Source organism: Camelus bactrianus, chromosome 23 (genome assembly GCF_048773025.1).
Source record: "Camelus bactrianus isolate YW-2024 breed Bactrian camel chromosome 23, ASM4877302v1, whole genome shotgun sequence".
NCBI lineage: Eukaryota > Metazoa > Chordata > Mammalia > Artiodactyla > Camelidae > Camelus > Camelus bactrianus.
This window is the reverse complement of record NC_133561.1, coordinates 31,219,264-31,290,514: the sequence shown is the minus strand read 5'-3', so window position 1 is coordinate 31,290,514 and position 71,251 is coordinate 31,219,264. Positions and strand designations below refer to the sequence as shown.

The 71,251-nt window shown below is 46.2% G+C and overlaps 2 protein-coding genes across 11 annotated transcripts; both read right to left on the bottom strand.

The window, feature by feature from the left end:
• Positions 1 to 5,129: 5,129 nt before the first annotated feature.
• On the bottom strand, positions 5,130 to 12,608 carry KLHDC8A (kelch domain containing 8A). 10 transcript variants are annotated; one of them, XM_074351964.1, is made up of 7 exons: positions 12,515 to 12,608; positions 12,171 to 12,401; positions 11,221 to 11,816; positions 8,229 to 8,393; positions 7,784 to 7,999; positions 7,085 to 7,186; positions 5,130 to 6,210 (listed from the first exon to the last, which is right to left on the bottom strand). In XM_074351964.1, exons 3-7 carry the CDS (start codon positions 11,594 to 11,596, stop codon positions 6,017 to 6,019), a joined length of 1,053 nt encoding a protein of 350 aa, XP_074208065.1. In that variant the 5' UTR covers positions 11,597 to 11,816; positions 12,171 to 12,401; positions 12,515 to 12,608; the 3' UTR covers positions 5,130 to 6,016. The 10 variants fall into 10 exon arrangements, 7 of the variants coding, with proteins under 7 accessions (XP_074208065.1, XP_074208066.1, XP_074208067.1 ...); XM_074351965.1 differs by having other exon boundaries at positions 12,171 to 12,263; positions 12,515 to 12,533; XM_074351966.1 differs by lacking the exon at positions 12,515 to 12,608 and having other exon boundaries at positions 11,221 to 11,446; positions 11,774 to 11,816; positions 12,171 to 12,508.
• Positions 12,609 to 42,392: 29,784 nt separating this feature from the next.
• On the bottom strand, positions 42,393 to 66,620 carry LEMD1 (LEM domain containing 1). The gene is made up of 5 exons (XM_074352090.1): positions 66,539 to 66,620; positions 65,563 to 65,685; positions 62,720 to 62,790; positions 44,230 to 44,306; positions 42,393 to 43,149 (listed from the first exon to the last, which is right to left on the bottom strand). Exons 1-5 carry the CDS (start codon positions 66,618 to 66,620, stop codon positions 42,954 to 42,956), a joined length of 549 nt encoding a protein of 182 aa, XP_074208191.1. The 3' UTR covers positions 42,393 to 42,953.
• Positions 66,621 to 71,251: the final 4,631 nt, after the last annotated feature.

Genomic DNA, 71,251 nt, shown 5'->3' with positions numbered 1-71,251 from the left:
TTTACAGAGCTTGTGGAAGTCACCAGACTCCTCTGGGCCTCAGTTTCCTTGCCTGTAAAATCGATTGATCCCAACCTTTCCCAAGCTCATAGGGATATGAGGGTGCAGAGGGCCCTCTAGCTACTCCAGCAAAGGGCAAACCCTGGCAGAGGGCTCTGGAGGGCGTGGCAGTGTGGACACCCTAAGAGCAGATGATCCTGTGCTGGCGAAGACTGAGGATGTTACGGCAACTCACCTTCCACACCAAAGGGGTTCTGCGCCTGGGCACCTGCTCCCAGCGTGTGGACGAGAGTGTGAGGGGTAGATGTCTGAGTGCAAGCTGTGCGTGAGCACATAAACATGTGCGTGAACAGGTGTGCGTATGCGTGTGAGGTGTGTGTGCAGATGTGTGGAAGTGCGAGGTGTATTTCAAGTGTGTAAGTGTGAGAGTTTAAGGCACGTGTGAGCGTGAGCTATACTGTCAGGGTACGAGGCAAGCGCGAAGCATGAGTGAGGTGTATGAGTGGTTATGAGGGCGTGTAAGGAGTGTCTGTGTAAGAGGGAGGGCTGTGTGGGTGTGTGAGGTAGTGTACGTGAGTGTGTGTGCGTGCGTGTGGGGCGGGGCTCAGCTGGCCCAGGGCGGGCCCGGGTGGAGATGCAGGAAGCTCATTCGGTGTGAAATTCACACCGTCTGTAAAGGGCTCCCTCACTCTTGGAAAGAGGAGCACTTTTTGGCCTCTGGGCTGCGGACGGTGGTTTCTTGGCGCTGCTTCGTGTTATCAGGAATATGGGCTCTGGGGGGATCCTTGAACCAGGTCCACACCTGGCTGGGGAGCTCAAATGAACTGGAGTATTTGGGAAAACAGCCCATAGTTTAAATCATTAAAGGGTCACATCATGAGGGAGAATGCAAACTCTACAAGAATGTTAACACAGGACATTCTAGAGACGGTTTGCCCTCGCAGTCAGAGGCTCGCCGCCCTTTCTCCGAGATCATCTCTCCCTCTGCTGTCACTCCATGCACCCTGCGTGGGGAGGGGTGTGGTCTGAGAGGTGCATCTTACTGACCCTCACCTTCCCCCAAACGCTTCTTCTCGAGACATCTACCCAACATTCAAGCTCTGCACAGACTCCAACTTGCCTTCCAACCTCTTTTCACACCACTCTCCACTCTGTGTGCACTTTGGCACCCAAGTCGCCCTTTCCTCGAAGCTGGTTGTAATGGCAGGCTCCTCCAGGAAGCCTTCCCAGATCAGCTCGGTGCTCAGAGGACTCCTGCTTCGTGTCTCTCCCATCCGCCCGTTACATGGTGGTTGAGTGGGGTTGTGTTCCCCAAAGAGAGATGTCGAGGTCCTAATTCCTGGTGTGACTTTTTTGGGGAAATGGGACCTTTGCAGATGCAAGCAAATTAAGATAAGGTCATACTGGATTAGGATGGCCCTAATCTAATGACTGGTGTCCTTACAAAACGGGAGAAATTTGCACACACACAGGAGAGAAGGCTTGAAGCAGAGGTTGGAACTATCCTGTTATAAGCCAAGGAAAACCAAGGAACACCAAGGACAGCTGACCCCCACTGGGAGCTGGGGGGAGGCAAGGAGGGTCCCCCCACCCTTGATTTCAGACATCTGCAATTGTGAAACAATATATTTCTGTTGTTTTTGAAGCCGCCAGTTTGCGGTATTTGGTTACGGCAGTCCCAGGAAAGTCGTGCAGTGGAAACTGACCTGCCCACCCACCTGGGTCCTTTCATGTGTCCACCTCTTCAGCTCTTGCCTGGGCCCTGCCTTGTACCTGCACTTCTGCAGTTGTCTAAGTCCAGCACAACGCTCCTGCCAGGCAACTCTGCAAGTCCTTGACCTCACCAAGCGAGTATCTCCAGTTCTCTGGAGCTGGAGGCCTTTGGCCCCAGGCTTCGGTCCTGCTCTGCAGCCCCCTAGGGCCCAGGATGCCATTCTCTGACTGTGGAGCTCAGATTGGCAGGGGTGCATTTTGCACCCCCCCCCCACGCACACACTCCGCAGGGTTAGGAGTTCCTTCCCCTCACTGTGAACTGTGCCCCTGGGTTAGTCACAGGGCTCCTGAGTCTCAGCTTCTTCTGCAAGATGGGGGTTGGAAGAGGCCAACCGTATCCCACCCCCTGCACAGGGTCTCTTTGGGGTAGAAAGATCAATGCAAATGCAAGAAATCATTAGAAAGACATTTTGGAGGAAAGAAAGCGATGGGAGGGAGGGATTTGTCCATTTTCTGTGGTCCCAACCCTCCTGGCACTTTGATTGCTCAGCAGATGGTCTTTCCTCCAGAGCAGGCCTGGAAGACCTGTATGGTTTTCCAAGGATTCCAACCCCAACTGGGGTTCTTTCTGATGTTAGATGGTGCCTCGATGATGTTACTTCCCTCATTTCCCCTAGAAAAGGAACTCCGAATATCCCATCAAATCTGGTCATGATGCTTCTCCACTCAAAATCCTTAACTTGCTCCCAATAACCCATGTGGATAAAGTCCACGTGCATAAAGTTATAGAACCTCTTCGAGCCTTAGTTTTCTCATGTGCAAGATAGGGTCCTACCTACCCGATAATGTCGATCTGAGGATTGAAGTGGGTGCTTCGCCTGGTGAGATGGCGTCACCAGCCCTCATTAGCAGCCCTTGACCTGCCCTGCCTGCACTTCCTGCCCGTCTCGGTAAATTCTCTGCCCTGTGCGTGCTGTCCCTCGGTGGACATAAGAACACCTCTAACTCTCCCTCAACGACAACAAAAATAATACTGCAGCCACTCATCTTGTATATGTGAATCGTTTCATGTATAGTAGGTAGCTCTTAACCTCCCAGTGAGGGCCTATTGTGTCCATTTTACAGCTAAGGAAACTGAGACTCAGGGGTTAACGAAGTACCCAAGATCAAACAGCACGTGACAGTTATGATTTGAACCCATCTCTCTTGCTTCAAAGCCTGGGGTCATCCACCTCTGCTTGGCTGGTCTGTCTCTTCTTTCAGAGTGCAGCTGGAGATTTGTTTTCTGCCTGACGCCCTCAGTTCTTCTGTAGCCACCATGGGTCGGGTGCCTCCGGGTTGCACCAGCAAAGGCTGACACTTGTCTCAACAAATGGTACCCGCAGATTTAGTCCCCGTCCCCTTCCCAAAGCTGCAACTGCCAGAGGACAGGAATCCCAAATCCAGCGCCATGCCAGACACATAATTGGTGTTGAGTGTCAAACAATGCTCCAGAATAGCTGACGGAATGAAAGGGCTAGAAGAGAATTTTCCTGGGATGTAAATTTAGGAATCTTCTACACTCATTTCACATCAGGGAGCCCTTCCCAGTCTTCCCATGCTAATCCTCATACTCATGCTTTGGGAAACAAGGTCTCCATCTTCCCAGGTTTGACGTTTTGAACCCCTTACCTAGCACAGGGCACTGGTTTTCTTGCCTCTCCTACGTGCTCCTCCATTTGAGGCAATGCAGCGCTGTGGTCACAAGGTTTGGAATCGGACCTGGTTCAGTCACTTATGAGCTTGTGACCTTGGACAACTTATACAACCTCTTCTGGCCTTAGTTTTCCCACTCTGCCCCACAGAGTGGTGCTGAGGATGGAAGCGGTGGTTTGCCACCTTGTGAGATGGCATCACGATGGCATCACGATGGCATCACCAGTGCTCTTGTCCTACAGATCGGGAAATGAAGGCAAGACAGGGGAGGGACCTTCCCAGAGAGGGATGAGGATGAGAAGGCCTATGGCAGAGAAGGGGGTGGGGCCGGGAGCTAAGCCACTGGACCCCAGGGCCTGAGTGGCCTCCATGGCACCACGAGGCACAGCCATGAGGTTGGCTGCTGACATCCCCTGTGTCCCATGCTCCTCAGTGGGCCGTCCCCAAAGTCTCAGCATGGACATCGGAAAGGCAAGTCCTCAGAATATACCAGCTTGAGCCCTGAGTGGCTCTTACAGGTTCCAGTGGTCAGTCCCCCATTCTCCTAAGGGGAAGAATCTTTTAGGGCTGGCTGTACCCCTAAGGTACCCCGACTGTTTAAAACCACCTCAGTCACATCCATAGATCTGGTGCCACTGCGTGTGCTTGGAAAGCCCCCTACACACAGGGCTAGGCTTCCTCTTAGGAATGATGAAGGGAGCCCCGTTTGCTGAGGCCTTGCTTGGGGAGGGGTTGGGGAGGGTGGGAGGAGGAAGTGCAGAACAGAGGTGGAATTAGGAGCCCAGACAGGGCTGGGCTTTGCAATGCTTCCCCTAACGCGCCGTCCATCCCTCATAGTATCTGCTCCCCCAGCCCCTTTTTATAACAGTTCCTCCAGGGGGCTAAACAGAAATGAGGGGATCCGGAAGCAATAGAGGTCTCTCTGCAGTCTGCTCACCAGGGGGCGCCCGCGGCCTCAGGATGCCAGGGTGGGAAGGAAGGCCTGAGCCAGCAGGTGGCAGTGTCCTCATAGGGCCCAAGGAAGAAAAAAGACCAGGTACCCAGAGAAAGGGGGGAAAAATCCCTATCCTGGAAAGACCCTGGTTCCTTTGTCCATGAAGATTCAGGAGCAGTGATACTTCCTGCAGGAGGCTCCCCTGGCCCCTCAGATCCGGACAGGCATTCCTCTACTGTTCCTGCCTCATGAGAAAGAACTGTACCACCGCCTAGTGAGGGGCAGCTGACTCCCCCACAGCCCCTCCAGGACAGGTAGTTTTTTGATCTTTGTACCCTTGGTGCTAACCTAGCTTTTAAAAATAACTGGGAATCAGAAAGGGGTGCTTTGTAAGCTAGAAGGGGGCGTGTCCTTCATGCTTTCACATCTGTGAGCAACTCCCTTTCTACAGTGGGCAGGACAGAAATGATCTTGAGCGGAACGAACTGAGGCCAGACACGAGGAGTAATCTGATGAGGAAGTCAGCTAATGAGCGCAAACTTTTCCTAACACACTCAGGGGTGTCCACGCTTGAGAGATGGAAAGTGCGCTGTTCTATCAGCAGTGAGGTGACTGGTGGGGGAGGGGTGGTTTGAAGGTGGAGGTGTCCTCAGAGGGGACAGCCAAGAACAGCTGGTCACTTGGAATCCCATTTAGCCTGAGAATGTCAGAGGGACTGTTTCATGCGGTCCCCTCCACACATCCAGACACTGTCCACCCCACCCCTGCACCAGGGTGCCAGAGAAGATAGGAATATAGATTTTAATCATTGTGCTGCTGCTGTTAACCAGAGTGCAATGAGTCCATCCTTCGTGGATTTTGATGCCACAGTGTAAATGAGAAGGTTTCACGCAGAAACACTCTGGGCTGTCCGTGACAAAGGGCTGGGCCTCTGGTGGGGAGGGGTGACCAAAGGAGAAATGGAGAGAGAAAAGTGGGGAGCAGACCTTGGGCTGGAAGTCTGCTCCTTCCCCATCATCACATTCCCATCGGGACCCCGAGAGGCCTGGGTCCTTCCTGGCCAAGGCTGCTGGCCTGTACCAGTCCACGTGAACCCGACTCCTCTTCCAAGTCTCCAGCTCCAGGGTCAGTTCTTGCTGAGCAGATGAGGTCCAGGGCAGGCCCACAGTTGGCCACCAAAGGGGGAAGGGAATGTAGACCAAGGTAGGGAAGAGGGGTTTGGTATCCATGCCACCCTTCTCCATTTTCCATCCTAAGAGGCCGTCAGACTGGTGCAGAGCCGGGGAAAGGACAGCTATAAGGAGCTATCCTCTGGGTGAGAACTGCCCTGCCTATCTCCCATCCTGCAGATGGGGAGGGGTAAGGCCAGAGCGGGGTAGGCGGGGCACTCCTGTACCTCCCTCTGCCTGAGCAGCAAGTGAGGACTCTCCCCAGAGGTCACCTGAGCCCTGGCGAGGGGGCGGGGCCGGCAGAGTCATCCAGACTCCTTGCAGTTTCCGGGGATGGGTAGGGTTTGGAGGTGGAGAGGTCACTCAGGGCCCCAGGGCCTGACCCCACTGGCCGCTGACAGGAGCCGGCATACTGGGAAGCGGCCCAAACTGCTTTGACGAGACCATTCCTCTTGTCAAGAGTGGGTGATCCGATCCAGGACACAGGCACTGGGCCCAGGGACGGCTAGGAGTCAGAGACACACAGGGCTTCGACGGCGTCGCTCAGACCCTGGTTGACACCTCCCACGGCCAGGAGGCAGTTCTTGACCACGATGCTGGAGCAGGCACAACGGGGTGTGGGCATGGCGGGGAGGATCTCCCACTTGCTCTTCCCCGGGTGGAATGCCTCCGCTGTCTCCAGGACAGTGGGTTGGTTGCCTAAAAGTGCCGAGGGAACCAAATCTCACAAAGGAGTCCAGCCACCAATCCGTGCCGGTGGTCACCCCTAACCCCCAATCCCCACCACAGAGGCCAGGCATCCTCAAACTTCCCTGGCTGTGGAACTGCTCCCTCCCCACCCTTTTCTCAAACTGCCACTTCGCCCTTCCTGCCTCCTCTGTCTTTTCATCTCCTCAAGATTAAGCTTTCTTTCCCTACCTCCTGCTTTTACTAGAAGTTTCTAGACACAACTGCCTTTTCCTAAGAAAGCTGCACACGTGGTCCGGCTCACATCAAGCTCCTTTCCTGCGTGGGTAGAGTGGGGGTCTGTCCGCGCTGAGTAAACTCTGGGTGCCTGGACACTGCCCATCTCTCCCCTGTGATGTCGGGGTCCCTCCCTCAAAATGCCGCTCACCTCCGGGAGGGGTCATGCAGCAAATGCTGAATTCATTAGAATAACGTATTCGATCAGACTGCCCTCCTACTCCGTGATGGAGCTGGTATCCAGGGAGAAGAGATGGGTCAGAGAAAGAAGACCGAGGCCAATCCCTGCCACACTTTTTACCACCAGTCATTCCTGGAAAGGCCCCAAGGACCTGTGCACAGCAACCCTGTGTGACACGGTCATCAGTATGTCCCTTATGCTCTGTGGGCTTCAGTTTCCCCTGTGTGAGAGGCCAGAGAGACCACTTCTGGGGCCCATACATGGAGATACGACATCCAGGGTGGGAGGAAGGGAGCGTTTTGAATTCTCTGGAATAAAGCGGTAGGCAGGTGGTGAGCAAGGAGCCAGCCCCTTCTCCTGCTCATGCAGACTGCCAAGGATCCACCGAGCACCTGAACCACAGAGCCAGCCCGGAAGCTCCATCCTTACCAAGTCCTCCAGCCACTACGACCCGTCCGCTCAGAGAGCCGGCCACAAAGTCTGCCCGCCGCTTCTTGAGGAAGAAGGAGCGCTCCATCTTCAGCCATCCCCCTGGAGGCCACGGAGGGCGGCAGGAGACACACAGAGAATTAGCTGCTGACCACCCCCACCAAATACACAAACAGCCCGCAGCTGAGGCAGCATGTCCACTCCATCTACCCTTCACGCCCAGTGCAGATACAACGCTGTTTGGAAAGACTCTCCATGGCCTCCACCTTCCCCCATGTGTGCTGCAGTCCAGGGGACCATAATCTCTTATAACGAATCACCTAGTTCTGCCTCTGCTCTCACAGGCTCTAAGCTGGAGAGGAGGCTGACTAGAGGCAGAGTGTAGGAGTCCGGATCCTTCTGTTTCTCTGTGAACAAAAAGCAGGAAAAAGCCCTCCCTCACCTGGCCCTGCCTGGATGTTGTAAGAAGCGACAATAGATGGAAAAGGCTTTGATAAAAACAACCAGCCAATCAAAGGGAGCCCTGTACAGATCAAAGAATTTGCTCCCAAGAGCATCCCTGAATGGAGAGGGGTGTTCACACTTCTGGAAAGCACTCCCAGCTGGAAAAGTGGGCCTGGGCGGATGGATGGGATGGGGGTAAGGTGGGGGATTCAGCCAGAGCAAAGGTGGGCAGCCAGGGGCCGGCGCCCGGCTCACCCTGCTCCATGTCGAACACGTCCATCGTCCGGAGGAACTTGGGCTGCCGGTAGAGCCGACCCTGCCGCAGGCCGCCCAGGCTGTACAAGCGGTCATCCAGGGTCACAAAGCTGGAGAAGGCCCGCTTACAGGGAATGTTGGGGAACTTGGTCCAGGAGCGAGTCTCGATGTCAAAGACCTCGAAGGCGTTGACCGCATACTTGGACTGTCGTCCCCCTGGAGGCCAGAGTGGGCGGGGATTGGGCAAGCAGAGTAAGCCCCTGAGCATTGGGGCTGGGTTGCCCCTTCTGATTGGATCACACAGGAAGCTCCCTGAGAGGTGGGGTGGCGTGATAAACCCCAGTGCCCAGAAGATGCTCAGCACACAGACAGGCACTGCTTCCAATAGGAACTGACCCAGGGGAGGGAAGGCGGGACAGACATGGGACAGACAACCTGTCCTTACCCAGCACATAGATCTTGGAACCCCGGAGGAAGGAGGTGGCAGCATATCTCGGGGTGGGCATGGGTGCTAGAGACACCCACATGTCCTTGAGCATGTCATAGTGCTGGAGGTGGCTGTGTGGACGGAGGTCCAGGCCCATCCCGCCTGCCGCGTACACTCTGTAATCTAAGGAGAAAGACCACACAACAGACGCCATGAGACAGGCCATCGGACTCATCCTCTACCATGGCCAGCCTCTGTTAACCCCTTGAATGCCAGCACTGAGGCCAGACCAGTTTCACAACCACTGCTCTGCCAGAGAATGAGTTGGTGGCACCATTAAAAGTTCCTGCTATGGTCAAGCCTGGGTCTTTTCGAAGCCATGTCAGGCCTACATGCCTTAGCCTGTCTTGGTGCCTGGCCCTTGCTTAAGCTTGAAATGCTAAGCCTTGCCGAGAGGCAGACTTGGTGGAGTCTAGGCCTGGACCACCCTTTGCAGGTCTTGACCCCTCCATTCTCCTCCTTCCTGGGCAGACAGAGGGGATGCCAAAGAGGAAGGAGTTCCTTTGATGCCCTCCAGGAGTGGCCTGTTCCCCAGGCACTCCCAGATCTAGATATCCCTAGGGCTAGTGGGAGTCTTAGGAAATGAGGTCAGCCCTGCTGTCATTGGCCTTGGGGGACACTGGACTGCTGCTGCTTCCTTCTTTGTCTGGACTGAGGAAGGCCATCCTCCTTCACACACTGAAGAGCATGTGGGCTCCAGGAGGCACCCTGCACTGGATGGGACAGGGCTAGGGGTGAATGAGGGAGGAGAGCAAACTGGCCCCTTTATGAAACCCTGTCCAGGCAGTGGGCAAGGCACTCTGAGAAGAGAAGCGAGTCCCCTCCTTTCTCCAGCGCTCTTGGCTGCAGGCGGCCTCTCAAGGCACTTCCCTGACACACTGCACCCAAGAGAAGGGCAAGGCATCCACGATTCCCTGAGCCTCACCCCAGTACCTCGTGCAGCCTGTTAAGGACAGAGCCCTACCCCCTAGGGCTCTCTTTTTCCCGGGGACCCATCCCTGCGTGGGGTTCTCTCTCTTAGTCGCCAGTCTTCACCACTTCTGGCTCTAAGAGGCCTTTACTCTTCAAGGGCCTTGCAGGGATGAGCACTACTTTTTTCTACTTTCTAATCTTACTAAAGAGAGAGGAAAAAAATCCCTACCCCAGCCTGTGGCTGGGAGATGGGGCCTCTGTAATGAGTGATTTACTGACACAAACGCCACCTCTCTCAGTCCTGGTTCACCTGCATACCTCCAGCTGGGAACCCGCCCATCCATTCCACACCAGCGCTCCTGCACCTGATTCTTAGTCATTCTTTCAGAGTCACCTGGGTGTCCCTGAACTGTAAGGTGGGCTGACCGCAGTGGTTCACTGCCTCCCATGGCATCCGCACCACCCCACTTGCCACACGTTACTGAAATCGTCTTTGTTTCTTTCAATAGATTGTTAGGTCCTTGAGAATTTGTTAACCTGTGGCCCCAGCATCTGGTATAAAGCCTGGCACAAAGGCATGTAAATTCTTAGTAAACTGTTGAGCCCACTCAATGCCATAGTTAAGAGCACAGACTCAACCATCACCTGCTAGCTGTGTAACGGTGGGCAAGTTACTTAACCTCTCTGGGCCTCATATTACTTCTCACTGTAATGAAGATGATCATAGCACTTACCTCATCAGACAGGTTGTGAGGGTCAAAGAGATTAATATATTTAAAAGCACCTATGGTAAGGACTCAATAAATGTTAGTTCTTAATCTTTCAGCATCATTTTTTTTTCCAGCACCATTTATTGAAGCCCGCTCCCTCTCCATTTCCCCATGGGCCTCCATGTTTTCCATCTTCCTTCCTTCCTTCCTTCTTTCCTTCCTTCCTTCCTTCCTTCCTTCCTTCCTTCCTTCCTTCCAGTTTCCTTACTTCCTTATGGGAGTTCAGGAGGCCCCACTGGCCACTCTACCCTGAGGGATTCTGAGTTAGAGTTTCTCTCTGGTCACCTTCATTGGTTTCAGACCTGGGCTCCTAACGGCAGGGATCAGATCTTCTGCCTCTTGCCTTCCTCCCTGGGACCTAGAACTGTGTCAGGGACAGAGCAGGTGCTCAAGAAATACTGGTTTCTAACCTATAGGAGACGCAACAGGCAGCTGGGATGGTTTTTGTAGGAGAGGGAGGGAAAGTTGCATCCCACTAAGCCTCTCTGATCTGAACTTGGGGTCTCCTAACTCCTGTTGGACCACTTCCCATAAAACCCTGTGTGTTTTAGCAGAAGAGCTTTCAGAGTCCCCTCTACATTCTGGGCTGTATCTGGCCTGAAAAGAAGGAAATGATGGGCTTGGAGAGAGTGAAATGAGAATCACAAAGCTACGTGCTCAGCACATGCCCGCCCTGAAAACTTAGTGAACCTGGGCCAGATACCACAGGGGCAGGACCCTCAGGAATATTCTGATCTCCACTCATCAGGATCTCTGAGATTAGGAGGCAGATGGTAGGGAGAAGTTCCTGGAATCAGGTCCCAAAGCCCTCCCAGTGGGGCCTGGAGATGGTACGAGGATGGCGTGAACATCCTCAGGACCCCAAATATATGTCTGGAAGTAGTGGCACCTGCAAGGCAGATTTCAGGGGATTTGGTGCTGTGGGTGGGAAGCCTGGTCATTCTGTGGAATGAAGGGACCTACAGAGACATTGTACTAACCCTCTGGCTCTCCCCTCTGGCCAGGCCTGCTCACTTGCTAGGAGGAGCCTGGTGCGGTGGAGGGGAGCTCTGGCATCATATGGATTTACTAGACACCGCATTTGCTGAGTCCTAGTTTTACCATCTATAAAATAAGGCAAGCTGGCCTCTAGTTTCAGTGTCCACCCTAAGGATCAAATGGGATCAGGAATATGATCATGGCCTCCAACCCAGTGTCGGCATCACTCCCTTTCCCTTTGACCCCCCCACTCCCTTCTCTCTGCCTCCCTCAGCCCTGGCCCCACTCGCCTTTGGCCGTGACGGAAATGCCCATGGCGGCCTCGCGCAGCATGCTCCTCTTCTTCCACTTGCCCTCATCAATGTTGTACATCTCCACGACCTTCAGGGGCAGCTGACTGGTGCCCACACCCCCGATCACCATGATCCGCTTGCCCAGGGCGATGACGGCCACCCCGGCCCGGGCTGTGGGCAGGGGGGGCAGGGCGGTCCACTGGTCGGCCTCAGGGGAGTAGACCTCGAAACAGTCCATGGGGACGCCGTTGTCATCACATCCCCCAATGGCATAGACCTGCCCCCCGGTCTCCAGCAGGGAGCAGTAGACCCGGCGGCTGGGCAGTGGCGCTAGGCGCTTCCACTGGAAGTCCCTGACGTTAGGCACCTCCATGGCAGCCCCGGGGGCCCCGCCCGCCGCGACCCCGCCGAGCGCCAGGGTGCCGGGGGAGGTGCGAACCCGGGGATCCGCCGGCTACTGCGCGCCCCCTCTCGCCGCCTCCATCTCGCTCCCGTCCGCGGGCTCCCGCCCGACCCCCAGGAAGGGCCCCGACGCCGGCCAGCGCTTTACCGTCCCTCAAGCCTCAGCGGTCCGGCGGCGTCCGCTCCTGGCCCTGCAGGAGGAATGGGGCGAATCAAGGGCAGCCAGGGCCAAGCGCCCTGGGCTCCCGGCGTGGGCGGGCGCGCGGGCTCCCAGCCCCCCGCCAACTTTCAAGGGAAGACGCGGCGGCGAGGGCGCCACCCCGCGGCAGCATCACGCCCGCCCAGCTTTGTCCACCGTGGCTCTCGCCGCCGATTGGTCGGAAACCAGCGGAGCGCGCGAGGGGCCGGGGGCGTTCTGGGCTTCCAGGTGCCCGGCCGCCTCCCGGTGAAGCAAGGAGTTAACACCTTTCGGCGCCGACGCCTGCCTCTTCCCAGCTCCCCATCCCCGCGATCTTCCGCCCCCGCCCCCGCCCCGCGCCACTTACACAGCCAGGCCGGAGGAGCGCGGCGGCGAGGCGCAGGCAGCGCATTACCCGAGAGCGGCGCGGCCAGCAGGGGAGAGGGCGCTCTGTCCTTCCCTAGTCCGCACACCGCCGTCACACATGCAGATGAGGAGAATAAACGAGGAGCAGGAAGGAGAAGCGAAGCCGCCGCTGGGGGCTGGGGGGAGGCCGGCGCGCCTGCTCCTCGCACATCCCCGCCGGCAGCCGCCACACCTGTGCAGGAATCCGCGTGCGCCCCGCGGCGGAGCGAGCCGTGACCCTTTTACATAAACCCTGGCGGCGCCCGGCCCGCGGGGGAGGGAAAGGGCCCGGCCGTAGACGCTCACCTTGTCTCCTGTTCAGGGAAAGCCGGGCACTAACGCCAAGTACCCAGATGACGGGACCAGACTCCCTCCAGTGTGGGGGTGGGCGGTTTGTGAGTGTTTGTTTTGGATGAGGAGGCGGAGAGTCCAATTACCCAGTTTATCTACAGTACACAGACCCACTTTGTCTGGCTCAATAGTCGGCTTTGCTTTGGGGGAGGTTTTATCAAATGGTTTAACCTAATAGAAACAAGTTCTGTGGGTGTGGCACACGCAGACCTGACACAGGTGCATCCAAGCAGTTTACACACCGACCTGCGCATATATCCATAACATACACATAATCTTACCCCCACCCCCCCGAAATACTCAATCCACAGAGAAACTGACAAATGAACAGTTATGCGGACACACAGCCAGAGACAAACCCAGAAAGACAAACACGTGGGTGGTCCCTCCCACATTGCCTTTCTTTACACACCTCAGGAAGGGGAAACCTGGTTATCAAATCTTGGCCCTCAGCACAGAACCACATGGCTTGCCAAATAATTCTTGCAAGCCACTCTCTAGTCGCCTTATCAGGAAAATAGTCCCCAGTAACAAAGGTGTCCATGACATCAGTAAGCCACATGGTCTGATTGACTGCCAGGCTTATGGGGTCCTCTTATCTGGTTTCCTTGAATAGAGTCAAGTCTTGAATCTCTCAGGCTTGGGAATCTGACAGACCTTGGTTTAAATTCTGGCTCTGAAATTATTTAACTACTCTTAACCTCAGGTTCTTTATATTATTTAAATTAAACTGTATTTTGAGATAAATTGTGGATTCACATGCAGTTGTAAAAAATAACACTTTTTACCCAATTTCCTTCAATGATAACATCTTGCAAAGCTTACAGTACAATAATATCACAACCAGGATATGGAAAATTTTTTGAGTTTTTTTTTTCTTTTTATGTATACATCAATGAAACCACCACCACAATCAAGATAGCTAACATTTCCATCACTCCCCAAGAGGTGCAAATTTCGAATTCTCATCCCTTCCCACTCCCTTTACCCACTGGTAACCATAGGTTTGTTCTCTATGTCTGTGAGTCTGTTCTGTTTTGTAGATAAGTTCATTTGTAATCTTTTTTTTAAGATTCCACATATAAGCGATATCATATGGTATTTTTCTTTCTTTTTCTGACTGACTTCACTTATAATGACAATCTCCATCCATGTTGCTGCAAATGGCATTATTTTATTCTTTTTTTGGCTGAGTAGTATTCCACTGTATACATATATACTACATCTTCTTTATCCAGTCATCTGTTAATGGACATTTGGGTTGTTTCCGTGTCTTGGCTATTGTAAATAGTGCTGCTGTGAACATTGGGGTGCATGTGCCTTTTTGAATTGTATTTTCCTCCCAATATATGCCCAGGAGTGGATTGCTGGGTCACATGGTAAGTCTATTTTTAGTTTTTTTGAGGAATCTCCACACTGTCCTCCATAGTGGCTGAACCAATTTACATTCCCACCAACAGTGTAGGCAAGTTACTTTTTCTCCACACCCTCTCCAGCGCAGGATATGGAAATTGATTAGTCAAGATACAGAACATCTCCATCATCACAAGAACCTTTCACGTTGCCTCTTTATAGCCATGCCTTCTTCTCTCGCCCCTCTCTCTCCAACCCCTGGCAACCACTAATCTGTTTTCTATTTCCATAATTTTGTCATTTCAAGAATGTCATATAAATAGAATCTTACAGCATGTCACCTTTGGGGACTGATTTTTTTGGCTCCCAGCATAATTCCCTGGAGACTCATCCAAGTTTTGCATGTATCAATAGTTCATTCCTTTTTAGTTCTGAGTAGCTATAGATATATCTTTGTAGATTTTTGTGAAGACTAAATGAGATAATATTTGTAAAGTGTTCAGTTCAGCTTCTGACACATAGCAGGAGCCTGGTAAATCGCTATTAACTCTATTACTACTATAACTACTGTCAACAAAACCAAGAAAAGGGAAAACTGAGAACAAGCACAAACATTTCGCCCCTCACTTAGAAATGACTTCCTGTAAGAAACAGAAGTCACAGCTCACAATAGGGCCATCTTAACATTGTGAGTTCTTGGCTTAGAAATTCCACTGTTTTTCAGGGTGAATTCCCTGGACTTACAAAGTAAGTAGCTCTGGAAGCTTCACAGAAGAAGGTTGTATTGGGGCTCAGATCAGGCCACCCCAAGATATACTACCACATGGCATATTGATTATTTTAAGTTAGTTACTTGGGAAAGAGCCAGTGGAGAAATTTTGAGATTAAAAACACACTCTGAGCCCCCTTTTTCCCCCCTGAAAGTGGGAAATAAATCTCCCATGTGAAAGCAGCCTCCCTACACCCAGAGGATAGAAAGCATCCTTCTCACCAGGGTTATAGGTGGTTCAAGACACACAAGGCCACGTGAACAAACTTCTCAGGTCTTCATCAGTCTGCGACCCCAAGCATAAGCCCCTTTGTTAAACCTTCACAATTAATTATCTGAAAATGATATATAAACAGTCTGTTTTGGTCACTTCAGGGCTCCCATTTCTTTGGGACCTCAGTGCATGTGAATTAAATTATTTTTCCCCCTCCCAATCATCTGTCTTGTGTCAATTTAATTATTAGATCAGCCAGAAGAACTCAAGGTGGGGTGGGGGTAAATTTCACCCTCCCCCAAAAGTTATGTTCTGTTTTCTCTATTCTATAAGAACCCATAAATTCCAAAACATAATGTGGCCTGAATTAATGAAGCTTCACATGAAGCTCCAAACATTTCACTTTTTCCTAGAGACCATGCTTTGCCCAGAGGAACAGGGAAGCCTCAGTTTAAACTGTCTTCACAAAAAAAATCAGCACAGAGTGATCTGGAGGATTGAAAGCCATAGATCTCCCTCAAGAGGGCTTTTTGGGGGCCCACCTTCAGCCTCTTTTGCCCACTGAGCCTTCTACCAAAGCCGTGGGTCAAGACTTCCTGTGTCGTCACCCATCCCGCTAGTGGGACAGCTCAATAAGCAGATATATGCTTATATACATATATATATATATATATATATGCTTAGTACATATATATGTTTGCATAACTCAATTTTTTTTAAATGGAGGGACTGGGGATTGAACCCAGAACCTCATGCATGCTAAGTGCAGGCTCTATCACTGAGCTATACTCCCCCACCCCTCTCATAATCTTAACAACAGCCCTAGGAAAGGTTGCCAGGTAGGTATTAGCACCCACTTTTTACACATGAGGACTCTGAGACTTTGTGAAATGAAATAACTGACTTAGGGCCATGCTAGTTGTTCAGGGTGGGTCTAGTCTGTGAATTCTAAGTCCAACATTCTTTCACTTTATCACAATTAAATCACAAGGGAAAGAATTGTGCATTATTAAGGGTATCTAGCATCTCTACTGTCATCTGGCTTTTTGTCCAGACCCTCAGAGGGTTTCAGTGACTGCCTTCTCCCCACTGCCATACTGTCTGTTCTGGGCAGCATAGTTGGGAAAGGACTAGAATCCGGCCCCAGAATTGGCTCCATTCTAACCTAATGTTTATGTCCTGCAAACATCACCCTCTACAAGGACTGTGGGATCTAGGGACTCAGATCCTTGGAAAAGTACTAAGAACAGGATGCCTTCCAGGCCATGGCCTAATTGCTCATTCTGGAAGTGCTGGCTTGTCTCCATCTCCCCTACTCTCTCCCCCATAGCTCTTCCTCCCAGCCAGGTGACATCCTTTAGTCCTTACACTGAAAGCACATTGAGGAAGCTTGTAACCTAGCAACCGCCACTTAAGATTCCCTGAGTCACCTGCGGCTTCCACGTCTGGGCTGAGGGCACCAAGCTGGGGACGTGCGGAGTGCCAAGCAGAGGTGGGGAGTCCCGTGACCCCTTTGATTCCTCACCAGCTTATTCCAGTGTGTAACCACTTTCCCTGTCAGGAAGTTCTTCTTCATGTCAAGCCTAAATCCTTCTTGCTTTAAGACTTTGTGTTGCATTGGGCCTGGGTTTCTCTTCTCTCTTAGGAAGCGTTTGAGGTGTCGGCCTTCGTTACACGGTGGCACTGGAAAGGTTGGCAAGTGGGGAGAGGAGATCTCATGGATGCCTCTAAAGATGAAGCCTTGGTACTTTGCAGTCTTTATTATTGTGATATTGATGTATCAGTCAAATTTGTTGAAAGGGTGCGCAGCCCCAGAAAAAGTCACTCAGTGAGTATTTTCTTAAAGGTCTCATCTTGGGTTTTTTAAATTTATTTTAAATGGAGGAACTGGGGATTGAACCCAGGACTTCTTGCATGCTAAGCACGCGCTCTGCCACTGAGCTATACCCTCCTCCCTTGTCTTGGGTTTATTAAGATCTGATTTCCATACACTAAAAATGCAGTCTGACTCAGCATCGATTGAGTTTATTAGCTATTCAGGGGCCAGCTTTCACTGAACTCTGTGGTAGGTTATGGGGAAGCTGAATGTGTGGGTGAGGGGACAGTTTCTTATTCCCAGTAAACCAGTCACATTCCCAGCGTGGCCAACCATGGATGGAGCAACTGTGGGGGGGGTCTCAAGGGACTGGTGGGGTGCCAAGTGCAGGGCACATTTGGGGGGCAGGGAAGGAGGGGTTGTTTATTAAGGGCTGTAGTAGCTCCTTTCTCCCGCCTCAGAAATACAGTTTACCCTCCTGTCGGTGGGCACCTCCCTTTGTGGGTACCACGCTGGTGGAGGGGCACACCTGGAACCCCAGAGGCTGGGATCACCTTGCCGGTGTGCTTCTCTTTCTGCATGCAGTGCCCCACTGTCATAAGGCAGTGAGGAGGCGTGTGGACTCTGGAATCAGACTGGGCCTCTACCCTGCTTGGCCAACCCCTGGCTGTGTGGCCATGAGTAAGTCACTTATACCCTGAATCTCAGTTCCTCATCTGTGAAAAAGGGAAGAAGAAAATCTACTTCCTAGCATTATGGGAGGAATGGGGTGCCAGGCATGGTTCCTGGGCACGCAGTAGGTCCTCTGTGAAGGGCGGTTTGCTTTCCCCCCTTGAGATGGCAGTTTTCTGTCCCTCTGACTCTCTGTGTACTCCGGCCAGTGTGCCCAAGTAGCAGGTGCCAGTCTCACAAGGCAGGCTCTTTACCAGGGCCCGCCCCCTCCATTTCTGGGCTTCTGTCTTGGACAGGATATCTTTCCCCCCAGCTAACTAGAGCCTCTTCCACTGCAGCCTAAACAGCATTCTGATCTGGAGAACAGCTGGTGCCCTTCCTTTAGATAATCACCTTCCTATTCCATGCCAGAAGCTCGGGCTGTATTCAGGGGGTGGGGAGAGAGGATGACTCAGCCAGTTAAGACTGAGGCTGCCAGCAGACCAAAGGAAGGGTTAAGTCCTCCCTGCGACATGGAAAACCCTCATTAGGGCCTCCTCCTGCCCAACACCAGCCCAGAGGATGGATTTTGGGCTCAAGTGGACTTGATTAGAGATGGTGTGACACAGGGGCCAATAATCACAATCATAATCTACATCTGTTCATGCGGCACTGCCACCCTTGGGGTCCCGCGGAATGGCCTCAGTGGTAGGGCTTCCCCCCCGACCACGCAGCCTAGATTAGAGAGCTGAGTTAGTCACAGTCCTTCCATTACCCCCCTTGCCCCCTCCTCCTCCTCCTCTAGAGCATAGCACTTAGCACGTGGCACATAGCATATAGCACATGGCACGTGGCATAGGGTGTGGAGCCTGGAGCCTCGAGGGACTTACAGATATCGGTTATGAACGCATCTGTCCAACTGTGAGCAACTTCCTGCCTATTTAGATAAAACTGGGACATTGGAAAGAGGATCACAGGTAAGGGATGCTGGGGAGGGGCGGTCATCTTGGTTTTCAGACTCACGAGCTGCACAATTTAGGGAAGAAATAGTCGGGAAGCTGCAAACTCCTCTGCTGTTTAACGCATAGGACGATAATGACAGCTGGAAGGGAAGCCTTCCCTGAAAGGCCTTGGCGACTTCCCTGTGTTTATGGAGGAAATTGTAAGAGGAAATGGGGCTTATAAGAAAGCCTGGGGATGTGTTATAAAAAGGAAGAATTTCCTGCTGGGGAGCATCAGAAAATTAAAACACTAGCATGAGGTGAGATGAGAGGCCGTGGTGTCCCCTCCCCCAGAGATGCCGGAAATAGGAAAGACACAGGACTGAGAGTCAGGGGACCTCTGTGCCAGCCCATGTTTTGTCATAACTGGGCTGTGCACCTCTGGGTGAGTCATATCCACTCTGGTGTCTGTAAAATCAGAAGGAAGGAAGAGAGAGAAGACGGCAGCTTTAGGTCCCCCCCAAGCTGGAGCGCTCTTCCTCCGCGGGGCCTGCAGGGTGGGAAGCCCTAGAGAAAGAATCGTTTAACCCCAGGACAAAGCAGGTTCCAGAATGGACATTTTCGCATTCTTCCAGGTGGTACAGATGCACAGAGGTCTGCCTCACTGGCTCTCGTAGGTGCTGCCCGCTACCCAAGCTCCAGTCACCGGAAGGGACTTTACTGGGGGCCTTCCCCTGTCCCCCAGTCAGCCAGGGACATGGGGGCCTGTGAGAGCCGCAGCTATTGCTAATGGGCAGGCTCCTTGTAGACCCTGGGCAGCCACCAGGAGGCCTAACCATGCTTCCTGGTGGGCCCTGCCATTTCTGGGGTGCCTGTTGCCTACCCACAGGCTGCCAGGACAGGAGGCAGAGGACCCAGGGCTCAACTCATCCTGATTCTGACCCTTCCTCTAAAGGCAAAAATGGGCCCATTTGTCCCAGGTCACGAGGCCAGGGCCTGGCAGGGCACTGGGGGGTGATTATCCTCCACCCCTTCTAATGCAGAGGATAGCAGCGCCGGCAGGGGGGCCTGGGCGGCTCTGCAGAGGAGCAGAGGCCGCAGGCTGGGGAAGGCAGCAACAGAGAACACACACACAGCTCTTTAAATGCCCATTAGTAAGTTAATACCGCCGTTTCCAGAGCCAGCAGCATCCTCCATCCTTCTTAATTAAAAAGAGCTCCATGTCCTGGCAGAGCTGAGAGAGGGCTCTGAATGATTTACACACCAGCCCCGCTGCTCCAGCAGGGAAATCGGCAAGGAAGATTGATTGGCAGATGGGCCAGCCTGCCTGCCATGGATGGGGCGTGCATGCGGCCGCTGCGGGTTGAGTAAGGGGGGCCTGGATGTCCCGTTGGCAGGCTCTAAGTGAGCAGGGCCGTAGACCCACAGCCCAGTCCCACAAGGCTCTGAGGCCCAAGGATAAGGCCTTCTTCCTCTAACAAAAGTCTCACCTGCTCACCTCCTGCAGGGGCCCCCACCTCCCATTAAAACTATTTCATCCAAAGGACAAAAGCTCAGGCTGTTGTCTCATCTCCTTCCAGGCCCACTCCCTAGAGAGTCCCCGTTTCCAGCTGGGTACTGTTCACCTGATAAATCACATTTACTGGTTTTCTATTGATCATCACTACTTCCATCAGGAGGAGGACTTCTCATGGCCTGACTCTCCTTCCCTGCCTTCCAGTTAGCACCAGATTTTGTCTGAACCTGATATGCAGTGGGATCCAAGGCTCCGGGCCCTTTTATGGGACTGGGAAGCGGGTGATGGGGGCCCACAAGTTGGACTGGTGTGAGATGACACTCAGCCTAGAGCTTCTTCGGAGCCAAGAACTGAGAGCATTTACCCTCAGAGGTTGCAGCCCTCTTTGCCCCTCCCTTCTTGCCAGGCCTTGGGGCAGCTTCTAACAGAGTGGCCTCATGCTCCACCTCATGGCTCTACCCACCATCCTCCATGGATACCAGAAAAGCAGGTCCGGCTCATTCTCCTGCTGGAAAGAAGTGGTCCACCCTGGTCAGGACCTCTATAGAGATATGGGGTGGTTTCCCTCTGGCACTGTCTCTCCTCACTGCCTCTCCTTGTCCTCTGGTGCTTCACATCTCTCTCTCTCTCTCTCACACACACACACACACACACACACACGAGTGCACACATGCCCTCCTCCCCAGAGATTCTGGAGAAGGGATCAGGCAGAGGCACGTTAAAGAGGAGGGGGTGGGGACTGCAGAGCTGGCATCATCCAGTGCCCTGCTTTAACCCTTCCTCCCACGGGAGACCGGCAATCTGCCGCAGCAGCAAGGTCGCCATCTGGTGTGGTGACCTGTGTTCTCTCTGTGCTAGAGACAGAGAAGGGGGGAGGTGTGATGGGCTGGCTGCAAGAGGGCTTTGTGTGTGAGTGTGTGTTTAAGAATAGATGTAAGATAGGGAGGAGGGTATGGCTCAGTGGCAGAGTGTAAGCTTGGCATCCACAGGGTCCCAGGTTCAATCCCCAGTGCCTCCATTAATAAATAAAGAAAATAAATAAACCTAATCACTACCCCCCAAAAAAATCTAAAAAAAGAAAAAAAGGATAGATGTAAGATAAACCACAAGTGTCTACTGTGTAGCACAGGAAACTATATTCAACATCTTATAGTAACCTATAATTAAAAAGAATATGAAAACGAATATATATATGTACATGCATGACTGAAACATGATGCTGTACACGAGAAATTGGCACAACATTGTCAACTGACTATACTTCAATTTAAAGAAAAAAAATAGATGTAAGAGAACCCAGGAAAAGGCAGAAACAGGCCGAGTCTTGGGTGAATCAGAGAGCCTGCCCGTTCTCATCAGCAGGCACTCCCAGGGCAGGCAGGTGTGCCCCTGGGAGGTCTGAGGAGCCCAAGGAACTTGCACCCCTTTCCCAGCTGAGGAGAGAGCCATGACCCAAGCCCCTGAGCACCCATCCCTTGCCTGTCACCAGGAGATGGCTGCCTGTCCACGAACCTCAGTCCTTCCTGGACGTCACTAGGCAAGAAGTAGGATGATACCTCTATTCCTGCCCTGACTTAAAGGCTGGCGCCCCAGCAGAGGTCACCACCAGGGACCCTGTGTGTCCTTTTGTCCTTGGCAGTCCCGGCCCTGAAAGGGCCATTTTCTTCTTTGGATGACATCCCTCCCCTGCAGTCCCAGCCTCAGGAGTTACGTTCCGAGAGGTTCCTCGGTGCAGACTCCCCCAAATCACGGGTGAAGGGCTCTTGTGATACTTCAGGGCGGGGGTTAGCAAACATGACTCGTGGGCCAAATCCAGCCCTCCACCTGTGTTTGTACTGCATGTAATCTGAGAACGGTTTTTACAGTTTTAAATGGTTGGGGGAAAAAATACAAAGACAAATGTTTTGTGACATGTGAAAATTACATGAAATTCACATTTCATCGCCTATAAATAAAGTTATATTGGAACACAGCCACGCTCATTTGCTCATTCTTTTGTGTGTTGTCTGTGGCTGCTTTCCCACTACAATGGTGGAATGGAATAGCTGTGACAGAGCGTGTATGGCCCGCAAAGTGCGAAGTGTTTACTGTCTGGCGCCCTTGATGGAAAATGTTTGTGCCTCACCCTCCACCTTAGGCAGGAAACAGAAGGCCACTTTTTTCTCGCTAGTCTGCTTCTTGCTCACCTTGACATGAAATTGGCGCAGCAGTGCCTCGTGACAATGGAAGGCAACCAACAGTTGTTGGGCACCTGCTCTGTAGCAGGAACATTTTCTCTGTATATCACATAATCTTGACAGCAATCTTGAGAGGAACAAGCATTAACAGTTGTTTACATCACGAAGGCACGGAGGCTCAGAGAGATTAGGAAACTCGCCCAAGCTCCTATGGCTAATCAGAAGAGGATTCTGGATTCAAACCCCGGTTTGTCTGAAACTATCCTTCCAAAACCAGTATCTTCTCCAGGCCACCAGGATTCTAAGATGACCTCCAGCAGCTCAGGGAGGACCCAGCCAAATGGCTGCTGATTCGGGCATCTTCATGAACAGGAATTGAGACTCAGGCTCCAGGGAGCCAGACCCCACCTCAGGCTCCGTCATCCTCAGAGCCTGGTCTCTAGGTGAGGGGAGCATGGGCTGCGGGCAGCAAGTCAACATCACAACAGGGACGGCGCCGCGTCAGCGCCACCTCCCTCCTGCTTCCGCATCTTTTGCTATCTATTTTCATCACTTATTAGCTTTCCTTCGGGAAGATTCAATTTGCATTTAAATAGAAAACCTCTGGAACGGCTCTGATATAACAGTTAAGGTGCTAATTACAAATTCAGTCCTCTTTAAATATTAAGGCACTTCGGTTCATCTCAGGGGTGGTGGAAGGCAGCAGGAATGCATGGCATTTATGAGAAATGCACTTCGAGCTGTTTACTGCAAAGCCCTCACAACTCCCACCAGCAGAGGGCAGAGAGGAGGTGTTCTCAAGACCCATGGAGGGGGTGTGTGTCTTAGGAGCCTAAAATCAACTAAAAATAAATGTCCAACAGCAACAATCCTTGAAAGAAACTGGAAGATGGCCAGCAGGATGGAAGCTGCTGGTTTGGAGCACAGGGACGTCCTCAGGTTGCCAGTTCCCCGAGTTGCTTGTAAGCATCTCGGGCGGGGCAGGGTCTCTGCCACTCTTCTCTTAACATTCTCTCCCATCACCCAGCCTAATGCCTGGCATGCAATGGAAATTCCAGGAATATTTGTTGAATTAATGAATGAATACGTTAACCACTCAATTACAGAAGAGATCATTCATTCAACTGCTGTTTTGAGTCAGGCCTTGTACTGGACGATTTTCATAAGTCTCCTTGTTAAATGATTTCTTCCTCTGCATTTCCCCCCAGAGCTGTGCAGATGACACACTAACTCCTCCTTATCTTGAAGAACAGTACTTTGTGCTTTACACACTGATTTATAATTTCACATTCATATGCCATGGTTAATAATTCTAGTAAAATTGTGCGGCGCACCAAGTTTTATTATCCCCACGTCACAGGTAAGGAAACAAACCCAGAGGAGGTGAAGGGATTAGCCTCAGAGCACCCAGTTCAACTGGAAGCTCAGCCAGGACCTGGATCTCGGTCTTGGGGCTCCCAGTGGGGATCCCTTCCGAGTGTCACAATCCCTCTCCTCCTGGTGCCGGGCTGGTTACTCCAGGATTCACAATGTCACACCCCAGACTTGGCCCTTGTCCTCAAGATGCTGGGGCCCAAAGTCCATCTCATCCTCTCAGTCAAGCTCAGTGCCTGGTCTCCCGTCAAACCGCTCTAGAGCTGGTGCCCAGAAGGCCTCTCATTTCCTGCTGCTGCACCGGGGCTTGGCACTGTCTGCTACATATACCATCCCTGCTTGTTGAAATACTCCTTCTTCAGTGCTCAGACTCAGTGCCACCGAGAGTAATCCTCCCATGTTTCTGAAGAACTTTATCTGTATCTGTGCCTTACATGATAATAACCACCACTGATATTCAGAGCACTAGGCCAAATTCTTTACATATTTTACATAATCTGAACTTCATATGAACTTAATAATCATTGTTAACAAGTATATGGTGATTATTATGTGTTATGAGCTGATCTAAGTTTTATATGTGTGTGTGTGTATAATTCAGCCTATAAGGTAGGTACAATTATCCCCACTTTGCAGATGAGGAAACTGAGGCTTAGGGAGGTTAAGTGACCTGCCCAAGCTCACAGGGCCAGAATAGGGTGTGAAATCCAGATTGCCTGGCCCCAGAGTTCACATGCCATCAGTGTAGAGGTTCTGTCTTTCCAGGCAGAAAGCATTCTGAAGGCAGGCGCTGTATTGTGTGTCATTCCTGCCGCCCCTCTGAAGCCAAGCACAGCAACCTGTACATCGCTGATAGTAAGTTGAGCTGAATTCAGACCAGAAGCTAGAAGTTTTGGTTGTTGGCTGGATGTTGGTCGGTCTGTGCCGGAGATGGTGATCTTTGAAGTTAATTATCTAGGTTAAAACCAGCTGGGAAGGAACCTTTAACTGCAAAGCCAGGGAGGCCTAGCTAAGGAGGAAAGGCACTTAGAGACCCCCCCACCCCTTCAGTCCTACGCCAGCCTGTCTCTAACACTGCTGCCTGTCTCCCCAGCAGCAGGCACTGGGAAAGCCAAGATGACATTCTGCAGAGATGGAATGAAATAAAACTTACCTGACCAGGGGAAAGGGACATCGAGTGATCACCTGCCAAAGACAAAGGAGGAGAGGGGGCTGGAGTCTCCTCCTCGAAGCAGGTTGAGGGCAGATTCAGCAGGGTCCCCAAGATCCCAAGGGCTTCCTCCTGGACTGACGAATCCCCTGCTGCTGCCTCTGGCCGATGAACTGGGATGCAGCCAGGCCCTATGCAGAGGGCACCTCCCTGAATGCACAGAAGCGCAGGGGTCCCTGAGCTCCAGGAACATGCCCCCCCCCCGCCCCCAGGAGGACCTCAGCCCTCTCGTGGAGCCCTGGCGGCTGTGCCTGCCTCTCTCTGCTCCGCGCCTCAGCTGCGAGGGCCTGCTCTGGAAGGAGAGAGGGTGAGGGGGCGGATGCGCTCACACACTCAGACAATGACTGCCATGGAAACTAACCAACAAAAAGATTTAGGGCGCCGGACTCCTCTGCCAGATGGGAGAGAGAAAGGGGCCGTCCTTGGCCTCACTGCCAGGGCTTTATACAAAGAGCAAACGTCCACATCAGCCCTAATCCAATAATTGCTGGTTTCCCCACTCGGGGGTGGTGGGGCTGTGGGTAAAAGGCAGAGTCCCAGGTAGCCACCGCACAACTTTGCCCGTCCATGCATGGATGGGGCGTCAATGTTCAGAGAGGGAGAGCAGCTCCTGGCGAAGCTCGACACGTCCCACCAGGTCATGCCGAAACTTTCAGGGCAATCTGGATCACTTTGCTTGGGGAGAGGGCCCCCAGAAGTTTCTGAGATGAAAAGCACAGTGTTTCAAGGGGTAACCAAACAAGGCTGCGTTTTAAGCCCCACCTCTTCTGTCCATGAGGTTAGAGCAGACTGTCTGGAGCTTAAAGAAAGTCAGCGAGGGGGACTGGCAGAAATTTGGGACATGTGGCTTCTCCATTCTGTGACTTTAAGTTCTGTTTTGTGGGGACTGTCTCTCTGGAGTAAATGAAAATCTAACTAGGGGAACATTTTTTAACTTCCTGAGGAGAAGGTACTGTTGGGGTGAGAACGTAAACTGAGCACCAGAATCCCACTCCAACTATTCAGCTGAGAGACACTGGGCAAGTTTCTTCATCTAATATGGGGCTAATGAGACAGTGGGGCCATTAAATGATGCAGGATGTGCAAAAGGCTTAGGACGGGGCCCGGCCCGTAGTGCTTACCATTATCAGTGCTATGGTCATCAGTCTTTCTGGTCCTCTGTGTTTCCCCAGCTATAAAAGTGAGCCAACAACACCAATCTGTCTCATGGGGATTAAACGGGGGTGGGGGGGTGGATTATGAGATTATATTTGATGGCGTCATGGTTATAGGGGTGTATACATTTGTCAAAACCCATCAAATTGTGGATTTTGTTGTATGTAAATGACACCCTGATTTTTATACGAGTTTCTATAACCAGGTATATCAGTCGTGAGTGTCTGAAACATGAGAGATGTTTCTTCCCTTCTTACTCCCTGACCCTCTCCCCACGAAGACAGGAAAGAGAGTGAACACTGGCAGTAAAGGAGGAGGATTGCGCAGGGGAAGGTGCTGGTACACAGGCCACAATGACTGTGTAGGTAACAGGCCACCTCTGAGACTCAGACATTCTGGATGTTTCCTGAGGCTGGAACATCAATCTCTCAGTTGCAGAGGCAACACCTGGGTAACTGAGTTTCCTTTATTAACCCAGCTCCTAATTTCATAACCTGGCACAAGAGACTGAACAGCACTCCAGTTTACTTTATACATCAGTTCCAGGGCCCGTCTCACCACCGCTGCCTCTGCCCTTTGTCTCCCAGACTCCTCCCACCCCACCCAGCTGCGCTTTGGCCCTTGAGCAGGGTGGCACGGTGACCATTGGCTGCCGGCTGTCACACCTAATGAAGCGTTGGCCCAGGGAGACAGCCGTCCATCAGAGCAGCCCGGGAATGGACTGTGTACCACAATAGAGACGCTTTATAGAGAGTGCTACGGTCCAATTAAAGAGGAATTTTGTGTGTGTGTGCACGTGCACGTGCACGTGTGCAAAGGGACTGGAGGGGGTGGAAAGTGGAAAATAATTAAGAGTCAAGTGAAACTGATCCCTGGAGACAGATTTTAGACCACAAGCGAACAGTCTGCCTAAATGATAGCTGCCTGGGTGATGCTGGAGATGGAAGCAGGCTGCCAAATGGCCCCAGACCAAAGGGGAGCGTCCTTGTTTGTGTTTGTCCATGGAGTGAAGCTTATAAATAAATAAATCCCATAATCCATAATCTGAGAATATTTTTAATCTCAATCTGTGAGTATGCATTCTAGGCAAGTGTTTGGGGTCACTGGCTGGTCTTCCTGTTCTGTTTTGTTTGGGGATATAAGACTGAGTGAGAGACAGATGCAAAGATGATAGGGTGAGGATATTTCAAACGTGGAATCCTTTCAGGATTCCTTCCCTCATCTCTCCAAAGATGCTCACATCTAGGGACAGGGAAGAGAAGGGCGTGAGTTGGGATTGTGACAACGAAGATAGCCATTAAGAAGGCAGTAGCCCTAATTACAGTTCTGAGTGTGAAATCCTAGTGATGAGAGGGTCTAAAGTTCAGCCAGGAACCTTTCCAATGATGAAAACGAGCAGCGGCTCTTTTGGCAGTGGTCTGATGGTAAGTGATGAGACAAAGAAAGCATGTTCCAGCTGAAATAAGCAGGCTGGGGTACAGGTTAAAGAGCAAACAAAGGAAGGCAGCCCGGAGTCCGCCGGGGTTCCAGGATACAGGTAAGTCGCAAAGCTGGGTTTATCTGCAGGTGTCAGGGTTGATCAGCCCAGGGTCTATTTCCAAGGCTCTTCTCTACTTAGCCACCCCACTCCCCCTCCAAAAGAGGCCCAAGCTGGAATATAAAAAGGTGCTGGATCTGAAATCCTGCCTAATTTAAGCTCTTGCTCACAAAAGAGGCCAGAGAGCACAGGGAGGGGTGGAAATCAAGTAAGTAAATGTCAGCCCGGCAGTTGGGAAGAAGCCATTAGCCAGGCAGAGCATCCAATTAGAAGCCGTTGAATTAGAGCAGTAAAACAGGGGGCCTGACATCAGAGGGCACTGCGGGGAGGGACAGTCTAAGTGGGCAGGAAGGAGGGCCAGGCGGCGGTCGATAGAGGATTACCGTAAGATGTGAAATCGGCGGCGGCAGCGGAGGACGCCTCCCAAACAACAGGCCCCCGATCCAGACACCCTTCACAAAATGCTCACACGATCCCTTTGTCCTTCCTCAAATCCCGTCTCAGGGAGCCCAGCCATCTCCTGGGCTATTTTGGAAAAAAATTTTCCCTCCTGCCTGAACCCAGAGACAAAATGGGCAGCTCTCAGCCACCCTGGGATTAGTCAGAACAGACAAAGGAGGGGGCAAATCCCTTGGCAAACAGTGCCCGGGAGATTTCATTTTTCTCTTTTCAGTACAAACCTAGTCAGACAGATGCTGGAATACATCTGTCTGCCTGTGCACGCAAGAAGAGAGAACTTCGTTCACACGGAGATGTTTTCATTGAACACTGTAATTATTTTATTGTGTAACCAGTGTTTTGCCAATGCTGAGTCTTTTTTTTTCTTTTTCATTTCATTTCCTTGTTCAAAGAAAGAAAAGATTGAATATTTCTCCCCTTTATCCTAAATTGGAAGATTTCAGTTAAATCTCTTAAAAGCCCCATATGTCAGTGGTGCCCGGATTCCAGGATTTAGAACGGGAAATCCACCCTGAAAATGAAAACAGAAAGTAGCTCTGATTTAGGACAATTGAGTCTCGTGTTTTTCATTTAACAAATAGCGATCAGGCACCTCCTGAGTGCAAAGCACGAGGTGGCCTACCAGGCGTGGCTTGTGGGCTCAGGAAGCTTCCAGGCTCCGAGGAGGAAAGGCACCAGGCATACACGTCCAGAGCAGAAGGAAGCATGTAAATGACACATGATCAGTCTGCTCTTTGCACATGGGAGTGGAGAGGAAGAAAAATCGTAACTGTCCAAGGGTGCTAGAGAAAACCTGGTGAGAGAGAAGGTCTTTGAACCAGTCCTGCAAAAGGGTGGCAGATTTTGGTGGAGTTCAGGGCATTCAAGCAGAGACAAAATAGATCCATGCTTGCAGACTGGGGTGACCACACATCAGAGGTTGCCAGATAAAATCCAGAATGCCCAGTTAAATTTGAATATTTATATTAAAAATTATATTATATTAAAAATTAGTTGTCATTTATGTGAAATTCTGATGTAACCTAGATTTCTATTTACTAAACCTGGTAAACCTGCGACAGGAGCAAATGACCACTCTTGTACATCAAGTCCCTGCAATAATCCAGGTGCTTAAATGTGTTCTTTGTAAGCCACTGCCACTACTTCTGCAGAGTAGCAGCACGCCCATTTCACGGATGAGAAAACTAAGGCTTATAAGGTTTAAGCAACTTGTGACTCTAATCAAGCAGTTAACAAGTGGCCGTGACAGGATTTCACTGTAGGTCTGACTCACTAGTTCCAAAGATGTCATGGAAATGAAAGGTCCGGTGAGGGGAAGGATGGGAGAGCTAGAGACAGAACTTGCTTTTGAATACTGGGCTAAGGAGCTAGGCTTCTCAGAAGGCAATGGAGCCAGGTAAGGATAGCTCATGCTCAGCATGCACAAGGTCTGTGCACAAGGTCCTGGGTTCAATCCCCAGTACTGCCATTAAAAAGAAAGAAAGAATGCAGTGGAGAGTCCTCGAAGGTTTTTGTGCGAGGAAGTAAAATGATCATCGCAGTGTTTGGGATATTCACCTGGCAGCAGACTGTAAAACCAGTTTGATCCAGGTGAAGGGTTTAGAGATGAGGAGCCTACGCACTCTTTCTTTCCACAGTGGTGTGTGGGGTGCCTACCAGGCGCCAGGGACTACGCCAGGCACTGAGAGCATGGTGGTGAAAAGGAAAGGCACGGTGGATGTCTTACAGCCTAATACGTTAACACGCAACTGATTTCAATAAAGGGCAATGAGTTTCATGGGTGAGGAACTTGGGCGACTTAGAAGATTATCAACATAGACTACCAGTGAGGGATGAGGACTTAGGGTCATGGAAATGGGACTGTACAGGGCTTTTGTAAACCAAGATTTTAAAATATACTCAGGACATGACCAGGTGATTTAATTCTTAATTGTAAGGCTAGTTGGCATGGGACAAATGCAGTTCATTAAAATCCAGTAACTTTAAATTCCAGTTACCCAGGTGTCCCATGATCCCCCCCCCCCACTTCTTCTATGGGCTGGGGAGGTATTTGTTCTACTCACACACAAAACAAGAAAGCACGCTGGCTAAGAGCAAACGCTTCAGAGACCTCAATATAAGAACTAAGTCTATAAAACTCTTAGAAGAAAACATAGGCATAAATCTTCGTGGCTATGGTTTCTTTCTTTTTTTTTCAGCTTTGATGGGATATGTGATAATATAACATGTCTGTTAAAGGTGTACAAGTGATTTGATACACGTATAAATTGCAAAGTGAACACTACCGTAAGGTTAGTTAAGACCTCCATCACCTCACACAAATTATTTTTCTTTGTGTGTTTGTGTGTGGTGATGGCATTCAAAAGCTACTCTGTTAGCATCTATGAAGTATATGCTGCAATGTTAACTATAGTCAGGCAATGGTTTCTTAGATATGACACCAAAAGCAGAAGCAACAAAAGAAACAACTCTTTTATATCAGTGCTTCATTTCTTTTTTTTTAGCCTAATAACATTCTCTTGTACGAATATGACACACTTTTTTTATCCATTCATTAACTGATAGGGTTTCTTTTGGGGTTGATGAGAATGTTCTAAAATTGATTGTGGTGAGGATTACACAACTCTGGCAAAAGTCATTGAATTGTACACTATAAGTGATTGGATTGTATGGTATGTTAATGATTTCTCAATAAAATTTTTTTTTAAGAGCAAAGGTTTTAGCATCAAATGAACATGGGTTTGTATCCCAGTTCTCCACCTGATCTTGAAAAAAAATCAACTTTCTGGGTCTCAATGTATTATAACATATTATTATTATTATTATTATTATTATTATTATTATTATTATTATTATTATTATTATTATTATTATTATAGCTTTATTTCACAGGGTTACTGGGTGAATTAAATGAAACAATGCCTGTAAAATAGCGCAGTTCCAGGCACATAATAAGCTGTTAATTAATGTTACTTTTGCCACTGAGTTTAGATGAGTACCAACTTTTCTGTGTGACCACAGACCATACTTAATTCTAGCATTTTAATTTATACAAAAGTATCCTCTGAAAATTTCACAGGACTGTGTATACATCTGAGGAAGTTACAACTGTGCAATTCCATATGGCATCTCAAAATTAGGAAACGTATCTCTCAACTGTTGAAACACAATCGTCCGAATTAAAAAATTGACCCAGAAGACACCCAGAGTTAAACTAATTTTGGTTAAAGGTTTCACAGCAAACTTAGCAAGGGGTATTTATATTAACTTCACATCCTTTTAAGTGGAATTCTATGACGGTATCTTTGGTGGGTATATGATTGACTAAAAGAGAGTATAACCAGGACCAGAACAGCAAGGAAAAGATCTGCCACAATTTCTGTAGCTTTCAGATATGTTTATTTTTCCATCATTTAAACGTGAACTGTGAAAATCAATTACTTGTTCTGCCATGAAAGCAGAATTGCCTACGAACATGTGAAAAGACTTTGTTAACTAGTTGAAATGGAAAATATTGTAAAGAAGTATATAGCAAAAAAGAAATTATCTAGAGTAGCAACTTGAAGAGTTTAAATTTCTCGCGGGGGACGGTCATAGCTCAGTGGTAGAGTGCATGCTTAGCATGCATGAGGTCCTGGGTTCAATCCCCAGCACCTCTTAAAAATAAAAATAAATAAATAAATTTCTTCTCATCCTCCTTTCCAACTTAAATGGGGAAGGGCTTACAAGTGTAGATAAGACACCTACGAAAAGGGGTCTCAGTCTGGGTAAGGAGGCACTGTCTGTGTTAATAACACCTGTTATGCACAAGATGCTTTCTATGTTTTATCTACTGCACAAAACCCATTTTATAGATGAGAAAATGGAAGCCCAGAGTTAGTTTCCCAAGATCACAGAGGTAGGAGGTGGCAGCACCAGAGTCTGATACCAAGAGTCCGACACCATGTAGAAGGTTCTCCTTCCACTAATTGCCTGGGCCTTCCTAATTCTTGGCCTGGTTCTCCCGTGAAGGGGAATCTTAAGGTCCTCCTCTTTCCTCTTCTCTGAGCTCAATCATTTGAAATCTTTTAACCTTTGCTACAGCGGTCTTCACCCAAGGCAATTCATCTCCAACCTTGGCTGCACTGACGCCTGTGTCTCTCCCCAGAGATTCTGAGGTAACTGGTCCAGGGCACAGCCTGGGCCTCAGAGAGCACTTAAAAGGTCCCCAGGTGATTCTTATGGTCAGGCAGGTTGAGGACCACTGGATTAGGGGAATCTGTGTGGTAATGATTCTGAGAGGAGATACCCCGATCTCCACTGAACTTTGGCTAGATGGGGTTTGCCCAGAAGCTGCTGGGCCTTTAAAATAAGGAAGAAATGAACTCCCTGGCTAGGCCTAGAGGCAGCCTGTAAGGACTCCTGCACCGCAGGCTCCTGTTAGACAGATAAGAAGACCAAACCCGGGCTCCCAGCCAGCAATCCCAGGATCAGGCAGTGTTTAACCAGTTTAATTGTTGTGTGAACAAAATGTACCACTGCAGCACTTTGTAGAATTTGATCTCAGAGGGGTCGTCTCCCTCCCACCCCTGCCTGGTGGCCTGAGCAGTGAAGACAGCTGATTAAGCACGTTAGCTCTCTCCCCTCTGGCTCCTGTCCGACTCTCCAAGAGCAAGAGACAACTGTGCCTCAAAACAGGCTAGGAGGATCTGTGTCATTTAGGGAAACAGACAAGGAGGACATCAAAGGAGAACGGCAGGACAGTGATGAGGAGCTGTAAGAGACAAACACCATGTGCTTTTCCCTTGGGTTTCTCCATTGTTTGCAAAGCCCATAATATTAAGACACTCTGCCCATTGTGGGGATTTGTGGGGGGGGGGGGTGGAAGCAGAATTTTACTGTTTAGAATTTTAGTCCTCTTACTAACATTAATTGGAAGATAAGATTCACCCTCTCCTTTCCCCCTTCAGTATCCGCATATGTATTAAAACCTATGTTAATCTCAAAATCTTTTACCCAGAAGCCTCCACCATCCAGAACAAAGGCTTATGGGCTTGATTTTGTAGCAGAGGTTTAGGCCCTTACTCTGAGCCTCTGTTCTTACATTTTATTTTCAAGCCTTATATTCCAACTAGCATTTATTAGGTCCTTGCTATCTGCAGGCACCAGACTGGGTGCTAGTGCATCGACTGATCGATGATTAAGACGCCATCCTTGGGCTCTGAGTCCACAATCTAGCTGAAAGCTGCCCATCCACGACTTACCATGAGATGAGTTATCCAGGCCAAGAAACTTAATAACAGTAATAATCAACCCTGTCAGTTCTAATAAGTCTGGTTAGAGGGTTTCTCCAACCTACAGAAAATTGGAGTCAGAATATTCAAATGCACGAAAGAATTTTTCAAGGTAGTTGACAGCCAGAAGGCAGAGGGAGGAAAAAAAAATCCTACAGCTCAGAGAACACAGCAGTCTGGGACCAGGTATTAAGCTGTCTTCTAGGCCTGAATAGGTGTCCCTACTTTAATATGGTTGATAAAGTATTAGTAGTAGTAACAGCTATGATTTATTGCTAGGTGCTGCACCATGTGTTTCTGTATAGATTATTTCATTAGTCCTTACAACAATGCTGAGATAGACATCACCTCCCCATTTAGCTGATGGAGGAACTGCAGCTCAGCAAGGCTCAGTGGTTTGCAAGAACCCTCAGCTGTTAGATGCAGGGTTAGAATTTGAACCCAGGTCTGTCTCTTTCCTCAAAGTGATGTTCATGGCTACAAAGTCAAAGACACACAAGTTTAGGCAGGGAGAGCATCTCATTCAAGGTCCTCATTTTACTGAGGAGGAAACGAAAGGGGAAATCATTCCAAAATATGCAAAATTATAGTTATATATATTTTATTGAGGTGTAATTTACATATAACATATAAATTTTGGGTGTACAACATAATGATTCAGTAATTGTATACGTTCTGAAATGACCACCACAATAAGTCTAGTTAACATCTGTCCCCATCTACAGTTACAAAAAAATTTTTTTCTTTTGATGAGTGGTTTTAAGAACTGCAAATAGTAAATGCTGGAGAGGGTGTGGAGAAAAAGGAACCCTCCTACTGTTAGTGGGAATGTAAATTGGTGTAGCCATTGTGGAAAACTGTATGCACCTTCCTTAAAAAAGAAGAAAAACTTAGAGTTACCATGGGATCCAGCAATCCTACTCCTGGGCATATATCCAGAGAAAACTCTAAATTGAAAAGATAGATGACCCCAATGTTCACAGAAGCACTATTTGCAATAGCCAAGACATGGAAGCAACCTAAATGTCCATAGAGAGATGAATGGATAAAGAAGATGTGGCATATATATATATATATATATATATATATATATATATATATATATATGAATACTACTCAGCCATAAAAAAGAATGAAATAAAGCCATTTGCAACAACATGGATGGACCTAGAGATTATCATACTAAGTGAAGTAAGCCAGAAAGAGAAAGAAAAATACCATATAATATCACTTATATGTGGAATATAAAAAATAAGATGCAAATGAACTTATTTGTTATCCTTTTGATAACAGCCATTTTAAAAGGTGTGAGGTGATATTTCATTGTGGTTTTGATTTGCATTTCCCTGATGACTAATGATGGGCATCTTATCATGTGTCTGTTGGCTATCTGAATGTCTTTTCTGAAAATATGTCTATTCAGATCTTTGCCCACATTTTAATCAGATTGGTTTTGCTTTTTCTCTATTTTCTATTAGTTCTTTATACATTTTGGATATTAACTTCATATCAGACATATATTTGCAAATATTATTCTTGAAAATTTATATTTAAGTTTCTTTCCTTAAAAAGGTAAAGAAAGATATAACATTTCAGGAAGATTTTTATCAAAATATCATCTTCATAACGCTGTCATAGGGCAGGTTCCCTAGAAGCAGAGCCTGAGATCTGTGGCTTTTTGCAGAAGTGTTCTTCAGAGAGACCTGTAAGGGTCTATATCAGTATAAGGGGACAGAACCACATGGAACTATGGTCCCACGTACGATCTAGCCCCGGCCTGATTCAAGGTGGATGGAGGGGAGGTAGAGCCCTCTGGAACAAAAATGACATCACAGAAGTGTCCTCTTCCCACCTTGATGGCAAGGGGCTGGACTTTTGTTTTCCCAGATCAGTCAGTCCTTGGCTGTGGGCTGCCCAGATAGGTGTAAGTGATCAGGAGAAGTGGCCCCCATCAGTTGAGGGTAGCTCTCAGGAGGAGAGGGGTACCCATGAGCCTTTGGCAGCCAACCCACACAGCAGGGGTGGGTACACAGGGCCAGGGAAGGGGATCTGGGCAGAGCACCAAAACAGCATCCACTCACACACCCAGGACAAGTGACAGTCCTCTGTTTACATCTCTGCTTCCTTCACTAGATAGTCATTATGTCCCAGCTCCTAGCACAGGAATTAGTACATAGCAGTCCCTTCATAAATGTCAGTGGGTTGGGGGGAGGGTGTAGCTCAAGTGGTCGAGCACATGCTTAGCATACACAAGGTCCCGGATTCAATCCCCAGTACCTCCTCTGAAAATAAATAAGTAAACCTAAATACCGTCCCAAAAATAAATGTCAATAGAATGATACACTATTAGAAGGGAAATTGCCACTGCTCTCCAAGAAGCAAAGTGAAGTTATCTGGAAAAAATTGCCAATTGAATGAGGAATCACTGAGGATAAGGCCACACCGGCCCACAGGAGTAGACAGGCAGAAAGACTCATTGAATACAGAGCCACAAACTTCCCATCACGAGCTGGGTTTGCTGAGAATGCAGATCTGTTCATCTAAGCAATATTTCCACCTCCCCACGTTGAGAGAGCATATCACATCAAACGGAACCTTTTGATGGCTTCTCACAAGTGGGAGACATCTGTGCTGTCACTGAGAATTAATTGTAGAAAGCCTAGCCTAAGGAAATGCCTACATTTCTCCTTTTTGCTACCAGATTTGGTATAAGCAAGAAGCAGCCTGGCAGGTGATTAGCGATGTGTTATCCCTACACCTCTCCAAGTGGCCTACTTTTGCAAGCAACACCCCACCTTTAAATAAAGCTGCTAGCAAATGCAGAAAGCTGCCTACGTTCTTTTGCCAAGTTGCAGTATTGGGCTTGTGATACCGGTACAGGTGAGCTCTAGCATCTACATGGCTGTTACTATTCTGATAACGTAAAATCCCTTTACCCTGGGACCTCACGTCCTGGGATGTATTTTCCGCACTTGCCCCAAATCAAGAAAGACGCATGGTATCGTCTGACTTCTGAAGATGGCAATGAGGATGGACACCAGGTATAGCGAGGAAGTTGGTTTGTTTCAAAACAGAAATAAAGAGATGGAAGTCATCATATATGAGGGGAGAGTTAGGGACTATTTCACTAGGTCTCCACTGAGGAAACTAAAAAAACAATAACAAGAATTAGTGGAGTTTGGGGTTAGAACATGCACATAAGTACCCCCACACCTCTGATGGGCTGTCAGAACCACAAGGACGTTGATGCCAGCGTACCCGCCTGTTACAGGTAGCATACGCCCTGCCTGTTCTGGCATGTTCTGGTTGAGTTCCCATGGGCACACAATGTGGAAAGTGGAGGCACTTATCCAGGTACAGCTTGTCTTGGCCACAACCTGTTATTGAGGGGGAAGTGTGGGGTGAGATGCTGGCAAAGATGAAGAAAGGAAACCACACGATACAGACGGACTGTCTACACAGAGGAAGAAAACTGGGGTCCTGCAAGCAGAATCTCAACTGTAGATGAGTTTCGTTTGGCCCACAGTTTCGTGGGTTTTTTAAATTCTTTGAATTAGTTGCCAACTTGAAGAATTCAGAGATTACACCTAAATAGCTAGAATTTGCACTTTTCTTTAAAACTGCCCCCATTCCTGCATGGCAAGTGTTGGCTGGGCTGGGGAGCCACTGCCCCCTCTGGTGTAATGTGAGTACTGCAAGTCGCGGGGCTCACTCATTTGCACAATTTGCCTCAGCTGGTGGGTATTTGAGTTTGAGATCCCTGATAGTCTGAACAAATGCTGTGGATAATTGCTGCGTTTCTTTTTCATTTTTTAAAATTGTGGTAAAATGGACATAACATAAATGTTACCAGTTTAGTCATTTTTACCTGTGCGGTTCAGTGATCTTGGAGCACACCCACATTGCTATGCGGCCGTCACCACCATCCAGCTCCGGAAATTCTTCCTTGCTCCCAAACTGAAACTCTGTAGCTATTAAAGAACAACTCTCGGCACCCCCTCCCTCCAGACCCTGGCCACTGCCCTTCTGCTTTCTATCTCCATGAATTCAATTATTCTAGAAAATGCATCTAAGGGAGATCATACAGTATTTGCCCTTTTGTGATTGGATTATTTCACCAAGCACACTGTCTCTGAGGTTCATCAATTCTGAGTTCCTAACTCAGAATGCTGGTGCTCATTTTACAGAGGAGGAAACTGAGGTCCCGGGAAAGCCTTACATTCCCACAGGTAGCAGGGGGCAGAGGTGGGATTGGAACCGGGGTCCCCTGAGTTCCTGCTCAGGCACTTCGCCCCATAGTGCTCTGCTTAGACTGGGTTTCAACTCTCCAGCAGCGTCAGTAAGAAAGACGTGCTCTTCATGGCCGCAGAGCCATCCTTACTCAGGCAGGTGGTGAACTTGCCCTGCTTGTTTGTCTTGTAAAAAGCGAGAGAGCTGCCCTCTCATCAGAACAGTCGTGGACATTAATAACCTGTTTTTCTCCAAAGGGCCAGAAAACACTAGTGGCAGCAACAGTAACCAACAGGCAAACTCACCCTGTTCCCTCCACGTATTTTTAGCTAACCCCTCAGCTCCAAAGAGGATTTCTAACAATGGCTGTCTAGGAACTGGAGTTGTCACGGCACCCCTGGTTGTCAGGAAACCAGAAGCGGCGTCCCCATTCGCGTCGGCGGTGTACCTAGAATAGCCCCCTTCTGGCCCTCCAGTGAGTGATTCATCCGCAGGGCTGTGTTTAGGTTACACCCACGCACGAGAACGTTCGCAGGAGCCATCATTTTGTCAGCGAATGTGGTCCTGTAACGCCTGAGAGCCCAGGGAAGCAATGCTGGTTAGCACGTAGCTGCAACACACCCACACGGATTCGCCTGCATTTCACTCACCTGCTTTGCCAGCAGGAACGGGCAGAAAGCTGTCCCTGTGCACCGGGGCCGCGAGGAAGCCCGGGATGGCACTCAGGCTGGCCTTCGAGAACCGTCTGAACAGGTTCAGTTCATTTTGAGCAAGCTTGCTGGAAGGGCGCGTGGCTTCGCACAAGCGAATTGGCTTCCCTTTCATTTTCTGCCATCCAAGTTTGTAAGGGGAATTCTTCCTCAGAGCCAAATGCTAAGTTGGTGAGGCACGTCCTTATTTTAGTCTTGAGATCATTTCTTGATTCGGGAAAGAGTAAACTTTCATTTTTACTTCAAAGATCAGCCTCTTCATGTTACTCTGACCAACAAGACTTTTCTTGGCTGGGGAGTAGGGATGGGATTTGAGGAGAGAAGGAAAGGGGGAAAAAAAAGAGAGAGAGAGTGCGACAACCTTCCAAACATCAATAATCCTTTTCCTTGCATGCAAGAATGATTATCAGCTACTCTAGATGTGAATAATGTAGTCTAGCACTTTTTTATTTATGACTGTGGCAATGAATATAACTTGGTGCTTAACCAATTATTTTTAAGAGGTGGTAGCACAGTGTTTCTTTGAATGTTGAAAACCAAAAATAGAGCCTTTAAGAATTTCTTCCATCTGCCAGCCTAAATGCTGGCTGGGTAGAGATTTCAGCGCCGCCCACGTGACAGAACAGGCCCCCGTTGCCCCATATGCAGAACACACACCCGCGAAATCAAACACCCCCATGGGACGTGTAATTAGCTAACTCCTGTTCCGCCAGCCAGCGCTGCCCTTAACTGCTTGGCAATCAGAGGGAGAGCACCCTTTCTGGGTGGCAGGTCTTATCCTGATGTAGACAGAAGCACTACCCGCGCCCACCCGGGAGGGACAGTCTGTTAAGGGCTAAAACACGCGTGATGAGGTTGATGGGGACGTCTTTCAGCAGCAGTTTGCTCATTTTAGGAATTTCTCCTCAGAGGGATAAGTAGGAGGTGAAACCCAGGGTACTGGTTTTGTGGTTTCAAATGTCTCTTTGGGTTGGAAACGACTTGAAAGGCAAGTGGGCTTGTTCTGGATGGCGTGAAGACTTCACTTTGAGAAGAGGTCCAGAGATGATTAAGATACAGTTCCCGACCCAAGAAGGGCCAAGATTTGTAGGGGAGGCAGACAAGTCGTCAGGACTAGAAAAATAAAACACCTTGATGGCTGGGAGTTTGCCCTTGACAAGAGAATAAATCTCTATACCGATTCCCTTCCTATTACTGAGACTAGTCGGGGAGGGCGCCCTGCCGGGGAATTTGATTTGGCCCAAGGTCAAGAGAATCTCAGTGTCATGGCTTCTGCTGACCGGTGTGGAGCTGAAGGTGGGGTGGGGGTGGGGAGATGGCTCTGTGTTGGGGGAGGCACCAAAGTAGGCCCAGATCTTTAGTTTCCCCACACTTCAGTTTCCTCATTATGTCGAAATTTTCTGGAATGCCTGTTACACACGCAGCAGCAACAGGAAAAGTGGCTCCCCTGTCCCAGCCCTCTGCTGAGGTCAGCTTGGTGGCAGCAGTTCCAGATAGGAGGACAGGGGTCCTGGGAGGAAAGCAGCCCCCACCCCCGTTGACACTTTCCCCAGATTACCAGGGAGAGGTGAGCCCCAAAGAGAGGGTCAGGAAACACTTGCGTCACATCATGAATATTCACAAAACAGGGCAAGTGCAGTTGCAGAGTTCTCTGCACAGAGGGGTTTCAGCTGCTCCTTCACCCCAACGCTGGTGCACGGGGCGATTGCAGCAACCCCCTCCCTCTCTCCCTCGGAGTCCCGTGAAGGTGCCTCAGGTCTGCTCACCAACATGGGAGAGCACCTCCCGACTTCTCCTCTGCCGCCCCTGCTCCCATAGCATTGCTACATTGGCCACCCTTGTCAAGGGCACACTTGTTGAAATGAATGTCAAAGTGTGCTCCCTCTGTCAGATGCTGGGCTACCCCTCCTGTTGCTGCCAGAGCCCAACACGTGAAGAACTGCCCTGCACACCCAGCGTCCCTCAGGGGTTTCGGCAAAGGGCTGCTTTGGTTTGATGCCTCTTTGGAAGCCCTCTCTCCCCAGCTTTCATGGGAAGATGTGGAAGACAGTCAGGGAGGCAGGGATTGTTTGTTCTTAGAAGAGATCCTCTTCTGTGTTAGCCTCAGGATTAAAGTTCAGACTCCTTAATATGGTCCCCAAGATCCACCATGATCTGTACCCTGCCTTTCTTTCCAGCCCCATCCCTCACCACCCACTTTGTTTTCCCTGTTGACTCCAAACTCATTTGCTCTCTCTCACATACCAGTCTGTGCAGACACCATGCCCCTGGCCTGGAGATGGTCCCCTCACCCAATTTTCTACTCTGTCTGTTGACTGAATCCTACTCATCCTGCTGGATTCATCTATGATACCACTTGACCTAGGAAGCTACCCATGTTCAGTCCCAACGCCTGAGAAATTTGCCCTCTTTTATGCTCCCAGGGCTGCCGTCCTACCATCAAAAGGAGATCACTTAACACTGTGATGTCTGTTGTCATCTCCTTCTCCTCTACCAGTTCCTTAAGAGCAAGGACTGTATCTTATATTGATTTTATTTGCCACTTGATCAAGAGTATACAGGAGGTACTAAATAAATTATTGACTGGATGAATAGTGAAACATTTCCTGGGATCAGACTTCTACGCCTAAGTCTCTTTAAGACAAGTTTTTCTCAAAGAGGGAAACCAGTCCCCAGTGTGCCTAGATTTCTGATGGACCTAGCCCACTGGTCTTCTGGCCTGACTCTTAGGATCAGCCTGGCTTTGGCTTGAGCTAGGATTCTTCCTACATAAGCATCTGGTGGGCATGGACCACAGCAGGGCTTCTCAAACCTTAACACATATAGGAATCCTGGGATCCTCTTAAAATGCAGATTCCAACCTGGTATGTTGGAGTAGGGCCTGAGATGCTAATTTTGCTGGTTGGGGACCACACCTTGAGTGGGAAGGCACTAACTAAAAGTCTTGTGCAGTCTCTTAAAATTGATTCCAGGATTCTGATTTATAAGAACTAATTGGCAAAAATTCAAAGTACTGAAGAAGCCTTTCTAGGAGTTTATTTGTTTTTTATAATGCTTGATCTCATTAACAACTGAACATGTGGCCATCACTGTAGGCTGCTTCCTCCTGTTCTTATACCCAATCCTCTCCTCCTTTGTCTGTCTAATATAGAGCCTGCTAAAGTTCGAATGCCCACTCTCCCAGCCTCCTTTACTGTTCTGGATGAAACACGTGTTACAGAGCTGTTGATGGAATGTGGTTAAGCCCTAAAGTTCTGCTTTAAATGCCAGTGCAGTGGCCTGAATTGCAGAACAAATGTCAGCAGTTTAAAAATAGCAGGCCAATGTCTTCATGATCTCTTAGCCTTTTTCTTACGCTTTTTGCCTCATGGTCACAGAATAGCTGCTGATGCTCAGTAAGATCAAGTATCTCTTAATATCACCAAACATCTAGTCAGTTGCAAATTTTCTTGATCATAATTTTTTCTACAGTTGATTTATTTGAATCTGAATCACATTACATTTGACTATTTTTAAACAATATTATATGCCTTAAGCTCCAAATTCCTTTTTATGAGATAAAAATAAATCCCTATTTGTTTAAGCCAGCTTTGCCAGAGATTTATGTTCCTTGCAGTCAAACTGTATTACAGTATACAATCTTTTTAAATTAGAATTTATTTTCTTGCATTAGCAAATTAACACACCTCGCTTCTAAAAACCTTTAGAGACATGGAAAAGTAGAAATAAAGAAAAGAAAGTCAGAGTCCCATTACTGAAGTACTGTTAACATTTTGACATATTTTCTTCCAGTGTTTTGTATAGTTGTGATGACACACTAGTAAATTTGTATCCTTTTTTTACTTACCCTTAAAAAAAAGCATTTTTAGGGGTGATGAAAATATTCTAAAATTGATTGTGGTGATGGTTGTACAACTCTATGAATATTCCAAAAATCACTGAGTTGTATACATTAGGTGAATTGTACGGCATGTAAATTATATCTCAATAAAGCTACTCTAATTTTTTTAAGTAAGCATTTTCTGTTATGATAAACTCTTTAATATTTTAAATTCTTGCATAGTCATTTATCAAGAGGCCAGACTTCGAGTCATTAAACTATTTCCCGATTACTGGATATTTGAGTTGGTTCTACATTTTGGCTGCCATGGAAATTGCTAGTCAACTGCTTTGTACTTAAGACTTCGCTGTCTAGAATTAGCTCCTCCCAGAAGCAGAAATATTGTGCCAAAGTGTAACACTGCTTATACATTTATTGAGCATCTATCGAGGGCTTACTACTAGTCAGGTGTGGACCACACTAAGTACTTTACATGCATCATCTCTTCAAATTCTTCATCACCCTAAGAGGTCTATTTTACCCCTATTTTCAGAAGTTGGACTGAAGCTCAGAGAAGACAACTAACTCACCCAAGGTCACAAAGCCAATAAATGGAGGGGCTCAGGCTCCCACCCAGCTCCGCCTGCTCCCAGGGGCCATGGGCACCGCTCCCTCATCAGGCCTTCAGTTTTTCAAAACTTGCTAAGTTTCAATGGCAAAAATGCCATCTCGTTCCAAATGTTTTCCTTTCATTACTGATGATGTTGGCCAGTTCTCTGTGTTCACCCAACCACACTCCTTTTTTTTTTTTTTTATTAATTACCTGTTGTGGCCTTTCCCAGTACAATTTGAAGAGTGAGTAAAATGTGATCCATGGCTTAAAAAGAAAAACACCAGGCACAGTGTCCTTTTAAGAGGTCTGCACAAACTTGAAAGTACCTTTAATGATGGCCAACCTGATCGGGGAGTTTCCTACTAGCAAGCTTTTTGACACAGGTGCCTGGTTCTCCCCCTCATTCCTCCCACCTGGCTGAGCCCGGATGCAGATCCTTGCGAGCCGCACAGAGCAAGGGAAGACTTCCTGGCTGCGGGGCTGTTCCCCCTCTTAGGAGCAGCCTCTGTTGTTTTTGAAGCAGGAGGGCTTGGAGCAACACTCAGGCAGGCGCTCGTTACTCTGCTTCTAAAGCACTTAGCCAAAGAGCGGCTTCCTTTCCACAGTTATGTAGACAAGCATCACAATGATGAAGATGCCAAACACAGCAAGCTTCAAGCCCACTGGAAATGTTTCTAGGTTCCTGTTCCCAGCTCCTCTCTTTATGATGCAGTAGGCTTTCTCTCTGATGTTGCTCCGTTCTCTGAATCTGACTGACACTCTTGCAGGACACCTGTGAAAACAGTAGTGGCTCTTAGGGGCGCGTACTGCTGCTCCTCGAGCGCCCCCTTAAAGTGTGTGGGACTTCGGGCCCAAGGGAGCAACCACGGGGGGCTTTTAGGGAGCAGCCCTCTACTCACTTATAACCTATGCTGATTTCAACCAGCAGTCTTAACCAGGGATCACCAGGACGTGAGATCTCTAAAACCCCACAGAGCATTTTTAAATCTCCCCCTTGTGTAACATCTTCCAGTGCTGCCACAAGGTCATCTCAGGGACTTACAGATCCTCTGGTCCCCACGGGGATGGGTACAGGCTGATGGGGGGGGGGCATCAGTACATAGAGCCTCTCCTGTCTCTCTTCACAGGTATGAGCACTGCCTTTCAGGGTGGAGATGGGAACAGCTTTTGAAATCTGCTTATGTTTGCATTTAAAAGGGGAGAAAGGTACTTTCGGATCTCCTAGGTCTAATCCTGGAAATTTGCTGACGTTTATTCAGAAGTTAAGGAACTTTCTCTTTTCTGGGGTGGTGCAGGGAGAGGTAATTAGGTTTTTACTTATTTATTTATTTACCTTTAATGGAGGTGCTGGGGGTTGAACCCAGGACCTCGTGCATGCTAGGCACGCACTCCACCATGGAGCTATACCCTCCCCCACAGAAGTTAGGGAACTTAACAGAATGCTTTACATTCTGACCAATAAAATGTCTTGTCTTGAGCTCTTATTTCAATGACCTACTTGCTCTTTTTTTGTTTTCTCTTTCCCCTTGCCCACAAATGGGAACAAACGTCTCTAAACTACTACAAATCAAGAAACTTGGGTTCTGGTCTCGGCTCATCATAAGCTGAGCATCGTTTATGTCTTCCGCCTCAGCCTCCCCGTCCCGTTACTGCGTCTCAAAACATGAGTGATGAACCAGAGAGCGAGGCCCCATCCAGCGGCTTTAAAATTGTGAGGTATCACCAATCTTTCTCCTTTCTCAACGTATTTTTTCAGACTCAAATCCTTCACAGAAATCTGATTAATGAACATTTTCTCCCCAGGGGTTACATAAGCCAATAATATCTCCTCATGTGCTAAGAACAGCATTACCTTCTTCCTGCAGAATTTTTACAATCCAGGCAGATGATATCCAGGGCTTTTGGGTTACTGGTGGAAGCCTTGGCTGTCTAATAAACAGAAAAAAAAAATCAAGAAGAATTGGCCGAACTATTATGCTGTACACCAGAAATTGACACAACATTGTACACTGACTGTACTTCCATTAAAAAAATTTATTGTTTCCAATGTTTTGTACAAATAACTTAATTTTTTATTCTATAAAAATCATATAATCTGATAAATTTTTGAGATATCAGGTAGTTTAGTGCTTCATACCACAAACTTTAAGTCTACCTTTATTCAACAATTAGCAACAATATCCAAGTTCTGTGGAGTCATTTTACTTCGATGACTCACACGTGAACAGTAGACACACCAGTTATGAGGGTCACGGAATGCCAGCATCATTCTGTTTAAATATCACCTCTTTCTTTTGCACTCTTATTTGTCCTTTTTTTTTTTTTTTATTGTTTGGAGCTTTTTTTATGAGCCTGAGTCATTTTTACACAAAGAATAAAGTTATTTTAAAAAGCAAGTTGGCGATGAACAAAGACTAGAAAATAATTTAGGAAAATGAAAGTGCTGGCCTGTAAGAGGAGCAGAAGAGACAGTCATGATTTTTTTCTTCTCCCCCAGATTTCTTTCATGTTGGGTTTTTTTTTTCAGTAAAGTGAAAAGGCATAGCTCTTTAGGCCTTGGCTTCCTCCCTGTGAAGTGGACTTGTAAAGATTAAGGGATTTAACACGTGCAAAGTGATTAAAACATCTCCTGGCGCATAGTAAGCATCAAGAAACATGGGTCCTAATGATTGTGAGAATGGTAATTATTATTAATTTCATGTTGCTGTTTTTCCTCGTATGTCTGGTTCTTCTTCATTGTCCATTCATATTTAAGATTCAGGCCTTATCATCCTCAAATGTCTGCAATGCCCAGGCAGGAGGCCCCTAGGAATGTGGAGGCGGGGTGTCAGATGATATAACCACCATTTATCAAGTTCCATGTCCCATTTCCCATTAACTCACTGAGGCCTCCGGGACTACCCTGCCCTCATCTGGTTGGCACTATCATTGCTCCATTTTGGAGGTGATACACTTGAGGCACAGAAAGGTTAAGTAACTTGTCTGAGGTCACACAGTATTATCAATCGAACTCTGTGCTGGAACCGTGACAATAGACTCCTCTCTACCCTTCAGTTTCTAAAAATAATTTCCCTCCTATGAGAAGTCTTCTTTATGACTGTTACCCACTCAGATCACTCACCTGGTCTATATTCTTCAGTCTTAATATACATGTTCTGCACTTAACTTATTGACTTTTATTTACTCATTCAACAAACATTTGTAGTGCGCTGCTGAGTACCGGTCCCCATGCTGGCTGTGAGGATTTCTGAGAGGACCAGCACACCATCCACCCCTGTTCTAGACGGCTCATCACTGAGCACGGTGATGGTGTAAGTATCCTCACCGACTTCCTTCTTCTTTATCAGACTGTCTGTTGGATCTCTCTGAGCTGTTTCTCTTTTTTTTCCCCCCAGTTTTATTGAAATAATTAGCATACATCACTGTAGAAATTTAAAGTGTACAGCCTGATGGTTTGATTTTCTACTTCTCTTTAATCAAACCACAATATCTACCATTTGGGGTCCTTGGTAACTCCATGCCTGCCACTTCCTAGAGGTCCTGGATCCTTGAATACAAGAGAAGCCCCTGACACCTGCCGGTCGCAGTGCCAGAGGCCTCATTCGGCTGTGGACATGGGAGTCAGGCACGGAGAAGTCCCAAATACATAAGCGGAAGATGGGACTTGCCTCGGACAGAGAAAGGACTGCCCGGCACCAGCACAGAACAAGAACCAGAAGGAAAATCAGAAGGAGACGTTCTGACAAGAATATTGAGACAGACCGGAAGAGGGTGTGATGGAGGGTGGGACAGGCAGGGGGCACTTGGGCACTCAGATGAGTCAGGAGTTACCCTGGTCTTAGCAAGTGTCGTCAGGACGCCCTAACAGAACACAGAACTCTAGTGAACCTGGACCATCACCTTCCGGGTGTGTTGTGTTAGCAGGCCTGATGGTCTCAGCCCAAGGCGGGGCAGGAGGGCGTGGTCTGCTCTACTGCCATGTACTGCGGGTCACCCCCTCCCCAGTATGGGCCACCGATGAAGAATCAGCTACGGCCTCCACCCCTTCCCCTCTACTCCCTGCCCTACCTTCTTAAAGAAAATGTTCTCAACAGTGCTTTAGTGATACCCGGGTAGGACCTCTGCAGATGGTGGTCGCTGTGCCTGGTACAAGAACACCACACCCAGGGGAGCACTGTTCCCAGCATGGACATTGCACACTATATCAATTTCCTGGAAGAAGGAAGCAAAGGCTCTTGAGGAAGAGGGACTTTGAAAATTCTCCCCTAGGTGCCACGTGGGCTGTGGGAGCCTGCTCACCAAGAGACACTTCAAACTACTTCCAGGGGTGTTGGGAAAATCTTTTATAAACACATTCTTTTCTTTAAACCTTTTTAATTACAGAAAATTTCAAACATATACAAAAGTAGACAATAGGATAATGAACCTCCGTGTACCCATCACATGCAACTTCTTTTTAATTCTCTTAAACTTAAAAACAGATATCTTAAGCATTGGGGTAGAAATCTGTTGCAAAATCAAATTATAGGATTTCACAGCTCTTAGGCGATCAAGTACTCCCTTCCCTTTCCTCCTGCCATAAGGTTTAGGTCTTTGATTTCCTTTTCTTCTATAATTTATTTCCTTTACTAGCATTCACAGAGTTCTCCTACAGTATGTGAAAGGTAGACATTTTGATTTTCAAAAAAGGAGTAACTACGGGCTATCAACATGACTGTGCAGCCATCAATAAAAATAATAATTATAAAGACTATGTAACAGGGAAAAGGGTTATCGATTAATGTTAAATACACTAAACAGTATAAAAATGTATGTACACAGTAAAGGAAACTGTGTAAACGCATACTGCCTATGCGTATAAACAGAAGCTAGGAGGAAATTGAAAAAAATGAAACCAGTTCTTGCGTCCGGTGGCATGCTTGTAGCTGATTTATTTTTCATCTTTAAAAAGTTCCTTTAATGCTGTTGCAATATGATTTTCACCATAAACACCATTTACAGTGGAACTAAAAAATATTGGTGTTCATTAAAGCGATGGCTTACTGAGGGTAAATGGCACCCACGGGGAGATGTAATATCTTTGCTCCTTTCTCCCTATGCCCCGAGCTAGAATCTGCAAAGATGGCTGTTTTTGCATAGCATTCACAGCTGAGTGTGGAGAAATGTGTGGCCTCCTTGGCTGCTCCACCCCTTTCAAGACACTCCTGGCATTCAGGTCAGAAAAGTATACCCACTCACATATTACTGAGCAGTCCTGTAACCCAGCAGGACCCTGTGGGTCAGACCCTTCCCCGTATCCTCTGCTGTAGCTCCTCTCTGAAGTACCCAGATAATAGAATCTCATGTGTATTTCCTGAGTTTTTCAGATGCTTAAAAACCACCACCAACAGGAAGAAATTAACTATTTGATGATCGAGAGCACGTGGCCCCCAGACCTTCTGGCACCTAGGGGTTGATAGTGGTGAGTGCCCTGTTACCTTGACAGCAACCAATCGGAGAACTGTGCACGAGCTGATCGTGTATCCTGCGATCCCCCTCCCTTACCTGGCCTTTAAATATGCTTGCTGAAACCCTTCTGGGAGTTCACGGATTTGGGGGCATGAGCCACCCCGTCCGCCTCGCTCAGCCCTGCAATCAACCTTTCTCTGCTCCAAACTTCGATGTTTCAGTTTATTTGGCCTCATGGTGCAGCAGGCACACGAACTTGCCTCTGGTAACAGTTGTGGTTATAGATGTAATAGTTGTGAGGTATACGGTCTCATATACATCATGAGTCTCTCGTTACAATACTAGCTAACATTTATATAGCATTTCCTGTGTGCCAGACACCACACTAAGCATTTTACACAAGTAAACTCATTTAATCGTACCACCCTGTGAGGAAGATGCTTTTATCATGCCCATTTTAACAGATGAGAAAACTGAGGCACAGAGCATTTAAGTAGGATGCCAATGGTCACACAGCTGGAGAGACAGTGGAGCCAGGTGCCCCCCCAGGTAGCGCAGCCTCGGAGCCGCTGCTCACCATCACCATGTTGTACAGCATAAAGACAGTGCTGTTTTACTGGAAGGGAATTAGAAATACTATGTTCTGAGTGTTTAGTGTCTTTGGCATTCAATGTGCTTCAATTCATTTTAGCTTTCTAACAACTCTAAGAGGTAATCATTGTCATCATTTTATAAATGAAGAAGTAAAGATTTACAAAGCTAAAATATTTGCTCCAGATTACACAATTAGGGAAAGGAATAGCTGTAATCTAAATCAAGATACTCTGGCTCCAATGCATATGTCTTTGGGGTTTTGTTTGGAAACTTTCCATTGGGGAAACTCATCATTACAAATACATCAACACATGTTTCTAAAAGCTGTTTTGGTTAACTGATAAAGTATCTAATCATCAATTCATTTCCTGTGGAAGTAACATTTGTAGCCATCAGATCTCTTTTTAAATATTTCAGATGAATTGGCTTTTTAATAAGAGTTTTCCAGGTAGACTATTTTGTGCTCATTCTGGCCTATTTATGTATGGCATATTGAAGCTGAAAGTAGATTGTGTATGAGCCATTATGTCGTACTGTATTATGGTTAATTACACAACACTGAGCTAATATCCAGAGCCAGAGAGAACAAGAATCATTTTGTGCTCTCATTAAATCATTACTCATCCAAAAATACATTTGATTGTTAAAAAATGATCTACCTTGACTAAAGCCATTCATATTTGTCCATAAAGAAATACAAGTTTGTTCGCATTTCCACCAGAAGAATATTTTACAGTGGGACCCAAAGCTAGCCAGAAATGTCATAGGCTGAGATCTGCAGTGACAGGCAATCCAAGAAGGGGTGGTGTGTGCAGGGAATCCCACCCCTCCTTTCTCTTAATCTCCCATCACTTCTTACTGTTGGACTCTGGGGAGTCAGGAGGCAGGGAGGCTCCTGGGGTGGGGATGAAATTCCCTCCTAATGAAAATGTGGAAACTGCATTTTGCAATCACTCTAATTCACTCATGCAATTTTGGGGAAAAGGCCTATATGTAGAATCAGACATTTTTACCAAAGACTTAGCAAACTGGCAGCTGTGATCCTGTTTACAGGCAGAAAAAACCTCTTTGATTTAGAGCTCTTTAAAATTGAGTTAGCCCAAATCCTTTTATTGACTAAAAATGATTAAGTTAATAAAAGCTTTCACAATAATTTCAGACTTTAACTTCATTGTTTTTTTTAACCTCAACCTTCATTTAATAGAGCTCTCATTTAAAACATTGCATTCTTTTAATCTAAGTAATGATTTTGAATTAATTTAAAGCCTTTTAAAATAATCTGTACCATATTAACAAAAACAAAACAAAACAAAAAGTGGTTAAAAACCTTATGATCATTTCCATTCTTGATTTTTAAAAAAATCCTCTAGCAAACCAGGAATAGGATGGGAACTTCCTTAACTTGACCAAAGGTGCCTTCCAACACCTTCACCAAAAATCATACTCAGAGAAAAAATGTTAAGAGCATTTTCTTTAAAATCAGAAACCAATGACAGAATTCCTACTATTATCTCTCTGATTTAATATTGTAATAAAGGGGTCTTAACCAGTACCTTAAAACAAAAAGAAATTAAAAGTAATCAAACTGGACTAAAAAGAATCTACAGAAAAATGATTATAATTGTAAAGACTTCATTGTTAGAAGATCAGTATACAAAAGTCAACTGCATTTCTAACTACTAGCAACAAACCATTTAAAATGTAATTTTGAAAAAGTGCTATTCCCAGTAGCAACAAAAATTAAAAGCCTACGTAACGAAGCTACCCAGGAAAGCTAGCAAAAGATGAGCCTGACCTTCAGTGAAGGACATTAAAGAAAATTTCAATAAATGTAAAGAACACGAACCAGAAGACTCAACGGGGTGAAGATTCAGCTCTTTTCAAATTAATTTCAAGTCAATAAAATTTCAATCAAAATTCCAATCTGAATTTTTCATGGAGCTTGATAAGCTTATTCTAAAATTTACATGGAAGAAACAAAGGGACAAGTAAAATAAAGACACCATTTAAAAACAACAACAAAGTGGGAGAAGGGCTTGCTAAGGGTGTTAAGACATTCTGCTCTTAGCACAGGCTAGACAAGTTGATCAGACTAGAAACAACACTGTATTCATCACAGCTCTTATTTTCTATATTTTATGATGCTTTGACATCTTGGGACCTTGCTAATCCAGGAGAGACTGCCTCTCAAGGAGCTAGCTAATTCCTAGAGATAGTAAAGCAAGTCATATGGAAACCAACAAATCCAAAACTTACACCCCCAACCACCTCCCTATCTAACTCTCACACACCAAGCCCACAATTCTCCTCCTCTGAATCAACCCTGGGGCCAGATATTGGACAACTAGTGACCACCCCTGTAGCCCAAAGCCCACTAAAATTACTCAAACTAGCCAAATCCTCAGATGCCTGCCTTGTCTGACCCATTCCTCCCTGCGAAAACCACACCCAAGGGCTGAGGCCAGGCTTTCCCTTACTCCTCCCTCCCGTCTGACCCTGGTACTTCTCCGTGTGGCCCTGCAAAGCATGATGTACCTACTCCTTTTGGGAACTACAGGTAATGAACTCTTCTTTCAAAGGCATTTTTTCTTTTTTTGTCTCCTTGTCTGTCACCTTACTACACTTGAGGAAAACAAATCCTGTGTACATTTAAAAACACCCATGCATGTATGGAAATTTGATAACAAGAGTTAGCATTGCAGATAAGAAGAGAAAGGATGGACTGTTCAAAAATGGTACTGGGAACAAGACAGGAGAGATGCGCTTTTCTTCTGCTAAGTGTAGCCAAAACATAAAAAGATTCTGAAAGGTGGTGAGAAGCAGATGGGCTGGGGACCTTGGGACACGAGGAATGACATGTGATGAGTGCTCCGGGTTTTCTTTTTACCTTGCATATCCTGAACTAGGTGCTGGAGGACCTGGAAACCTGGAAACACCAATGGGTTCAGAAAAAAAAGCCTCCCCCACAAAAGTCAAGGACAAAGGAAGGGAAAAGGAGCAACGTAACAAGACAGTAAACTCCTTGACAGTAACGACCCTACTCCAGCCAAACGGCAAGTCCCACCCGCATCACAAAGGCACATGGAAAGCTTGGACTCCACCTCCATGCATCAGAACTCCCCTCCCCACTGGGGGTGGCGTCAGTGGAGGCCACGTGGGAGCCCTCCTCCCAGCAGCCCAGCAAGGTGGCACGCACACACACACATACACACAACAGGGTGTCAATGGAGGCCTGGGGGGGACCTGGATATCTACCCCCACCTGACAGCAAAGAGTTGGTGCCCTCTTCCCTACCAGTGTGGAGTGTGAAGTCTGCTAAAACAAAAGATAAGATCTGGAGTCTCATAACTCAAGTGAGAAAAGACGATAACAGATGCCTATACCAAGATGACACAAATATTGAAATGATCTGACTAGGTTTATAAAACAGCCATCACAAAGTGTTTCAAGGAACAATATGAGACATGTTTGAAACAAATGAAACGAATGTTAATTCTCTGCAGATAGTGCAATATATAAAGAAAAAGCAAGTGTAAATTTTAGAATTGAGAAAAATTCAACCACCAAAAGAAAAAACTTACTTAGAAGGGCTTGACAGCAGATGAAGAAGACAAAGGAACAAATCAATGTATTTGGAGATAGAACTATATAAATCATCCAAACCAGACAATAGAGGGAAAATTAACTAAAAAACAAAACAGAAACAAAAACAGAAACAAAAACAGAACCTCGGGGCCTTATGGGATTAGTATAGAAGATCTAACATGTGTGTCATCAGAATCCCTAAAGCAGAGGAGGATGAAGTCAGGCTAAAAAGGATATTTGAAAAACTAATGACTGAAAATGTCCCAAAGTTGGCAAAAGGCATAAATCTACAGATTCAAGAAGCTGAATGAATTCCAAACAGGATAAACCCAAAGAAATTTGTGCCAAGACACATCATAATCAAATTTCTGAAAACTTTCGTGCATCAAAAGACATCAGCAAGAAACTGAAAAGGTAACCCAACAGAATTGGGAAAAAAATATTGGCCAGTCACTTATCTGATAACAGTCTAATATTCAGAATATGGAAAGAACTCTTACAACTCAACAACAAAAAAAGACAAACCAGCTAGTTAAAATACAGGTAAATGGCCTGATAAGACATTTCTCCAAAGAATATATGCAAATAGGTTGTAAGCACATGAAAAGGTGCTCAACACCACTAGCCATTAAGGAAATGCAAATTAAAACCACAATGAGATACTACTTTACACCCACCAGGATGGCTATTAAAAAAAGTTGGTGTGAAATAAGAAGTGTTGACAATGATATAGAGAAATTGGAATCCTCGTACATAGGTAGTAGGAACGTAAATGCTGCAGCCACTGTGGAAAATAGCTAGCATTACTAAAAATGTTAAATGTAGAATTACCATATGACCCAGCATTTCCACTCCTTGGTATATATCCAAAAGAATTGAAAACAAGTACTCAAAAATCTGTGCATGAATGCTCAAAGTGGCATTATTCTCAATATCCAAGACATGGAAAGAATCCAAATGTCCATCAGTGAATAAATGAATAAAAAGACTGTGGTATATCCATACAATGAAATATTGCTCACTCATAAAAAGACACAGATGCATGCTACAACATGGATGAAGCTTGAAAACCTATACTCAGTGAAAGAAGCCAGTCACAGAACATCACATACTGAGCAATTCCATTTAGATGAAAAATCTAGAAGTAACTCCATTGACACAGAAGCAGATTAGCAGTTGCCAGGAGAGGGTTGGGGAGTAACTAACTGCCCAGTGGGTACTCAGTTTAATTTTAGGGTGATGAAGATGTTTTCAAAGTAGATAGAAGCAGTGGTCTCACAGCATCATGAATGTCCTAAATGCCACTGAAGTGCTCATTTTAAAATAGTAAATTTTATGTTAAGTGAATTATCCTCAATTTAAAATTTTTCTGATTCCTGTCATTGTACTATGAATATGCTTACGTCTTTAGTCTAAGGAAATGTAGGCTGAAGTTTTGGGTAGGGAGTAAAAGATCATCATGTTTCTACAATTTAGTTCAAGAAAAAATAATAGATAACATTATAAAACACCGGGGGGAAATGTTAAGAATTGGTACAGCTAGGTGAAGGCCACACAGGAATTCTTGGTTGGAAAATTTCTGTTAAGTTTCAAGTCATTTTTAAAAATCACACTTTCAAAAAAGACACCAAGAAAAGGGTGAAAATACAAGCCCACTGGTGGGGGCAGTGTTAGTAATGGGAGACCCTATACGTGTATAAGGAGGGATTATATGGCGAATCTCTGTATTTTCCTCTCAATTTTGCTATGAGCCTAAAACTGCTGCCAAAAAACAAACAAACAAAAAGTCTCAAAAAAGAAAAAAAAGATAACTCCAAACTACTAGAAAGTAAGTTCTACATTTATGGCTGACGAAGAATTAAGTATCCAAAATATATAAAGAGCTCCTATAAATTAACAAGAAAAAGGTAAATAATCTAATAGAAAAATGGGCAAGACACATGAACAGGCATTTCAGAGATGAGGAAACACAAATGACCAACAAACGTGAAAAGATGCTCAATGTATCAGTAATAAGAAAATACAAATTATAATCATAATAAAATGCCATCTGATAGCCACTACATTGACAAAAACTAAATCTGGCAATGTTACATTTAGAACAATGGAGCTCTGAATATATTGCTGGTAGGAACGTGAAATGGTGCAGCCACTTGGTAGAGCAACTTAGCACGCTCTGTTAAGTTGAAGAGGGATATGTCCTTTGATTCCATGACTAGTGGAGCAATTCCACCCCCAGGGATATTCATTCAGCCAGAAAAAGGTTCAGGTACACAATGTTCACGTGTCACAATGTTTGTAGCAGCATTGCTTGTATTAGGAAAACTTGAAAGCAACCCAAATGTTCAATAATTAAGAATGGATAAATATATTTTTACAGTAACTAAATAGCAGTAAAGATGAATGAACTAGAGCTCAAATACTGGATGAAGCTCACAACATAATACTGAATGATAAAGAGAAGTTACAGAAGGTTGCTGTGCTGTGTAATTTAAATACAACCCAAAATCAAGAGAAACTAAGCTAGTCTGTGGATACTGTGAAGAAAAGGAAAAGAATGAAAAGTAGAAGATCCAGGTTACTGGTTACCTCGGGGGAAAGGAAGGAAGGGAACACGGTCAGGGAGGGATACACTGAGGTCTTCAATGAGTTAGCCATGATTTTTTTTTTTTTACTCTCCGGAGTGGGAATCTAACTGCTCATTGTGTAATTCTTATACCTTTTCAGATGCAGAAGACAGGTTATAATAGAATGTCAAAAAAAAAAAAAAGTTTTTCAGGTATGAATTTTTTTTATCTACTTAGGAAAATTCCAGGTACCCATATGCGTATATATCAGTCCACTTTAACCCAGCTGATTTCCGAAACGTGGCTTTAATGTGTGAATGCAAGGGTCATCAATAAGTGCCTCTTGCGGACTCTTTTTACAAAGCAATCATCAGAAAGCAAGCCTTTTGCTTGCAGGGGTGAGCAGACATCCTGGAGTCCTTCTGCGATACCCAGAAGAGAGACACTGGGGGGCGCTGTTTCACTACTTCGGTGCCTGATTGTTTTTCCACCCACTTTTGGCAGCTTGTTATCATGGAAAGGGCACTAGAATGGAAATTGGGAAACTGGAATTCTATACCAATTTTAATTCCAACTCTACGGTTTGGAAAAGGCATACCCCCTCTCTGTTTGTTTCCCCATCTATAAGATAAACCATATAACCTCCTTCAAGAAACCTTGCAGATAGGAAATTCTATGATCAATAATTACCTACAGTAAATCATGCCTGGATGCATGAAGTGTGATGAATAGTGCCTGGTGCTCATGGAGCCCTGAGATTAAAATAACTCAGGGGTCCTCATGTGAGAGTTACAGCAGGAAACTCCTCTCCCTAACATGGATACATATATCTACACCCATAATGCAAATGATAAATTAGCTAAAATCACTAATTCTTAGATGAAAAGGAAAGGAAAGCTGAGTTTCCTAAACAAATTCATCTTTTTCCTATAGAAAGAGACCACTCCTGATTATAATCCAGTTTTATGAAAATAAGTTTAACTTTATTATCATCTTAGAATCATTTAAATCAGAGTTTGGTTTGACTATCTCTTTCTGCTTCTCTTATATTTCAAAAAACTAGGTTCTATTACACAGAAAGGCTCAGCATGTAATCAATAAGACAAAGACACATTGATTATTAGGCACATTTAAGCGTATCTACCAGGAGGTCAGTATTTTTACAAGAAGAATGTTAAATTACATTCCTTGTAAGGGTGACATTTAGCTCCTGTGAGCACACGTCAAAGGTAAGAACAAAGGGCTTATTAAGCAGTTATAGAATATGTAATTTACTCTTCACTTTGACCCAATTGGAATACACAGCTCCTGCTGGGAATAAGGATGTTTTTCAATTAATTAAGAAGCTGCTGTAGAGACGTTTAACATCAGGTCTCCTGAAATCTTTACATGCAGCTCAGACCACACACTTAACGGTAGTCCTTTAACGTACATTCCCTTGGTGCACTGGGCCTTCTGACCGCAGCACTTGGGGTAGACCCTACGCTTGCCAATTACAGGCCTACATGCTATCTTATCAGCAATAGTAGCAATTGAGACACAGAGAGTAAAAATCCTATTAAAGTTCTGGCACAAAGACATTGAAAGAGACCTCAGAATTGGAAATGAAAAAGAGACATGAAGCTTTCTCTCCCTTTCTTTCCCTTCCTTGAATGTCAGCATGCCCTGCACTGGAAGTCGGGCAGAGGGGACATGGACACAGCGTGTCAGCATGCCTGGAGGCCAAAGAAATGGAGTAGGGGGCTGTGTATATGGAGAGGGAGTTTGGGGTACCTGGTGGTTGCAGAACAGAGGCAGTAGGGGAGGGGACAGCAAGGAGGCTTTAGTGTGCCCTGGGTCCGAGGAAGGGAGGCAGTGAGGGGAGAGCCATGTGGAGGTGTTGGCATGTCCAGAGGTCACGTAAGTGATGATGGGGGTTATGCAGAGAAGGACTGGCTATTACGACTGGGAGATTGCTTACACCGAGAACGTTAGAAAATAGAGCAAGAATGTAAATATACTGAGGATAATGGAAGTCAGGTTTCTCATTGTCAGAGAAGTGACTTTCAAACACAGAAAGGGGGAAGGTTAGAAAGTACATTGTAATGTTGGATTGTAAGTGGAGATCGATATGGATTTGTGGCTTAAAATTTATACAGAGAGAAATACAAAAATAATGATAAATACTTATGTGTATGTGTACTTATATACACACATTTATTTTCTAGCTCTACCCACTGAGAGTCTAGAAGCAATCACTCCCCAGTGGCAATGAGATCACTGAAAGCCTAGATCTTGGTTTCTGAGTATCATCCTGCAATAAAAAGAATCAGCCCGGCCAGGGCAGAAAAAGCACTAGTGCCAGAAATTAAGGAAATGCTCAGGGAATGGTGAGGACATGCCAAAAGGACAAAATATCCATCTTGAAGGGGCTCCCACTGGCCAAATCTGGCATTTTGAGCATTAAAATAATTATGTCAACACTGAAATAAAATAATCAACACAACCACTGAAATGAAAAGTCAATGAATCCACACTAATATGAATGAATGACTGAACACAGAAATGAACCAATCAATCAATCAATAAATGAGGGAGAAGGGAAAGTCTTCCTTACAGTCGAATAGCAACTAATACATTTAGAAGAAATAACAGAAATGGAAAATCTCAATGGGCCACCATGATAATGCGGGTTGAATTAGGCAGTCGTTTCTGGGCGCTGAGCTAATGGCTGAGGTTGGGGGAGGAACGCTATATTGCTGTCATTTCAGAGTATTTCCCCACAAAATACTGTTCCATTCCAAAGGGGAAAATGATGGTTTTATGCAGAAGCCTGACCGACACCAACTTTTCCAGGTGATTAAGGTTAACATTACCAGCCATGGGACAGAATGACATTGTTCCCTGGCATGACTCACGAGAAGAGCTCGGCATCTTTTCTGGGGCATTCCTGCCCGGCTGCGTGGCCTCTATGAATAGTCAAAAGAAAAACCAGACAAGAAAAATCACTCTGTGGAATGAAAGGCCTGGGCTCTTTGAAATAGTCACGGGCATTTGACAGGGAAAGGTTGAGGCACTGTTGTTCCAGACTGAAGGAGGCTAAAGAGACCTGACACGTGTTCCTGGATTGACTGGCTGTGGACCAAAAGGCAAAAGACATTATTGGAACAGTTGGTGAATTTGAATGGGCTCTGAGTATTGGATGGTCCTGTTGAGCCAACGTGAATTTCCTTATTTGGGATGTATGTGGTGGTTATGTGGGAAAGCACCCTTTGGGGGCAGGCAGAATACACGACAGAGAGCTGAGCCTTCTGCATGTCTACAGTTTCCTCTCAGTGGTTCAGAAAGACACAGTGGTAAGGGTACACATGCACAACACACGCACAGCGAATGGGGTCAAAGGTAACCACGGGATCATCTGGGATATGGGGTTCTGTGTACTAGCAACTTTCCCTACGTTTGAAATTATCTCAGAATAAATTATTTTTTAAAATGTGTGAAGAAGCAGGGGACAGATTTAAACATAAGATTAAGAAGGAATCCTATATAGTGTGGGACACATATCACTTTTTTTGAAGAGCCTGATCTGCCTTATTTAACACACAGTGCTTAGAGAACAATCTTTAATTATCTCTGTATATTTAATTATATAAATATATCTGTAGGTACCCACTTAGGAGTTCAATACCAAAGATTCAGTTTCCATTATATTATTTTTCACTAAGTACATTGCTTTGTATTACAGGTAATTAAATATCATCCTTCTTATATAATAATATTAATGATAAGAATAATTCTTATTTATACTTAGAGAGCTCTTGTTATGTGTCATCACTACTCTATTTTACATACTTTAACTTAATCCTCACAGCATTCTATGAAGTTGAAACTATTATTACCCTTATTTACAGATGAGGAAACTAAGACCCAGAGAGGGCATGTGTCTTGTCCCAGTTAGTGGTAGGACTGGAATTTGAACCCAGGCAGCCTGACTCTAGAGTTTTTATTTTATTTTATTTTTGTTGAGGGGGGAGGTAACTAGGTTTGTTTATTTATTTATTTATAGAGGAGGTGCTGGGGTTTGAACCCAGGACCTCATACATGCTAAGTATGTGCTTTACCACTTGAGCTATACCTTCCCTACCCCTCCCGAGTCTATTTTCAATACACATATTCTTTGCTTGCAGAGCACAACTTAAACTTCTTCAGGACAAGAGCTAGGACTCCTTCTGCACCATTTGCTTCCTCAAGAAGGTCTGGCACAAGGCCCTGTATGTGACAAATAATTGGTAACTCACAGGCTGAGACCCAGGGGTGGAAGCTTTGTTTCAGTCATTCCCCGGATGGTCATCAATTCACTGTGATGTAAGCACCGTCTCTCAAGAGAATACATTAAGGTATGTCTAAGAGATGGCACAGAACAGGGGGCCAGAAAGACAAATCATCCACATCAGTATAGGGCAGAGGCTCCTTTCAGTTCCACTAACAGCAACTGAGTAACTCCCACCACTCTCCATATGCCTGGTATTGAATCAAATACAAAGGTTTCAGATGTAGGTTTTACCCTCAAAAAAAATTTAACTTTTTTTTTTTACCCTCAAAATTTTACAACCTAGAGCAAAAGATCCTGAGCAGAAGGTGCGAGTAGGGGTCGACTGACAAGGCAGATTCCTAGGTCCAGACCCACAGAACACATTTTGAGAAGCTCCTCATGGAAGGTATAGGATGGATGGCAAGATGAGAAGAGGGCACTCCAGGCTGGGAGAACTGAATGAGCTGAGATTCTGGCAGGAAAGAGCGTGTTGTGTCAGGGAGAGAAGGAAACCCTCAGCTGGGGCCAGGAGCGCTTGGGAGCACGCAGCTCCCAGGGCCCGCTGGCCTCTGTGGACGGGATGCAGCAGCCCCGGCACACAGGGGTGCATGAACACTTCACCCTTTGGACCTACTCCCAAGTCCAGGGTAACTGTTACGTCCTGGTTTGCCAGGACAGTCCTGTTTTACTCCTGTTAATCCAGCATCCCTCCTGGTCAGTCTTTCATTCGCAAAAGCATCCTGTGGGATGACAAATTATACAGTCACCCTACTCAAACCTCACTTTATGCAACCTCACTGTAGGTTATTTTGCCTCGCTACTGCCCCCAAGCCCTATTTTTCCCTCTTCGGGAGAAGGAGACTTAGAATCTGAATTACACACATTGGTTTAACTGCCTTCTCTATCAATGGATGCATAAGCTGTGTGCAGTCTATCTGATGAAAAAAAATTAAAATAAAAATATTGACCTGGCTTTCCTGGTGGTCTCAATCACCACATCAAACGGGCCGCACATGGGATTTCATAACACGCACACACACCTACAGTATAAAAAAATGTCCAGAAATGACATAATCCAAATCTCAAAGTGGTTTGCATTCCACTAGAAGCCTACTAAAATGAGAGGAAAATGTGTGTTCATTGGTGTTTCAAAGAAATGCAAATGCTACCTTTGTGAGTACTTAGACTGTCAGGTACAGACCACTGCTCTTAAGTAATTAAAGTCTATGGTGTTAGACAAGTGTCTCAGTGAACACGCTTTTTGCCACGTTTTACATGGAAATGTAGCGCTTATTTACATTTACTTTCAGAGTTAAAGCTGAACAGGTGTCTTGGGGCCCTTCTGAGAATCCAAATGGCTTACGTAAATCCTTCAGATCAAAGCATTTTATGCCATCACAAAATTTCTATTTAATTCTATTGCCAATTCAAAATATTGATGGGGTTTTATCTGGGGTTTACGTAAAGCAAAGACTGAAGGGTATTGGTCCCACCTCATGTGTTTTAAATACTCAAGCTGCTGTTTCTCCTGTAAACGTCTTTGCAGGAACTATACAAAAGGATTTCCTGTGCAAACGAGGTTTAGTGTGAATGGGAAGGATTCCTTTAATGAGCCATTTGGAAGATTTAAAAAATTCTTTTAGAAAATTTGATGAGATATCAGAATTCCTTCATCAGATCTGAATTCTGCTGAAATGGGAAGCTAAAGTCACAGCATACTGAGGGAACGTTTATTTGGAGGGTTCTTTTCATTTGGTCTTTAAACTCAGCAAGTAGTCTAAATACTAGGTCATATTAGCAAACTTACCTATTTGTCACTAGAGCTGTTTGGTAGATTTGATGGGGTGAGCTTTGGGCTCCTACTGTATGCAAGAACCCGTGACAGCCACTGAAGGGGATGAAAGGCAATTGTAAAGGGATGCACAGGATTGGCCTTTGAGACATTCCTTACATGATCACAGGATTTTAACCACAAGAAAAACGGGGATGGGGTGGGAAAATGAAAAGAACTCCAGGCATAAAGAACAGCTGAGGCAAAGGCATGTGGGAAGAAAGTGTGAGAGGTGCAGAAACAAGTAAGTACTGTTTGGACGCAAGGATGGTGGGGGAGGAGAAGTGACAGGAGATACTGGAGTCTCCTCATGGTGTATAGTAAGTTTGCATCTTTAAAAAACAAATTTCTTCTGTATAGCACAGGGAAGTATATTCAAGATCTGGTAATAATCTTTAATGAAAAAGAACATGAAAATGAATATATGTATATATACGCATGACTGGGACATTGTGCTGTATGCCAGAAATTGACACACTGTAACTGACTATACTTAAATATAAACCAAAAAAAAGAACTTTGCATCTTGTTCTAAAGTCTCCAGGTAAACGAACGACATGATCCAATCTCTGCTGGTAGGTCTGAACCAGAATTAAAGAGAGGCCAGTTAGGAAGATTTTGCAACTGCTCGAATTTTTTAAAAAGTATATGGATGCAGGCAAGGATAACAGCAGAGGGAGGAGAAGGAGCGATACTTTTTCAAAGCTTCTAATTCTAATCCATAGGACCTGGCAGCTGTTTATATGTGAGGAATTGTGGGGAGCGAGCATTGCAAGATAACTCTGAGGCCTTGGACAGTGGGAAAGCGGCGAAACCAACCAGATAAAGAGAAGCCACAAATGCAGGTTTGGAGTGTGTGGAAATGAACTTGGTCCTGGAGCCTAAGTGTGAGATGCTGGGATGTAACCATGGGGAAAAGCATAGATACATCTCTCTAATCTTGGAAATGTTCCTGATTATAAACAACATGTGTTGGGAGGCGGTGGGACATGCAGACCCATGCCTAGGACAGGGGTCTGTGTGGAGGTCTAGGTGGAGTCATGACATAGAGGTGGGAAGTGGGAGGCAAAGACACGGCCGAGAGAGGGCGCAGAAGACTGAAAGAGTCCCTAGCCGTGACGTCTTGGAGTTCATTATGTCAGCTAATGATGCGTGGTGTCCTCCGCTAAGCTAAGGGATTTACCAGCCTCTCCCTTCCCGGCCACCCTGCGCGGTGGGGGCTGCTGTTAAACTGAGCTAGGAGGCTTACACTGATTACAGTCGGGCGCAGCTAGTAAGTGGAAGGGCAGGGTCTCTAGGCCAGCTAGACCTCACCCTCAAACCTGTTCCTCTCACAGCCCAGGCCATGTGCTTCAGTGTGATGAGGGTAGAAGCCAGACCTCAGTGTCTGGGAGAGAGGGAACAGGAAACTCACCTTTGTTCCAGGCTCACTGTGGGTCTATGTGTGACCACAGGTGGCGAAATGAGAGAGGGGACAACAGCTGGAGGGGAGGGAGGGTGGCTGCTATTTCAGGGAGGAGCAGGAAGACACTGTTACTCCGGGCCCTGTGCTGGAACGTGGAAATAGTTCCACAAAACAGGGTTGGGGGTGTAGCTCAGTGGTAAAGTGCCTGCTTGGCATGAGTGAGGCCTTGGATTCAATCCCCAGTACCTCCATTAAAATCTTTTTTTAATTTTTAAAAAATAACTTTATGTTTTATTTATTATTATATTGTTTAACTATTTTGGTGTGGGGAGGTAACTAGGTTTATTTATTTTTAGAGGAGGTACTGGGGATTGAACCCAGGACCTCATGCATGCTAAGCAAGTGCTCTACCACTGAGCTATACCCTCCCCCCAACTTTTTTTTTTAAAAAGGAAAAGTTTCACAAAACAGAAACCTGCATTAAAAATGAGCTTTTAAAAACTAGACTTTTCCCATTACAACAGAATGTAGTGACTTGCTCTCTCCTTATCCCCATGACAAGCGCTATTTCCTATATTTAATATATGTGTAAAAGTATTCATGCATTAGAATTGTACATACTTTTTGGGGTCTCTTGTTTTTTTCTGATGAGAGTATGATATTTCCTTTCAAAATGATAGTGGCATTAAGCTCTGGATCGTGGGAAACAAAAGGAAAATAGGCCATGAGAACATACGAGTTGGCAAAGGGAATACACAGCAACTGTAGGAGGGGATACTTTACGTCATAGGGCAAGGGAGCTTTAGGGGGAGGGTATAGCTCAAGTGGTAGAGCACCTGCTTGGCATGCATGAGGTCCTAGGTTCAATCCCCAAGACCTCCTCTAAGGATAAATAAATAAACAAACCTAATTACCTACCCCACCAAAAAAATAGAGGAAAGATTTTTGTGAGGGGGAGAAAATTCACTTTGCCCTTCTGAGGGAAAAGAGCATTTCTGCCATGGCCTTTGTGGGACACACAAGATCTTCCCCTGGGAACGCGGGGAGGGCTCCTACTGGGGAGGCCACCATATTTGTACGCCTCTGAGGGAAGTAACATGGCGGAGTCTGAGCTGCTGGGCGGCTGTTTTCAGTCTATCATTGTCCCTTCAAACCAGCTATAAGCCTCATGCATCCCTGACTGTCAAGATAGGGCAGGAGGGTTTCTCCTTCTGTATCCAAAGAAGCACCTGGGGAAGGGAAGGCCAGGCCTGTGCTAAAAGTCTTTAAAATCAGGGGAACCACCAGGAGCAGAAAAAGTTGTTGTTAATCCACCCTTGGCTTCAGCCTAGGGGGAGGCATTCTGACTGACCTGGAGCAGGTGGGTGCTGCGGCACACTTGGCAGAGCTCTTAATGGAGGGGGTTTTAACTGAGCTCCTCAAGTCAAAAATATTTGGGCAGTTAGAAAAGAGGTTAGATCATTCAAGCAATGTCTACCCAGTGCCAAAACAGCGAGGGGGATGAGAAAAATTGAATCCACTCATTGCCGGGATGACCTAATGCTCAGCCTTAATCTGGAATGGCCCCGCCCCCTCCACCGCCACCCTACCCCGGGACTAGGTGTTTCTGTGAAATGCCCAAGGCTGGATGGCCACAAGACCCCATGAGTTCCATGTCAACCCCTCCATTCTAATGGCACCAGGATCTGCGAGGCTCCTCCAATGAGCAAACTCAAGTGTCAATTCAGACCCGGCCTCGAGAAGCAGGTTTTCTACCTGCTCTAACCACTGGCCACTGACATCACAGAATTGCGTTACAAGAGGAGGACTGAACCAGAGCTTCCACCTCTGACCTGATTTCCTTAGTTGGCTAGCAGCAGGTGGACAGTCTAAAGCAACAGCAAAGCTTATGAACCAAAGGACCGGTTTTCTCCGAGCCCTAGCATAAATGCACCTCTGTGGAGGGCTGCATGCTGGGAACCAGGATGGCTTGGCTCGAGACCACAACAGCTTGGTTATGCAGCTCTGACCTGCAGCCCTGGGCTGTCGTGAGCAGTAAGCGTACCAGCTTTCCTCTCTGGAATCTTCTAGTCTGACACTGCATTTCATCAGAGGGCTGGTCTAGTCCCTTCAGGTCCTATCTAGGGCAGGGAACAGAGGCAGCCCCAGGTCTGGATCAAGATTCTGAACACATCCCATAACCAGAAAGGGTCTGGGGTAGCCACTTGTCCTGAGGTACCCCCATGCTAACTGTTCCGCTCAAGGGCCAGTGGGGTCTGCCCCTAAACCCTGCTGCCCTTTCCAAACGAGGCCAGCAGGGCCCGACTCTTGGGGATGCTCTTAGGGCCTGTGCCACCTCCAGACATTACAGGGGACTTTTCAGAGGGCCACAGGCATGTATCTTTTTATATATACTTTTGGTTGAACGCTTATATGAAATTGCCAATTTTTGTAGATCAGACGTTGTCAAGAATGTCATGTGTTCATCCTCATAGTAGGAATTATGAGAAGAGTAGACTTTGTGGTAGAAAGAACACACTTATGACAGCCCGACCTGGGTTCAACGCTCAGTTCTATCACTTTTCTGTCACGGGATGTGCAACATACACAAATTCCTGCCACGTGCCTAGTACTGTTCTAGGAGCTGGACACACAGTGGTGATGAAGACAGACGGACCTTGCTCTTCATGGTACATTCTAATGGATGTTTATCTTTTGGGGTGTCTTCCCAGCTATGTTGGGCCAGTCACTAGGCCTCTCTGAACTTCAGCTAAGTGTTGTGAAGGTTAAATGAGACCATGCGTATTAGGCCACAAATGCATTGATGTCCTTCAATAAATGATACTTCCTATTATTTTACTGTGGCTCCTAAAAAATATCTACTGAACGAAAGCGCCTTGGAATGCATTGTGGGAATCTTCAAGCCCACCCGCTAAGAGCCCAAACTAGACACCCTGTGGGAGAAGGGTGCCCCTGGGGCGCAAGGGCCACTGAAAAGGGAACCCACCCCAGGACCTGAAAAGGCTAGCTGCGGTCAGCTCCCACTAAGTCAGGAAGGCGGCAGGCACGGCGGGACTTTGGGGAGGTACAATCTGGTTCATCTTTCTTAATGGATGTGCAATCATTTAATCCGAAGGAACTATGTCAGATTTATTGACTGAGGCAAAGCAGAGGTTGAGACCTCAAAGGAGACATGGAAATTACCTGCAAGAACTTCCGGTTTTAGAAATCAAACAGAATTGGCTCTGGTTAGTGAGAGAACGTGTCTGGACTTCCCACCCCACTGAGTCACCGGCATGCGTGTAAATACAGAGTTACAGATTCCTTTTGCAGCCCAGGGGCCTATTTTCCAGGCTCTGTGTGCAAACAGGCCACAGGGCTATTTCACAGGTCACCCTGCCTACCATTTAAGGCTGCACAAGTCGTGCGGGACAAGGCTGGGTAAGTGCATGGTGGCTACCTAGCAGTACAGCTTCTGATGGTACCTTCACTGTCATCATCGTCCTGAGCTCTGTCCTGGTCTCTGGGTCCGTTCACCACAGGCAGTGTGCAGGGAGTTGAGACCAACAATTGCACTAACTTTTTCTCATACACTTTTCTGGTGGAAGCTGAGGAAGAAAGTGGAGGGTAGTTAAGTTGCTGTTTGTATATGTGAGCTCACTGGATTCAACATATTTCACAACTTAGCTCTTCATGCTTGCATGCTTCATTATTGGCTAATTACAGCTTTTACAATAAGGTGGACCCCGCAACTACTCCCCTCACTCCTTTCCTTCCACAAACACTTAAGGTGAGGCCTCTATGGATTAGCCATGGAGGCAGGCCTTGGATGCATCGGAGAACACGGCTGACAAAGCCGTACATCCTGTCTCTGGGGAATATGGACAATAGGTACATAGATAGTTAATACAGTGCACATACTAGAAATGGGGAAAAACCAAAAATCCAGCGTAATATAATCAAGAGTAATTGGTTTTTCAAATGTATCATTACCAAAGGGGAAAGGAGGGTGGGATAAATTAGGAGTTTGAGATTTGCAGATACAAAATTACTATATATAATATAAATAAAAAATAAGATCTTACTACATAGCATAGGGAACTATATTCAATATAATAACCTATAATGAAAAAGAATATATGTATATAAATGAATCACTTTACTTTACACCAGAAACTAACACAACATTGTAAATCAACAATACTTCAATTCAAAAAAAAAAAAAGATTAACTAGTTTTTCACCATTGGAAAAAACCAATCCTTTCTCTCTGGCATCAAAATTACTAGTCTATGAGTAGGATCTGGGTTATTTATGGTTTCCGGTCGTTTTTTTCAATTTCCCTATTTCTATTTTAATGGTTTTTATTGCATATATCCCTTCCATTGTAAATAATTTTAAATCTTCGGAGGTAGCTTTTAAGTAATAATTGACTAGACTCTAATATTTGCTGCATACGTACGTAGTATTGGGCCGGGTGAAAATCCAAGCTTGCCAAGTTCATTCTGTAATTCAGCGTCACTCAGACACTTCACATCCACCATGGTGGTAAAAGTTTGGTCTCTTTTCTGACAGTGAAATCCTTGAAATAGCAAAAACAGTAAGTTCATTAAGACAGACATATAAATGAGAACTAAAATTTTCCAGTCCACAAAAGTGTTTACAACCACAACTCCCCAGACTTGGAGGTACATAAGTAACAAGGCAAAAACCACCATTTTCTGCTGTTTTTCTCTCATAAATCTCTTTCGGGTTTAGTTGCCTTGACGCAAAGCTCTGGATGGGTGTCACTTCTCCCAGTGTCTTTGCGGTTCAATTTTTTCTGATTTTTCTACTCAGCTAACGTAAAAGGAATCTTCCGCACCAAATGAACAAATATTTCCATTACTGCTTAGGAACTCTGAGTAAGACCCAAGCTCTGAGAAGATAAGAAGTTAATTAAATATGAAAGAGCTGAGAGAGATTTTTTTAGTGAGTTAAATAAAAGTTATTTATCCCTGCCCTCCTTTTGATGAGAGCACAGAGAGTAGGGAGCATTCAGTTACTGCAAACAGTAGTCTTTTCACACTTGTAATTTAGCTCTGAACATAACGAGATGGTAGTTTTTAATTAACCGCCAGCAGACTTTGTAATTGCTGAATTGGCATTTGAAAAAAAGTCAGCTATTCATTCTCTGGCACACAAATTGATTTATATAGATTTACCCAGTCTTGGTATGGCTTTCCAAATCTGCACAACCTCAAGTTCAATCAGTTTTATTCTGCTGATGCCTTTATCCCCGCAAACAGACCCCTCCAACCACTTAACAAAATCCTGAAAAGACATTAAAAGGTTTGACATGCATCTGTCAAAACTTTTATCAGAAATTTTTAATTTAGGGGTTTATTTACTGTACCTCGTTTCTATCATGTTTCCAGTCTTTTTATTTTGCAGTGAAAATGACTGCAAGACAATTACTCAGCATAGGAGGACCTGGACCAATTTTAAGTAATGACTTTGCCTTTGTTGGTGATCAGGCAATGTCCAATTAGGGAGAACATTGTACACAAACCAGAAAAAGCTGTGAACTGTCACGTTTAACAGGGTTGTTCAAGAACGCCTCACTTACCAGTTCTCCACCTTAAAGCTATGCTTTGACCAGAATCACATTCTGGTACACAGTAGGTGCTTAGTAAATGTCAGTTTCCTTCTTTTCTATGTGTTTGGGAAGCTGAGTTGACTCATTCAGGCCACTAGCAAACAACCTAACGTTATGAAGGAAAAGGACAATGCACCTCAAATTTTTGGTTTTTTTAAAACTGGAAGCTAGCTTAGGCAGATCCTGTGACACTTCTTCTGGAGAACAGCTGTCTGTTGCTCGGCTACCTTCCCCCAAAATAACCTCCAAAAGAGCCCTCATCAATTTCAAGTGACACTAGACAATTGCTTAGAGGGAACACACATATGGAAGAAAAATACTCAAATAGAATCCAACTGAGTGATTAATCCACTTACCGGTTTACATGGTTGTCTAAAGTCTATGCAGTTGGGTTGGCTACTAAAGCTGGGTGAGTTTCACCCAAGGGCTCCCACCAGCAGCCCATCCCTTTTTGCCTGTTAGATATTATGCTAATCATAATACTGACAGTGTGACATCAGTAACCCCCACGGTAACAGGCTGATGTGAAAGTCAGATGATTAATTTAACCTGAGTTCAAACAGAACGCGGCACTTGTCGACTTCATAGGCAGACTGCCATGAGAAAATGTCAAGAGATGCAGGGAAGCTATCATTATGCACAGGAAGTGAGAAGGAGCTGCTACCAAGCCAAACGGTGCCAAGAAACTGGGACAATAAAGGAGAAATCGAACAGACTCAAGCGTCTAGGCCATCATCAAAAGACTCACAGTAGTCGATGGGTAATTTGGCCATAGACTCTAGGGAAAATGGGAAAGTGGAAAGAAACCTGTATTAACTTGTTAAGGAACTGCTCATTTAGGAATAAGGATCAGTAGTATCGCATATACATAAATAATAGGTTGCAGAATTTGGATGGTTTGGCCTTTTCAAAGCTTCTCCTATCATCTCGTTTCATCCTCTGCACACTCCTGTCAGACCTCTGGCACGGATTTTACTATCTATATTGCAGAAGGCTGGTTTTGGTTGTTGTTGCTTTATTTTGTCTAAGGGAAGTCCTCTCAGACTATTAGCTTGGGTATTTCAAAAAAGACTGCGGAGACTTTTAAAACAATTTTGCAAGACAAAATGTAGCTCTGTGAAAACACAATGCCTTAATTAAATACCAGGGGTGGGAGGGAATCATTGGAAGGGGTTAAAGGGACAGTGGAGCCAGCCTGCCTGGAATCAAATCCCAGCTCTGGCTCTCACCAGCTGGGTGACTCTGGGTGGGGTAAGTTACTAACCTCACTGTGTCTCGGTTTCTTTGTCTGTAATGGGGATGACAATGGTACCCACCTCAGAGGGCTGTTACGTGGATTCACTGAGTTATGATACACATAAAGTGCTTGGCACATAATACTATATAAATATTTTCCATTATTCTAACCCTTCATAAGCCCTACCCTCAGAAAATTTCTACATCCAGTCTCTTTCTCAGGCAACTCTGTCTCATTTACACTTGCCCATGGGACTCTACCATTTCAACACTTTCCAGATTCTGGGAAAGGGCTGAACATCTTTGCGTGCATGGTCAGGGAGGCTCATTGAGTGATCCCAGGCTGTGGTTCCAAGGGCGATGGCTCCAGAGTTTCTGAATAGAGCATCAGTTTCCAAACAAACATGTAATGCAAACATTTGCCAGCATCCAAACATTGGATTCACCAAACAAAGACTCTGAAAATTGACACATTTGTTGCAATCAAAGCAAATAAATGATAGGCTTGGGTTATTAGGATGCACAAGCATTTTATTTACATTTCCCAGAATTGCTTTCAACAAAAGAGCAGCCAGCAGGTGGAACCGCTTCCATTTAAACAGACTACTGGGATGAAACAGGCATTCCTAAAATATTTTCTTGATCAGACTTCCGAGGCTAAAACACGCTAGGTTGACAAAGGATTCAATTCGATGATCTGACTGGGTTGAGCCCCCTATTAAGTGCAAAACCACTCTGTCTGAAGTTATTTTCTTGATGATTCCAACAGCATATCCATGATTCTATTCTCAGTGTTATTCTGTTTAAGAATTCCTGTGCTGTGTGGAACCCTGCGATACTTGGTTTTGATGTTTACAGCACCCATTTCCCTTGGTTTTATCTGTGAAGTCCTGGTCATTAGCTTGTTTTTTGTTTTATTCTCTCCATGGCTGCAAAGATATTTTATTCCATTTCTCCAGGGAAACAAGTTTTAATTGCCAATCGACTAGGTATTCAAGATGATAAGGTATCTAAACCCTGAGAGCTTCCTCCTTTCATTAAAATGTAGATCCAATTTCTTTTCCCTTAATGCCACATGCTGTTATTAAACTGAAATAACGGAAATAGTAAAAGCCAGATGTCACTTCAGTCTCAGGTTTGACGCAGGGCACAATTTCCTCTCCTCAAGTTTAATCTGCTGTTATTTACTAACCCCATCCTTTGGAAGAATGCACAATTTAAATGTAAATGCAATTTACATAGGGGAGCAGATAGTAGATTTGCAGTTTCAATTGCCAATAACCGTTCGCAAAGAGGGGAATCAACTAAAGCAAAGATCAGCAGCTGTCAGGCGGCCGTCTGCATAGCTTGCCATTCTCCCACAACTTTCCTCCTGAAGCCACCTGCCTCTGAGCCCCAGAGAGGCAGGTACAAAGAAGAACAGAGGCATTGTTGCAGATATTTCAAGCTGTACTTACTGTTGACTGGGGGAGAAAGGAGGAAGTTTGGGTTTTAACAAGCTAATCTGGTTGGCATCATTGTTGAAATCATTAACTGACCAATTTCTTCCAACAAACTTTTATTGATCATCTCCTACGGGACAGATTTTACACTTGGCCTCAACTAGGGAGAGAGAGAAGAGAATACAAAGAGACAAAAGCTGACAATCCTTCTTTTAAGGAGCTCGTTTCTTTAAAGAGAAAAGAAAGGAAATGATGGTAAGAAAATAAACTAAGCCGTTAACTGAGTGCTGCAGGAGCCCAGAATCGGAAGGTTCAAAGGGTTCAAAGTTTCATTTGGGCTGAGACTTCTAGCCAGGTGGTCAGGTTGGGCCAAGTGATGAAGAGTTCTGTGGGCCACGCTGAGGAGTTAACCCATCATCTCTGGAAGTTTGTAAGTGGGACATGGCATGACTAAATTTATGGCTGACACTGGATGGAGGGTGATGTGTTTATGCATTTGATACAATTTAGGCTGGATTCTGAGTGGAGAACGAGGTGGTAGGGCAGAGTCTGGAGGTTACTTGGGGGAGTTATTACAATAGTCCAGAAAAGAGTTGATTCGGACTCGGACCAGGCCAGTTTGCAGGAGGACTCGAGAGGAAGACACATGACTCAGGAACGATTTAGGAGCTGGAACGGCCTGGACAGGACGTCTGATCGGATGGTTCCTCTTTGCCTCACTTGCACAGGCCCCACCTCGGTCTACATCTTTTGTCTCAGCCACAAGCCTGTTTCACAAGGAACCATCTGGAGTTTGCTCTACACAGCACTGACACTTAAAAAATTACCCTGTACTCGCCTAGTCAACCCTTGATTCTCC

Bases quoted from the DNA above. Each gene is read 5' to 3' on its own strand.
- KLHDC8A (XM_074351964.1), bottom strand. From the start codon at position 11,596: ATGGAGGTGCCTAACGTCAGGGACTTCCAGTGGAAGCGCCTAGCGCCA. The intron at 8,394-11,220 runs GCGAGTGGGGCC...CTTTCTCCTTAG, and splicing joins CATTTCCGTCACGGCCAAAG to ATTACAGAGTGTACGCGGCA. The intron at 7,187-7,783 runs GTGAGCCGGGCG...CGTGGCCTCCAG, and splicing joins CGTGTTCGACATGGAGCAGG to GGGGATGGCTGAAGATGGAG.
- LEMD1 (XM_074352090.1), bottom strand. From the start codon at position 66,620: ATGGTGGATGTGAAGTGTCTGAGTGACGCTGAATTACAGAATGAACTT. The intron at 65,686-66,538 runs GTACGTATGCAG...TTTCTTCCTCAG, and splicing joins TTCACCCGGCCCAATACTAC to CTTCCACCAGAAAAGTGTAT. The intron at 43,150-44,229 runs GTAATGCTGTTC...CTGTTTTCACAG, and splicing joins AAAAATTCTGCAGGAAGAAG to GTGTCCTGCAAGAGTGTCAG.